This window comes from Oncorhynchus nerka, linkage group LG4 (assembly GCF_034236695.1).
Source record: "Oncorhynchus nerka isolate Pitt River linkage group LG4, Oner_Uvic_2.0, whole genome shotgun sequence".
In the NCBI taxonomy this organism is placed as follows: Eukaryota; Metazoa; Chordata; class Actinopteri; order Salmoniformes; family Salmonidae; genus Oncorhynchus; species Oncorhynchus nerka.
This window is the reverse complement of record NC_088399.1, coordinates 32057438-32118385: the sequence shown is the minus strand read 5'-3', so window position 1 is coordinate 32118385 and position 60948 is coordinate 32057438. Positions and strand designations below refer to the sequence as shown.

The window sequence follows — 60948 nt, the reverse complement described above, 5'->3', positions numbered from 1 at the left end:
GAGCCAATGGCGGAAGACTACAGACTACACCCCAGCCTGAACCAATCCAAAGATCCGATCTTCTAGAATCAACCTACTTTCTGTAAATTGTTAACGGTCTCTTTTCCTGCTGTTCTGTGCGAGCTAACGGAAGAGCCGTAATTACGCTGTACCAGATATCTTTACTCTGAATAAACTGTCGCTTGTCATACAATTTACCACTTTGTCTGAATCGATCCTTGACCGGCTCACCCTTCTACATATCTAATTACTAACAGAAGTCATTATTACTTTAAGTAAATGGCTTACCTTTAGAAGCTTTCAGCAGGTAAGCAAAGATGAGAGCCTGGTCAGCGAAAAGTAGCACGCGCTATGTTACTGTTTCCCGCGACTGGGACTGACAGGTGCACACAAGACAAACAGAAATTAAGCCGATGGTGGAATACAAAAACTTTATTGTTCTCTTAATGTGACAAATTGGATAATCAAAACTACATTGCAAATAGATTTATGCAATTGATTTCTTGGAAAGAAAATTGAAATGTAGGTGTTAAAGTCAAGCAATCTATCCATGTGGAAGTCCTTTCATGTCCATTCAGTTTGGCAATGCTAGTCAGTATATGACCACTGTGGCATAGTCATGGCCTTGTTCAAACTTGACTGAGTAGGATGGAGGAGCACCAGCATGGGACAAGGTGGCATAGCACAAATCATCTTCACCTTCCTGTTATTGTAACAAAGGGATGAGGACAAATGACTATTTGAAAGGAAACATCAAATCATCAAATCCTTTCAATAAACCACAATTCCAACTGTTACTCATTTATAACATGCTTATATGTTGTGTGCCAGCCCACTGTACTGTTTATGCACAGAAAACCAAAAAAGCACTATGGTGGCAAAGTGGAGGAAAAGTGTGAGGCAGCTACATAAAAACATAATTACGTCATGGTATTGCCTTTTCTTCTTCTCTTCTTCATAATGACACTGGACGGTGACTTTTGACCACAGCCCTCTGGGCTTCCACCCAGGCAGCTCTGACCCTTTTACTTGGAAGGAGCATTGGTTGTGGCTGGCATTTGATCGACCAAGCTCCTTGAGTTTAGAATCCACATAGAACAAACACTGCTGACCCTTTACAAGGGCAGAGGACTCATTGCTCAGCTCAACCACTTCAGTCAGGATCACAAACTTCAGGCTTACTGAGATCTGGTGCTTCTTCTGGGTAATCCAAGTGTTTGTCTGTTTCTCCTTGTCCCCTTGAAGGATGAGGAAAGAGAGAGGTAGTTGAGGAAAGAGAGAGGTAGTTGAGGAAAGAGAGAGGTAGTTGAGGAAAGAGAGAGGTAGTTGAGGAAAGAGAGAGGTAGTTGAGGAAAGAGAGAGGTAGATGAGGAAAGAGAGAGGTAGATGAGGAAAGAGAGAGGTAGTTGAGGAAAGAGAGAGGTAGTTGAGGAAAGAGAGAGGTAGATGAGGAAAGAGAGAGGTAGTTGAGGAAAGAGAGAGGTAGTTGAGGAAAGAGAGAGGTAGTTGAGGAAAGAGAGAGGTAGTTGAGGAAAGAGAGAGGTAGATGAGGAAAGAGAGAGGTAGTTGAGGAAAGAGAGAGGTAGATGAGGAAAGAGAGAGGTAGTTGAGGAAAGAGAGAGGTAGATGAGGAAAGAGAGAGGTAGTTGAGGAAAGAGGTTTGATAACATTGTAGTGAAAAAACAACGATTAGTATCCGTTCTAAAACAAATTCAACATGCAAGATTATTCCCTTCTTTACATTTATTTCCCAGCCTTTGATTACCATGCAAATCACACAAGTGCATCCCTAATGTTGAATGACAAAACAAGCAAGAGAAGGGGAGAAACGTACCTGCATCTGTTAACTGTAGGTCAAGAGAGACGACAAGAAATGTCGTTCATTGTCATTCCGACCAAAAGTACAACTAGGGATATTGTTATGGAAGTCAATTATTTAACATTTTATTATACAGTACAATAATGATATTATTAATAATACATAACTCACACATAAGGCACCAGCAGCACATTCATTGGATCACGGTTAAGAGTTCTTTAAACCTGCCACCTGTTATTATGTATAATGCAGAGAGAGAAGTGAAACAGGATATATGGAAATGAGAAATGCTTTCTGGGACGACTATCTTCACATGCTCTCGGAAATGTTTTTAGAAATATACACAGGAGCTGTTGGCTGTAGATAATGCCACAGTAGTGAGTGTGAGAGTGACACACTGTATTTTGTGTCTCCCCTCTCTCCTTTTATGGTGAAACAATAGCTTTCAGAAAGGAGTAGATATCTTTAGTCTTTGATGTTGTGGCAGGATTTGTTTTTGTACTATGAGTAAATTATGATCCAATATGAAAACAAAATATAGGATTGTAACTGTAAACTATGGCAAAACATGTTATCCAGTAAATGTTTCTTCTTCTATGATTCTGCTAAGAGGGCGTACTCTCCAGCTATTTCAAACTTGATCTTGGTGCGCCCAGGTTCAACTTGGTTACCGGTAGATGTCACTGTTGCATATTGACGACTAGCTCGGTCACCGGTATATGTCACTGTAGCGTATTGTAGACTAGTGTCCTCTTCCTGTAAGAGAGAGCTCAAGTCACTTTGAGCTGTGTGCACAGCAGGGTTGTCTTTGGTGCTATTTGCAATATTGCTTGATATTTTGGTAGTAAAGTGCATATTAGGCTACTTCACACTGCACTGGTTCAAACCAACTCACCTCATCCCTAGAAGGCTTTGTGATGACAGAATCTGTTTAATATGAGAGAATGAGGGAAAATAAAACACTGAACAAAAGGAGATAAAGGCAGTGGTGGTTTAGTTAACTCTCATACTCACAGACACATGGTGGGGTTTGGTCTTGCTGTTCAGGTGGGCTTCTGTCGAGACAATGCAGTACAGTCAGAAAGATATAGCCATGCATGAATAAAGAAAAAGAATGTAAATGTAAAATGAATACACCAGTCTTACCCAGTATTTACAGGCCTGCCTTGAACCCCTTCAAAAGATACATAGAGATCATTTAGCAATTTTGAACATGAACTCAAAGTAGCATTTGGAGCAAAATAAGAATGTGTTATGAGTAGACCTATCTGAAAGCACGCACCACACTTGCGTTGGAGAACACACAGCACACACCCAGCTAGCAGAACCAGGAAAAGGGAACAAGTACCCAGACTGATGACGACGTGGAACCTTGTACCTGAAGAAACGGTTAGTGAATGAGGCTCCTAATGAAACTGACAGTGAATCATCTGTACAGTATAACCTAACCTTACAATGACTAGTATGTTAGTGCAAATAAGCCTTACTAATAGTGACTATTGAGATACTTAACAGTTTAGAGATGTTAGAAACTTCAATAGCTGTACATTTAGAAGCAGAGTCATTCACTAAACTTGTATTTTGAAGTTATTTTGAAGTTCTTAGGACCACTATCAGCTAATTTAAAACCAAACCAATGTTACTCACCTTTTCCTTGGGCTGTGGTATTGTTGCTTGTCTTCTCCTGAACAGGTATGATTAAACTGAACGTTGATGGGGAACTAGTAGCTCCTGGAGGATGTATAACTGAATTAAATAAAACATTGATATGTGTACAATAATAATATATTAGTCTTGCAGTACAACAGTAGACGGACAGAATATTGACACATTTGAAATCACAGAAATTGATGGGCTCTAGTCTTCCTCACCATCTCTGGTGATACCGACGGGTTCACTATGCTGTGATGTCACAGTATCTTCACCCTCTACCACCAGCTCCACAGCACAGGTGATGAAGATCTCTCCAGCACTGCTCCTCTTCCTCTGCAGTTCCTCTTCTGCCACTCTCCCCAAACAGACATTGTCTTTGTAGGGTAGTTTTTTAAAGTGTGAGTCACCATTGTTCAGATAAAAGTAGCAAGAGGTGCCAGCCTTGGCCTTACATCGAAGATTGAGGTATTTCCCAATCTTCAACACATGAACACTGGGCTTTCCAATTGGATCTGTTTGTAAATTGTGAAAGTAATTTATGAAGTCAATTAACAAGTGGGATGTGTACTATGGTTAACATGTGCTTTGGAGTACTGTAAAACTGCCACTTACCACCCACATGAAGTCTTCGAGCATCACTATGTTTTGAGGTTTTGATCGTTTCACCTTCTCTGTTCTGTAGAATTACACAGCTGAGATCTACTTCAGTCTTGTTCCACCTTTTGAACTCATTCCAGAACAACTTGAACTGGCAAGCACCCTGCTTGTAATCCAGTTTCCTTATAGGGTTGGGGTCGTGATCTTTGTAGAATTTGCACTCTGTGCCTTTTGGTGACTCACAGCGTACTGTAACAGGTGTAGCTACATTGATGTACCCAGGGGACAATACAATAGTGGGAGTGGGAACCAAATCTGTTAAGAGAAATAGAGAGTATCTATGACATTATGAGTGATAAGAATCTTGATTCAGAATGTATTTGTATGTGGAGTATCACTTCCTTGTCTCTCTATTTGCAACTAAATATATTTCATAATAAAGATATGGCACTTTAAGCATTGTGCTACTCTACATTAGTTGTGAAAAGTCGTGTACAAATCTATCATCAAAAAAAGACTTTTATGCCTAAAATAAATAAATAGCTGTTGAGCTGGACAATTAATGAAGTGACATTTGTTAATATGTACCTGCACAACTTTCTTTAACCGCAACACCGGCAGCATCTACGAACAAGATAAAAACAACTTAGTGAGACATTTTACAAGCCTTACTATAAGGCATAATAAAGGCTCATACATACTTAGAAGAAGTTATAAAGCGTACATTCAGTAACATATTACCAAAACTTAAAATCCATATACAGAGATATTGATCCAAAGACCAAAATAATCGAATACTCACAAATGAGAAGAATAAAAGAAAAATACATATTTTCCACTTTCTTCCGTCAGTGAAGTGAACTCCACACATAGATTGTCATGTGAGAAAACTGATGTGTGTTTGGTAGGACACAGAAAAACCTACAGAGGAGGATATGGAGACTCACGAGTGATGTTGTGACAGATCACTAGTGACGCTGAAGAAAATGACCTTATTTTCATTGACCACTAAGGGGCTGTCCATGTGGTCCACCCTACATTAAACTTACTGAAAATATAGGTAACTACAGCACAGCTATTTCAAATATGAGAACTCTTGTGATTAATTGATCAAATAAACTTGTTTGTTGGTCACGTTATGTTGAGAGATCCACCGGAAATAGCGGTCACGACAACGGCGAAAAAAATTCCAAATTATATCCATAATATCGACAGAAACATGGCAAACGTTTTTTATAATCAATCCTCAAGGTGTTTTTCAAATATCTATTAGATAATATATCAACCGGGACAATTGGCTTTTCAGTAGGAGCGAGAGGACAAATGACTACCTCTGACTTTTACACAAGAATCACTCTGAGAGCCCTCAGCTGGCCACTTACGCAATGTAGTCGTTTATGCTCATTCTTCAACATAAAGGCGTGAAACTAAGTCAAAATGCTGTAGACACCTTAGGGAATACGTATTTAATGGCCAATGGGGGTGCATAGGAACACAACGGTTTCAAAATAAGAGGCACTTCCTGATTGGATTTTCCTCAGGGTTTCGCCTGAAATATCAGTTCTGTTATACTCACAGACAATACTTTTGACAGTTTTGGAAACTTTAGCGTGTTTTCTATCCTAAGCTGTAAATTATATGCATCTTCTAGCATCTGGTCCTGAGAAATAGGCGGTTTACTTTGGGAATGTTATTTTTCCAAAAATAAAAATAGTGCCCCCTAGTTTCAAGAGGTTAGGTGACCTGACTTGACCTCAACCCCCCTCCATCAGTTATCCACGGCTCTCTCCCTTCATCAATACCTGCCACATGTATTTCGCTTCCCTGCACTCAACACATTCCAAGCTTAATTGCACACGCTATATACCTTCCTCCTATAACCATTAACTTATGGTGTAGACCCTCTAAACCTCAGCACTCTATCAGTGACATGAATAAGTATATTTTCATATTCTCCGAATCCAACACAACACACTCGTTGACATGATCAAATGAGTTCAGTTAGTGATGTATTGTGTTTATTTGAATTTGGATAATTTTATGGATAGTTTCTTGTTTTAGATTAATTCACCCCACAACTTTTATAGCTTTGTAATGGAGGTGACTAATGCTTCTCCAAATGAGGAAATGGCAGATACCTTGATCCATGTCTGTTTAGTTAACATAATACATATTTCCAGTCAGAGTAACCAGTCTGTGCCAACTAAGTCATGGCTTGGATTGCATCCATAGATCACATTACTTTTATGGATTTTTGGCAAACTTTGTTTTTTAGATGCAAATCTAAGCATTGAAGAAATGCAAAACAGGAATCAAAATATATTTTAGTTGTTTTTTATTTCATCACCAATAAATTGTTTCATGTTTTTTGGTAAATCACAGGAGGAAAGGTAATGGATTGTTTCTCAAATAATTAAGATTTCTGTGATAGTACTGGATAACATTGACATCAACTCCTTGTAAGACGCACCAGTTTCTTTTAAAGGTTGGATTTTTTTTTACGTGAATCTGGCAATATATACAGAAATTATACAATTGACATGTTATTTATTTAAATTGTAGTATGATATATCTTGTTCTCATCCATCTGGGTTTGAGGGCTAGGGACAGAGTGTTAGAGGACCAGTTGCAGCACAATGGCTTATTGTAGCACATCTCAGCTTAGATCATGACCACAAATGCATTACTGTTTCTTTCCACACCTCTTCATGTTCTCTGACAAGTCATTTCTGTTGATGGATATAGACATGAGCTTCATACAGTATGAAGATGTGAATAGCAAGCCGTATGCTGGGTTGTTTGCAGGGGGGATGTTGGTGCTTCTCCTCATCTCTAGAAATAGAAGTGTACCTGTATGATCAGTAACCTCACTGTGGTCACATCTATGTGACAAACAGACTCGACACACTCTGCTAAATCTCAGGTACAACAGTGAACATCATGAGTCATCGGACCGTTGAAGAACGTTGAAGACCTTTGAAACTCAACTGCTGTGTAATCTGAACACAATGCTGTCTCCTCTCAGAGTGGCTCCTCAACTTCCAACGAAAATAAACATTTACAACAAGATTTACAATATACTGTACAATCTTTATTTCCACTGGATAACACAACATCCATGAGCAGAACAAAATGAAATGCTAATAAAATTTCTGTATTTTAGACATACAGTATAAACTCATTACACATGAAACACTTTGCATAATATAAAATACATTAACAAGCAGTTGGGAGTAAAGAGCATTGTTCTACACACACATATTGCAGCTTAGATGGGTTTTGGTCAAGACACGACAATTCACCAGTACATTCAAACAGATAATATAGAAACAGCTGTAGAACATTTTTAGGATCTGGGGACCCATGCCAAATATTTTCAGTCTCCCAAGGAGGAAAAAGCGATGTCATGCCCTCTTCACGACTGTCTAGTTGTGTTTGGACCATGAAAGTTTGTTGGTGATGTGGACACCAAGGAACTTGAAACTCTTGACCTGCTCCACTACAGCCCCTTTGATGTTAATGAGGGCCTGTTAAGCGGTCCTTTTTCTTTAGTCCACGATCAGCTCTTTTGTCTTGCTCACATTGAGGGAGAGGTTGTTGTCCTGGCACCACACTGACCTCCTCCCAATAGGCTGTCTCATTGTGGTCGGTGATCAGGCCTACCACCGTTGTGTCATCAGAAAACTTAATGATGGAGTCGTGCTTGGCCACGCAGTCGTGGATGAACAGGGAGTACAGGAGGGAACTAAGCATGCACCCCTGAGGGTCCCTGTGTTGAGGGTTAGTGTGGCGGATGTGTTATTGTCTATCCTCACCACCTGGGGTAGCCCGTCAGGAAGTCCAGGATCCAGTTGCAGATGGAGTTGTTTAGTCCCAGGGTCCTTAGCTTAGTGATGAGCTTTGTGGCCACTATGGTGTTGAATGCTGAGCTGTAGTCAATAAACAGCATTCTCACATAGGTGTTCCTTTTGTCCAGGTAGGAAAGAGCAGTGTGGCGTGCGATTGAGATTGTGTCATCTGTGGATCTGTTGGGACGGTATGCGAATTGGAGTGGGTCTAGCGTATCCTGGAGGATGCTGTTGATGTGAGCCATGTGAGCCTTTCAAAGCACTTCATGGCTACTGACGTGAGTGCTACAGGGCGGTAATCATTTAAGCAGGCTACCTTCGCTTCCTTGGGCACAGGGACTATGCTGCTTGAAACATGTAGGTATTACAGACTCGGTCAGGGGAAGGTTGAAAATGTCAGTGAAGACACTTGCCAGTTGTTCCGCACATGGTCTGAGTACACGTCCTGGTAATCTGTTAACAACACACATTGACATGATCAATTGAGTTCAGTTACTGATCTATTGGTTTTATTTGAAATTGGACAATTTGATGGATATTTTCTTGTTCAAGCTTTTTCACACCACGACTTTTATAGCTTTGGTGACTAATGCTTCTCCAAATGAGGAAATGGCAGATACCTTGATCCATGTCTGTTTAGTTTACACAATACATATTTCCAGTCAGAGACACCAGTCTGTGCTAACTAAGTTATGGCTTGGATTGCATCCACAGATCACATTACTTTTGTGGAGTTTTGGCAAACTTAGTTTTTTGGAAGCAAATCCAAGCATTGAAGAAATGGAAAACAGGAATCCAAATATATTTGAGTTTACCAACTGGGCCACATAACAGAGACATGATCAAAATGAGTTCAGTAACTGATTAATTGTGTTTTATTTGTAGTCGGACGTTTTAGATACTTTCTGTTTCAGCACCCAACTTCTCTCCAGTCATGTTACGCAGGTGACTGAAGTTTCTCCAAATGAGGAAATGACAGATACCTTGATCCCTATCTGCTTAGTTTATATAATATATATTTTCAGTCAGTGTAACCAGTTTGTGTCCGGTAATGGCTTGGATTGCATGCATTGAACACATTACTGTTGTGTATTTTTGGAAAACTTTGTTTTTTTGGAGTCAAATCCAAGTATTGCAGATTTGTAGACAAATGGAAAACAGGAATCAAAAAAGTTGTTTTTCATTTCATGACCACCAATGAATTGTTAAATAAAAAAACCCAGGTGGAAAGTTTAAAAGTTTTCTGTTCCCCAAATAACAGTTATGTATTGGTTAACAATGACAACAACTCCTTGCAGGTTGCACCAGCCTCATGTTAGTGTTTGGAAATGTTTGAATTTGGCAATATATACAGCACTTACCATTATATTATTGATGTTAAATGATGGTTTTGAGGGCTAGGGACAGAGTGTTAGGGGACCAGTTACAGCACAATGGCTTATTGTAGCACATCTCAGCTTAGATCATGACCACGATTCCACTACTGTGTCTTTCCACACCTCTACTGTGTCTTTCCACACCTATGCATGTTCTCTGACATTGTCATTGTATATTGATAGATATAGACATGAGCTTCATATGAATAGATGTATTGAGAGCCCTTCGTGATGTTGTTTTTTCAGGGGTGATGTTAGTGTAGATGTGGGTCCCCCATTTCTACTCTGCCATCTCCTCATCTAAAGAAATAGAGCTGTATCTGTATGAGTGTAATGAATACTCAGGGAGGAAAAAGGTGTAGATTAACGCGCAGAGCGCGGGAGATGTTTATGCAGAAGGCAGGAATCGTGGTCACAGGCAATGGTCAAACACAGGTAGGCAGTCAAAAACAAACAATACCTCACAACCATACAAACAGAAAGAACTGAACTAAATATGGAGCTGATGAGACCAGGTGAGAAACGAACACAGGTGAAATCAATGAAGAAAATGAAAGTCAGGGCTATGTTCCAGAACACAAAGGAACAGGGCTATGGTTCAAGAACACAAAGAAAAAGAACACAAGGTTGACTAAAAAAAGTAAAGCAGAACCTTACAATGAGCAGTACCCCCACTGTGGCCACTTCTACATGACACAAAACACCCAGCTAAAGCTCAGGTAGATCAATGACCATCATGAGACAGACCGTTGAAACACAACGGCTGTGTAATCTAAACAACACAATTTCTCTTCCAGAGAAAAGAAACAACATTTCCAACAATTATTTACAATATACTGTACAAGCTTTATTTCCACTGGAAAACACAACATACTAGAGCAGAAAAAATTACACATTAAACACTGTGCATAGTATAAAAATACATTACACATTAAACACTGTGCATAGTATAAAAATACATGACACATTAAACACTGTGCATAGTATAAAAATACATGACACATTAAACACTGTGCATAGTATAAAAATACATTCACAAGGTGCATGGAAATTGCAACTTGTTCAAATTGAATAACTTCTCCTCCTATTGACTTCGGGTTTATAAAAACATTGACACATCATACTCTCCAGCCATATCCAACTTGAACTCCCCAGCAAGGTCACATCCTTATAGCATAGTGCAGACTTGAGTTCTCTTCCTGTAAGAGAGCGAAAACATACCACAATGCACCATAAGCAGTGAACAGTTACACTATAACCATAGTGGATAGTAAAGAGTACAGTTATACTCTAACACACTGTTTGCAGCTCATTTGGGTTTTGCCAGTCAAGAGCAGTTTCCAGTACATCCAAACAGATGATATGAAAACGTTCAGTTAAATAAATAGATCACTCTCACCTCCTACTGTTATTTCCTCGTTCATCACCTTCAGAAACAAAAGTATAATGAGAGCGTAACTAACAGGCCCTGATTGTATAGCTGACAACAGCCTTTGGAACAACATACAAATTGGAGTATTTTTGAAGCAAAAGGCACTTGCCGTGTCTACAACGGAGAAAACACAGGAGAGATTCCACCAGAAGGATGAGAACATAGATACCGGCATGGAGACCGATGTAGAGGGGGATCATTGAGGAAGGGTCTGGAAGGGAAAAGGACATCATGTATCATATTCATTTCACATCAATGTTCATAATGTCCTGCAATTGTGAGCATCTATGTCTAAACCACCTAAATGTACATACCTTCTTCTTGGGTAGTTAGGCTGATGACTTCACTGACTGCCTTCTCCTCTCCAGGTGGGATGGAACTGAAGTCTGCTATGGAACCTGTGGCTCCTGTAGGATTTGCAGCTGAAAATATGATTTAAATAGGAACAATTATTCATTAGACATGCACTGCAGCTGCAGCAATACATAGATTTCACTGAAGTGGATGGGGTCCTCACCATCTACGGTGATACGGAGGGGTTCACTGTGCTGTGATGTCACCGAATTCCCCTTTATCACCATCTCCACAGCACATGTGATGAAAATCTCTTCAGGGCTGCTCTTCTTCCTCGGCGTCTGTAGCTCCGATTGGGCCACTCTCCCCACACAAACATTGTCTTTGTATGGTTGCTTTTTGAAGTGTACGTCACCAAGGTTCAGATAAAAGTAACATGAGGTGCCATGTTGAGCCTCACACCTGAGATTGAGGTAATTCCCTCTCTGTTCCACGTCAACACTGGGTTTCCCAATTGGATCTGTTTGAAATATGTAAGATAATAGATACAATATGAGTGAACCCAGTGTGTTCTGGGTAACAATAACTGAACATGTTCCCTAGGCCCTAATTTAGGCCCTAGGGTAAAATTGTCACTCACCACTCACATGAAGTCTTCGAGTGTCACTTCGTTCTGAAGATATCGTTTTCCCTTCTCTCTTCTGTAGAATAGCACAGCTGAGATCTACTTCACTCTTGTTCCAGGTTTTGAACTCATCCCAGAACAATGTGAATTGGCAAACACTGTTGTAGTCCACTTTTCTTATTGGGGTTGGATCCTGGTCTCTGTAAAAATAATACTCTGTACCTTCTGTTGATCCACAGCGTACTTTGACAGATCTAGCTGCATTAATGTACTCAGTGGATAATACAATGCTTGAAGTGGGGACAGAATCTGTTTGGATTTAAATATATAAATAGTGAGAATTCAAATTGTTCAAGCTGTCAATCGTAGACTGAAATCTATGTATGTTTCTGAAATTGTTGTGGCTAAATAATGTACATTTAGAGAACGAGTTGTAGAAACGGTATCACCAAACTGCTGTAGTGACAAATCGTATATGAAAGACAATAGCCTATCTCTAATATCATTCCACAACTAATGACATGATGTAATACATACGTGCATAACATTTTCTAACTGCAACACCGGCCACAACTTTAACAAGGATAACAGGAAGACATTTTAAACAAGGCATTTCAGTTAACATAAGATACACACTATACACTCTAAATATACATGGATTGAAATAAGGGACAATTGAATACTCACAAATCATTAGAAAATAAGATAGAGACATATTTTCCTCTTTCCGCAATCAACAAATAAGTTTCTGAGGTAAGAGTTGATCTGTGCTTACGACAAAGAACATCCCAAAAAGGATATGGAGACTCTGGGCAGGTCTGAAGTCACGTTGAATTAGGGCTGGGCGATATGGACAACAATCCTTATCAGCAGAAATGGACTGAATTATCACAATAATGGTCAATTGAACGATAAGTTTAGAACATAATGTGCACCACAGTCATTGTTTTATATTACCCTGAAAACGACTACAACTAACTGAATGTATTTCCTTTTAAACTTCAGATTTCTCTAGTAGGGCCCTATAGATTATTTATCGTAATGAACAATGTCAGCGAAATGTCCACGATAAGTGTCAGTTTGGTCGGAGTCGATCATTTTAGGTTTATCATCCCAGCTCCTCATTGAAATGTATTACTTTTTTCATTGTCCACTAAATTGCTGCCCATGTAATGAATCCTCAATACTGCTTACTGAAACTATAGATGATCAGTAAAGTGAAGAGTAAAGAATGCATTTTAACGAGTCAAAAGTTATTTATTGCATCCAAACTATTGTTTCGACACATTATTCAGATGGCTAATGCATCTCCAACAGAGAGAATTGAATAATCCAAGGTGGGGGACCAGGGATATCTCTACGACACCTTTACCATTGTGGATTCATTTCAATAGTTGAACAAATAATAAGTTAACAAGTCCAGATGTTCAAACTAACATACATGTTTCACATTTCAGGGACCCTGAACAGATTTCCAGTTTCAGAACAGAAATAATTAGAAGCAACTTTGAGTAGCCATTATTTGAAAATCAGTATCTCAAAATCATGACATGGACTCGTAGATTTTAAAATAACCCTTCTCATTGGACAAAATGATATATCAATAGCTAATAAAACATCTGGTGGGGGGGCAGACTTATTGGCTATGCAGTTTCTGGTTATCTGTAAAACTAAATGTAATTGAAAATGTTGGCTATTTTAAGAAGTGGGTATCTGGGTATGTGCTTTCCAGTGCCTTCAAAAAGTATCCATACCCCTAGACTTATTCCACATTTTGACAGAACTACATAGTTCCTTGGTTGAGATAGGAGAACCTGCCAGAAGGACATTCTCTACAGCACCAATCTGGCCTTTATGGGAGAGTGGCCAGACAGAAGCCACTCCTGAGAAAAAGGCACATGACCACATGCCTTTAGTTTGCCAAAAGACATGTGAAAGACTCCTAGATCATACCGCAAAGGATTATGTGGTCTAATGAGACCAAAAATGTACTCGTTGGCCTCCTTGGCAGCCCTTAGGCCGTTTTGGGCGCAGTCTAAACTGCCATCGCCATTTAAGAAAACGTTCTTGGGGTTCCCAACTCACGCCAGATTCCACCTTTGGGCCAGGGGTTGACAACATCATACAGCAGACAACAAAACTGCGCAAAGACAGAGAGATTTTTCAGGAGATCTTGGCAACTGTGCGTCCTAACGCCATCACTCAGAGGTATTTGATATTTGGTATTTAATAGGATCCTCATTAGCCACTGCAAAAGCAGCAGCTACTCTTCCTGAGGTCCACATGAAACATGACATAATACATAGTACAGAACTAAAAATAAAACACTTGAATAACTTATTTACATAAGTATTCAGACCCTATGCTATTAGTCCCGAAATCGAGCACAGGTGCATCATGTTTCCATTGATCATCTCTGAGATGTTTCTACAACTTAATTGGAGTCCACCTGTGGTAAATTCAATTGATTGGACATGATTTTGCAAGGCATATATAATGTCCCATAGTTTACAGTGCATGTCAGGTCAAAAACCAAGCCATGAGGTCGAAGGAATCTGACACAGGATTGTGTCGAGGCACATATCTGGAGAAGGGTACCAAAAAATGTCTGCAGCATTGAAGGTCCCCAAGAACACAGTGGCCTCAATCATTCTTAAATGAAAGAAGATTGGATGCACTAAGACTCTTCCTAAAGCTGACCGCCTGGCCAAACTGAGCAATCGTGAGAGAAGGGTGTTGGTCAGGGAGAAGACCAGGAACCCGATGGTCACTCTAACAGAGCTCCAAACTTCATCTGTGGAGATGGGAGTGCCTTCCAGAAGGACAACCCTGTCTGCAGAGCTCCACCAATCAGGCCCTTATGGTAGAGTGGCTAGACAGAAACCACCGCTTGGAGTTTGCCAAAAGGCACCTAAAGGACTCTCAGACCATGAGAAACAAAATGATCTGGTCTGATGAAATCAAGATTGAACTCTTTGGCCTGAATGCCAAGCGTCACGTCTGGAGGAATCCAAGCACCGCTCATCAGCTGGCCAATACCCTCCCTACAGTGTAGCATGGTGGTGGCAGCATCATGCTGTGGGTATGTTATTCAGCGGCAGGGACTGGGAGACTAATCAGGATCGAGGTAAAGATGAACGGAGCAAAGTACAGAGAGATCTTTGATGAACACCTGCTCCAGAGCGCTCAGGACCTCAGACTGGGGTGAAGGTTCCCCTTCCAACAGGACAACGACTCTAAGCACACAGCCAAGACAACTCAGGAGTGGCTTCGGGACAAGACTCTGAATGTGGTCCAGCCAGTGCCCACACTTGAACCCGATCGGATATCTCTGGAGAGACCTGAAAATAGCTGTGCAGCAACACTCCCCATCCAACCTGACAGCTGTGCAGAGAAGAATGGGAGAAACTCCCCAAATACGGGTGTACCAGGCTTGTAGCGTCATACACAAGAAGACTCCAGGCTGTAATCGCTGCCAAAGGTGCTTCAACAAAGTACTGAGTGAAGGGTCTGAATGCTTATGTAAATGTGATATTTATGTTTTTAATACATTTGCAAACATTTTTTAAAAATCTGTTTTTGCTTTGTCATTATGGGGTATTGTGTGTAGATTGATGAGGGAAAAAACAATTTAATTAATTTTAGAATAAGGCTTCAATGTAACAAAATGTTGAAAAAGTCAAGGGGTGTGAATACTTTCCGAATGCACTGTGAATCTAAGTGCGATACGTGTTTGTTCTGGACTTTGTTCTGGACCAACTGAAATTTACCTATGTCCCTCTTTGCCACACATGACCACACAGCTGGACAGTAGTCCAGCTGCAACAAAACTATAGCCTGTAGGACCTGTCTGGTTGACTGAGATGTCAAAAAGGCAGAGCAACGCCCTATAATGAACAGACCTCTTCCCATTTTAGCAACCATTGAGTCTATATATGTTTTGACCATGACAGCTTTCTATCTAGGTTTACATCCAGCAGTTTAGACTCCTCAACTTGCTCAATCACCAGATTATTCAATAATAGATCTAAATTAGGTTTAGCGATTTGTCCCAAAAATGATGCTTTTTGATTTTGAGATATTTAGCAGCAGCCTATTGCTAGTTACCCATTCTAAAACTGACTGGAGCTCCATGTTAAGGGTGTCAGTTATTTATTTTACTGTTGCAGCCAATGTGTACTGTGTACCGTTGAGTCGTCAGCATACACAGACACACTGGTTTTATTCAAGGTCAGTGGAAGGCCATTAGTAAAAATAGAAATCAATAATGGCGCTAGCCGGCTGCCCTGTGGTACACCACACTCAACTGAATTTGCATGATCGCTGGAAGACAGGGTCGAATGTCTCAAAAGCTCTCCAGCAATGTCTTGCCCCCTCCTCCTCCCCCACCGAAACAGCAGGGGAAGCGTTTTACACACCGACAGCGGGGACAGGTGCGTGACCAGCCTTACAGGCAGCAACACGCAGCTAAGAAGGTTGGGCCCCAGCAGTCCACCTGATGTGCTGGCGGTCGGCCTTGACGTTTCTCCCAGGCCCAAAGGGCAAACTGGCAGACGTGAGTGGAGTCCCCCTGGGTACTGTACACAGTCCTGGGGGGTACAAACTTCAGTTCTGAGGCAAACCGCCACCCTACAGAGGTATCTGGGTCACCTCGGTGACTGACGGGGTGAGAAAGGAGGCACTGTGGATGGAGATAGCCTCACTTCTGAAGAAGGACGCAATCAGAAAAGTAGAGCCACTAGAATGGCTAAGTGGGTTCTACTCCAAGGACAGTATTTCATTGTTACAAAAAAGTACGGCAGCTTCTTGCCGGTCCTGGACCTGCGCAGCCTCAACAAATATTTAACCTTTTTGGGCGCATGAACCGCTAGTGGGACACTTACGACAACATCCGGTGAAATTGCAAAGCGCAAAATACAAAAATCGTAATATTAAACATTTATGAATATACAAGTGTCTTATATCGGTTAAAAGCTTAAATTCTTGTTAATCTAACTGCATTGCCAGATTTCAAAAAGGCTTTACAGCGAAAGCATACAATGCGATTATCTGAGGACTGCGCCCCACACCAAAATACTTTTTCAACCAGCACAGTCGTCACAAAATCACAAATAGCGATTAAATAAATCACTTACCTTTGAAGATCTTCCTCTGTTTGCAATCCCATGGGTCCCAGCTACACAATGAATGGTCGTTTTGTTTGATAAAATCAATTTTTATAGCCTAACACGAAACATTTTGTAAACCGCTCGTGTCGTGAATTCCGTCTCATTCAACTTTCGACAAAACATTTGATGTAATCACACACACTACACGTACAATTATCCAGTCATGGTTGGTTTCATTGCAATCCTCTGGTTGTTAGTAACACAACTCTCCTTAGCCCCTCAATCCTTATCCCAGTCTGCTGTTCCCACATGCTTCAAGAGTGCCACCATTGTTCCTGTTCCCAAGAAAGCTAATGTAACTGAGCTAAACGACTATCGCCTCGTAGCACTCACTTCCGTCATCATGAAGTGCTTTGAGAGACTAGTCAAGGACCATATCACCTCCACCCTACCTGACACCCTAGACCCACTCCAATTTGCTTACTGCCCAATAGGTCCACAGACAACGCAATCGCAACCACACTGCACACTGCCCTAACCCATCTGGACAAGAAGAATACCTATGTGAGAATGCTGTTCATCAACTACAGCTCGGCATTTAACACCATAGTACCCTCCAAACTCGTCATCAAGAGACCCTGGGTCTCGACCCTGCCCTGTGCAACTGGGTACTGGACTTCCTGACGGGCCGCCCCCAGGTGGTAAGGGTAGGTAACAACATCTCCACCCCGCTGATCCTCAACCCTGGGGCTCCACAAGGGTGCGTTCTCAGCCCTCTCCTGTACTCCCTGTTCACCCACGACTGCGTGGCCATGCACGCCTCCAACTCAATCATCAAGTTTGCGGACGACACTACAGTGGTAGGCTTGATTACCAACAACGACGAGACGGCCTACAGGGAGGAGGTGAGGGCCCTCGGCGTGTGGTGTGAGGAAAATAATTTCACACTCAACGTCAACAAAACAAAGGAGATGATTGTGGACTTCAGGAAACAGCAGAGGGAGCACCCCTCTATCCACATCGACGGGACAGTAGTGGAGAGGGTAGTAAGTTTTAAGTTCCTCGGCGTACACATCACGGACAAACTGAATTGGTCCACCCACACAGACAGCGTTGTGAAGAAGGCGCAGCACCGCCTCTTCAACCTCAGGAGGCTGAAGAAATTTGGCTTGTCACCAAAAAGCACTCACAAACTTCTACAGATGCACAATCGAGAGCATCCTGTCGGGCTGTATCACCGCCTGGTACTGCAACTGCTCCGCCCACAACCATAAGGCTCTCCAGAGGGTAGTGAGGTCTGCACAACGCATCACCGGGGACAAACTACCTGCCCTCCAGGACACCTACACCACCCGATGTCACAGGATGGCCAAAAAGATAATCAAGGAAACCAACCACCCGAGCCACGGCCTGTTCACCCCGCTATCATCCAGAAGGCGAGGTCAGAACAGGTGCATCAAAGCTGGGACCGAGAGCCTTCAATCTCAAGGCCATCAGACTGTTAAATAGCCATCACTAATACCTTAGAGCCTGCTGCCCTATATACATAGACTTGAAATGACTGGCCACTTTAATAATTGGAACACTAGTTATTTTAATCATGTTTACATATTTTGCACCGGTCCAGCATTGCACTTTCAAATATTGATATATTCTTAACTCTATTCCTTTACTTTAAATTTGTGTGTATTGTTGTGAAATTGATAAATATTACTTGCAGATATTAATGCCCTGTTAGAGCAAGAAACACAAGCATTTCGCTACACCCGCAATATCATCTGCTACACATCTGTATGTGACCAATCAAATTTGATTTGATTAAGAGAGCACAGGTGGACCTGTTTGCATCTCAGAAGAACATTTGTTGCCCCAGCTGGTTCTCGGTGTCGGACCTTCCAGGCCCTCTGAGTCTGGATGCCCTCGCTCACGATTGGCCAGCTAACCATTTCCCCTGATCACATCTATGCTAGATAAGGTCAGCTTGATGGGCCACCTGCTGCTCCTCATAGCCCCAAACTGGCCGAGACGACCATGGTTCAGCCTCATGTTGTCCCTCCTGTCGGGGACCCCATGGCAGCTACCGCAGAGGCCCGACCTGCTCTCTCAGGCTCAGAGGACACTGTGGCATCCGGACCTGCACCCCCTCCAGCTTTGAGCTTGGCCTCTGAGAAGTGTAAATGGGCCAGTCTAGGCATTCAGGACAATGTGGTGAACATGCTGCTGAACATCAGGGCTTCCTCCACCAACGCGTCATATCAGATGCTGTGGGACATATTATGTACTTGGTTTGAGGGTCATAATGTTGCCACCTAGTCGTGTGATGGACAAACAGTTAAAACATGTTTTACAATCACTGCTTGATGCGGGCTGAGCGGATTCCACTTTGAGTGTATTTAGCCGCAATCTCTGCATGCCATGATGATGGCCTAGAGGGACCCATAGGTGGCCACCTATTGCTCTCCAAGTTAATGAAAGGAGTTCAACATCTGCGTCCAGCGAAGGCCCGTTCGGTGCTAAACTGGGACCTTGACATGGTGCTGTTAGCAGTTACTAAGCCACCCTTCGAGCCACTGGGGTTAATGTTTTTGAAGCACCTATCCATAAAGGTGGAATTCCTGTTGCCTATTACCTCCACTAAGAGGGTCAGTGAATGTCATGCTCTTTCGGTGAGTGTTATCCACTGGCCTAACCCCTCTTTCTTGCCGAAAGTCCTGTCTGACAGGCATGTGAACCGGCCCTTACATTTGTCCGCATACGCCCCTCCACGGCTGCAAGTGAGCTACAGTATGTGCTGTGCCCGGTGAGGGCATTGGACACTTGAGTTACACAGACAAAGACAATAAGAGAGTCTGATCAGCTGTGCATTTGCTATAGTCAGAGAGTTCTGGGGAAGAGCCTATCGAAACAGAGATTCTCAAATTGGATTGTGGACACTATACCTCAGCTGGCCGGGCGGGCTCTGCCATCTGCTGTAGTGGCGCATTCTACTAGAGGAGTAGCTACATCGTGGGCCTGGTCCAAGGAGTTCCCCTTGATGACATTTGTGCCTCGTCCAGATGGGCATCGTCTAGCACCTTTGCTAGGTACTATCGACTCAATATTACCGCCGCCAATGAGGCCGGGACGGCCATGTTGGGTGTTGTCTCCACTTCCCTGGATGGGGACGGAGGGAAACAGCATTCATGACTGCCCTGAGCTCAGTCCTATGGGACTTTGCTCTTTGCTTGGCCATGACTACTTCACCGATTAATCGGGAATTGTGAAACCATATTGGAGGGATCCAATATAATGCTACATAACGAAGTTTACGTATGTAACCACGGTTATGTGAGCTATTGGATCACTCCAATCCTTGTGCCTTGAAAAATACACGAGGTAGAAGTAGTGTGACAGCAGCTATTTAAGGGGGTCAGCCACAGCACTACCCGGTACACGGGACTAATCTGAAATCCTTACTCGGAATGTATCCTGCTGCACGGAAGGGTAAGATAGTGATACAGCCACTCACCATCTAAGTTAACAGTTTGACCAAATCTGCAAGGAATAATGGGAGAAAATCCCCAAATCCAGATGTACAAAGATGATACAGACATACCCAATATGACTAAAAGCTGCCAAAGGTGCTTCTACAAAGTATTGACAGGGTGGTGAATACTTATGTAAATTAGATATGTCTGTATTTCATTTTCAATCAATTTGCTAACATTTCTAAAAACATGTTTTCACTTCATCATTATGGGGTTTTGTGTGTAGATGGGTGAGGGAAATGTTATTAATCAATGTGGATTTCAGGCTGTAACACAACAAAATGTGGAATAAGTCAAAGGGTATGAATACTTTCTGAAGGCACTGTACACCTCTAAGAAATTATCATGCACACAATGTTTTCTGAGAAGTCGTTTCATATGAGATGTGTTGAAAGACTTTTGAGCTTAATTGTGGTTAAATCAAAAATAGTTTATACTGCTTTGTTTGCCTCTCGTCTCTGGAAATACACAAGTGAGAGTGAACGATCAGTACACCCCCCATGTGGTCACTTCTACTTGACAAACAGAAGCACAAACAATCAGGCATCAAGAGACATCAGCCAGTTTAGTTACTGTGTTTAACATCACACTGTGTCACCACAAACTAGTGGTCAGAGTTTACCCCCATCTCTACGATCCCCCTTCTCCATTCCGAACCTCTGTTGTTTCTATAACTCACACAATCTTTCAACCCCATCTACTGGGCAAAAATGGTACCAACCATCCAGGAAAACAGAACCACAAATAGCAGCATAAAATGGGAATGCTGTAATACAATTACATGTATTTAATTTATTCAAAACAGAGTTACATATTAAAAGCTGTACAGAATAGGAAAATTGTATGCCAGTATGTTAAAACTAATCTACACAATCTACACATTAAATCAATGTTTATTTCTCACATGCACAGAGTACAGAAATGCTTACTTTCAGCTCTTCCTCAAAAGTGCAGAATAAATGTAGAGTAGCAAAACTATCAATATACAAAGTTGATCAAAAAGAGTAATAAAATAACAAAAGCGTTAAAAATAAGACAAGGCAATAAAAGAACACAGGTATTTACACTTATATACAAACAATGTGAAACTTCAAATAGATCATGTCTTAAAACCTATGCACATCTATTTCTTGCCCAGTAAGATATTACACCATTCATCTGAGAGTAACAGAGGGTGTCAGACTACATGAAGAGCAGAGAGTGGCAGATATGTAAATCAGGAAGCAGAGAAAGGATGTGGAGGAAGTTCATCAACAGGTGAACTGTTACCACTTACACTTACACTTGAACTAGTACAACGCAGCATGGTCACATCCCCCACATTCAGACCGCCTTGTGGAAATAATTAAGCATTTGTATCTGTTTCAAATAAGAGAAAGGTGAAATGTAGAGCACTGAATATAACCACTTTTCTGAGAAATGAATATGTTGTAGTTGGTTTCCTTTCATACTTACAGATAACTTCTTTGTTCTGGTTCCATTGGGATGATCTGTTGAGACAATTTACCCAGTACATTTAGATATGACACTGTATAATGATGTGTATGAAGACAAATATAATGTAATTATAATACAAATAGATCACTCAATTACCTATTGGCAGACCAGTCTTGTTGATCACCTTCAGAAATAAATATTTCACATGTATAATACACAAATAACTCAAAATGGACATTGGAATAAATTAAGCCTTGAAGTATCAGTATTTGAATGCATGTACCTCGCTTGTACCGGAGAAAACACAGGACAGATACAACCAGCAGAATAAGGCTAAAGGCCCCAACACTCAGACTGGTGTAGAGAGGGAACTCCGAGGAGGACTCTAAAGGGGGAGATGACTTTCAGGTCAAGTTGAAATTGTTTGTTGAATTAGATTAAACAGTACAGATCATTAGCAACAGAATCAGTCAATGTTATCTTGAAATGCTCTTAGGTGGGTGGGTCTATCAACAGTAAGTTTAAAAACATTTTAAGGTTACTCACCTTCTCCATTAGTTACACTGGTTTTGTTGGTACTGAATGTTGATAAGGAAGTGGTGGGCCCAGGAGAGTCTACAATTGGAGGAAGAATATGACATATGCATCAGTATTGTAATACAGACATGATTGTCATGTTAGATTGTACAATAATTTAATTGATGGTCTCACCATCTATGGCAATCTTGAACGGTTCACTATGCTGTGATGTCACAGTATCTCCACCCTCTACCACCAGCTCCACAGCACAGGTGATGAAGATCTCTCCAGCACTGCTCCTCTTCCTCAGCAGATCCTTTTCCGATACTTTCCCAACACAGACGTTGTCTTTGTAGGGCTGACTTTTAAAGGGGGACTCGGTGTTGTTCAAGTAATAGTAGCATGAGGTACCAGCATGCTTGGCCTCACACCGAAGACTTAAGTGAGTTCCTGTATTTTCCACAAAAATCCTGGGTATTCCAATGGAATCTGAAAAAATGATGTCGTCAATCAAGCAAATGTGATACTGCCTGGTAATAAAATGGTCACTTACATGAAGTCTTCGAGCGTCATTAAATATTGGGATTATTTTAACAATAACTGAACATGTTCCCTAGGCCCTAATTTAGGCCCTAGGGTAAAATTGTCACTCACCACTCACATGAAGTCTTCGAGTGTCACTTCGTTCTGAAGATATCGTTTTCCCTTCTCTCTCCTGTAGAATAGCACAGCTGAGATCTACTTCAGTCTTGTTCCACTTTTTGAACTCATTCCAGAACAATATGAATTGGCAAACACCGGAATTCACTTCTCTTATTGGGTTGGGGTCGTGGTCTTTGTAGAAGTGGCACTTTGTGCCTCTTGTTGACTCACAGCGTACTACGACAGACATAGGTACATTGATGTACCCAGGGTCTAACACAATGGTGGGAGTAGGGACAGAATCTGTTTAGAGTTAAAGAGAGAAACTATGAGAAGACACATTTTAATTGTTAGAAACAGCATGATTCAGGAAATATTCTTATGTGGTAATGCATTCCATACCTGCACAACTTTCTTTAACTGCAACAGCAGCCATACCTTTAAACATGGCAAAACATTTTTTAAAGTATTTTATGTGAAGTCCTACATATTAAACCTACATCATCTAAATGAATTACTTTGTTACAATTAATTAATTGAATACTCACAAATGAAGATTAAATAAGATGGAGACATCCTTTCAACTTGTTCATGAAGGAGTGAACACACTTAGATAAAGAAGTGAAAAAAACTGACAGCCTATGTTTAGGAGGCAGAACAATCTAGAGGCGCCGATCATTTACAAACAGGGCTCCTGAGTGACGCAGCGGTCTAAGGCACTGCATGTCAGTGCAAGAGGCATCATTACAGTCCCTGGTTCAAATCCAGGCTGTGTCACATCTGGCCGTGATTGGGAGTCCAATAGGTACAATTGGCCCAGCGTTGCCTGGGTTTGGCCAGAGTAGGCCGTCATTGTAAATAACAATTTGTTCTTAACTGACTTGCCTAGTTATATAAAAGGTACATTTTTTTTAATTAAATATGGAAACTGGCAGCCTATGTTTAGGAGGCAGAACAACCTAGCGAGGCAGATATGGAAACTGGCCAAGTTACAAATTACGCTTTAGAAAATACGAATAGGCTACTGCACCCTTTCTGGAAATATAGCCAATTATGACAAACCAGAGAGCTGTTTACAGTTTCTGTGAAGATACAACAATTGTCATTGGCTAATATCCCTTTAACAATGTATTGCCTACTCATTGGACAGTTTAAAGACACACTCCAACTGTTCCCGTTGAAAAACAATAGAGGAGCAATAGAGGACAAAAGAGGAAAGGTCCACCCCCCACGTGTGCCATGTCATGTCATACCTGGACCACCTTTTGAGATGTGCTTTTTGTGAAGTAAATTAGGTGAAAATGAGACTGCGGTAGGTCTTTAAGGTATACATTGTTTGGCAAACATCTTAAACTACATGAAAACCTACTGTTCATGTAATCGGTCTGCTTTCAGTCTTACTTTCTTGAACAAAGGTAGTAGCACACTTCCATGACCAAAGAATTCACATGTACAGTGCCTTGCGAAAGTATTCACCCCCCTTGGCATTTTTCCTATTTTGTTGCCTTACAACCTGGAATTAAAATGGCTTTTGGGGGGGTTTATATCATTTGATTTACACAACATGCCTACAACTTCAAAGATGCAAAATATGTTTTATTGTGAAACAAACAAGAAATAAGAAAAGCAAATAGAAAACTTGAGCTTGCATAACTATTTACCCCCCCAAAGTCAATACTTTGTATTTGTATCTTTTGCAGCAACTACACCTACAAGTCACTTGGGATATGTCTCTATAAGCTTGAGGGGTTGTAGACTCCGTCTCATGCTACCACTAGAGTGAAAGCACCGCCAGCATTCAAAAGTGACCAAAACATCAGCCAGGAAACATAGGAATTGAGAAGTGGTCTGTTGTCCCCACCTGCAGAACCACTCCTTTAGTGGGGGTGTCTTGCTAAATGCCTATAATTTCCACCTGTTGTCTATTCCATTTGCACAACAGCATGTGAAATGTATTGTCAATCAGTGTTGCTTCCTGTGGACAGTTTGATTTCACAGAAGTGTGATTGACTTGGAGTTACATTGTGTTGTTTAAGTGTTCCCTTTATTTTTTTTGAGCAGTGTATATATTCAAAGCCCTTCGGTTGTAGTTGGTCTTGACTTGTGTTCTTGTCTCTGGAATTAGACATCTGTGCGAATGATCAGTAACCCTAGTGTGACCCCTTATGTGCTGACCTTTTTTTTTTTTTTAACCTTTATTTAACTAGGCAAGTCAGTTAAGAACAAATTCTTATTTACAATGACGGCCTAGGGAACAGTGGGTTAACTGCCTGTTCAGGGGCAGAACGACACCTTGTCAGCTCGGGGGTTTGAACTTGCAACCTTCCGGTTACTAGTCCAACGCTCTAACCACTAGGCTACCCTGCCGCCCTGAATAGCAACAGGAAATACAAGCTGGTTGATGCTCAGCTACAAGTGTCCTGTGTGGCTCAGTTGGTAAAGCATGGCGCTTGCAACACCAGGGGTGAAGATTTGAATTCCCACGGGGACCAGTATGGACAAAGAAAATATGAAAACGTATGCACTATAAGCTTGAGGGGTTCTATGCTCTATGCCACTCTGGATAAGTGTCTGCTAAATAATGTTAATGTATTGCAAACGCAGAAAGAAAAGTAATTGCCAACTAAATGGTTACAGAATATCTGATTTTACCATCCTCTTACTTGTTTGTCTCTCCAAACCATGTGTTTTGCCCCATCTAACAGGTCCACTGTTAGATTTTTCCCTTCCCCTGTTCCCTTGAATTTTTTCAGGCACTGAGCAAATGTTTGTTTTGTGAGCAGAAACTTGAACATAGTGAGAATTTTGTGCAACTTCCAGCACATTTACATTGAACACTGAGGCTGTACCCTTACAGTTTTAGACAGGAGCCAATAGGCTATTGTGGCTATTTGAGCATAATGTAGGCCTACCAACAAAACCAATGGAGCAAATCCCATAACATTTTCACATGGAAATAGCTTGTGATTTCTATGATATAGACTACAATAGCATATATGTGGTGTTTAATGCAGGCCTACATTGCAAACTAATGCGGCGAACTCAGTGAAGTTCAATCTCTTGCGTCTCTGCGCTGCATGGCATTTCTGGAGGAGGGGCGCAGTTTAGAGGAAACATTACTAGTACAGTAGGACTATCAATCACAGATTCATGAGATTTACTTTGTTACTCTGCAATACCATGAACCCATGTGTTGTCCCTATTTCTTCATTCATATCTCAATGTCCAGCCAAAGACTAGGGAGCAAAAAGTGCTTTTTGAACCAGGATATGTGACTGGTCATTGGAAAGCTGACCACAGAACAGAAAAACATGGGAGTGCTGGAGCAAATGTTATTTATTTTAAAAGTAAAAACAGAAAATACAAAATAAAAACATGATAAAGGTACAACATGACAATTGAAATTGATTGGTAAAACATGTGGCAAAAATTATCTATACACAGTCTTTACGCATTCAAGGCTTTTCTGAACCAAATATCCTCTCTTTCTTTCTTTCTCTGTTTCTGCTCTATGAAATGCCAGTTCTCTCTGTTAGGGAAGACAACTATTGCCACATTCAGCAGGACTCAGTGTTCCATGGACATGGTGCTGTTCTGAACGACCAGATGAAGAATGTTGTGATTATGGTGGCCCAGAGGGTGATTGTGTATGGTGTGCTGCACAAGTTGAGATTACAAATGGTCATAACCATATTAATCAGGCCACAACCCTCCCACCAAATGGTAGCAAACATACCACAAAGACCGTTGAAGCACTGTGCGCTCCGTTGTGGGTAAATGTGTCGTTCAGTACAAACCGCCACACAACGTAGCAAAACGTTTAATAAACTGAACACACTATGACTCTTCCTGACTGGTTGAAATGTCCATATTTGAAAGGGCTTCATCCAATGGAAGAGAGGGGGAGTCCTCTTTGGCCAATAGGTTGTTCTTGCGTAGTTGACAGGCCTGCTGGTAGGGTGGGCGAATGGGGGGCTGGGTGGGGGGCATGTACTTGTATTCCTTACTGGCATCCAACTACGAAGAAAAATAATATTAAGTTTAATGTGCACAGCACAAAAGTTTCATATGAAGTAAGTCTGTCTCTGACAAACACAAATGTTGGTTGACTGAAAGTCACCCGTTCTTTCGACCAATCGATCGCTAAACATTTTTAAACCTGTATTATTCCATATACACACACCCTATGTGTTGTAATACAATCAACTAGATACATTGAGCTTGTCTGATGCTTTAAGATTAGTTTGATGCCTCAAGAGGGCGCCAGACATCTAGATAACCAGAAGATAAAAACCTTAACCTGACCCATCTATTCTCCTCCCACTCCTGCTGGCTTTCGCAGATTCTGCCATTACTCTCCTGTTGCCGGTAATAGGCTACACGGGGAGTCTGCAACCTTTCTCATGTGGAATGGTAATTTATCTTACCATTTCTACCGATCTGCGCGTGCGTGTTATGGTTTTCATATGCACATTTTTGTGAAATACCCTATAAAATGTACTTAATTTGCAAACTTTCTAAAAATAGCCTACATAAAGCCAACAAATAAAAACATAGCAGCCTGTAGATAGAAAATATCCAGAAAAAAATAAATATCCTATAAATCACATTGGCTACACATGGCCTGTCTGCAACGAACTTGAAACATTGGTATCAACTATTAATTTGGGTCCGGCCCGAAAATATGGGCCCTCAGTTTCCCACGTCAGTGAGCTCTGGACAGAAACAGCTGTAGGCGATATGCACAAGGGATTAGAAGCAGTGCTTGACTTGGGCAGGAACTCACCAGAGCTGAGTACAGCACCTCAAATTGTATACTGCTTGAGCTCCCGTTCCTCTTAAAAGAATATTATCTCAAAAGTATTGTGGCGCTCTTGCACCTAAATATAAACTGTACCAGCACCCAAAATGAGTACCGGAACCTATTTCAGTTCAAGTCCAACAATGATAAGCCTATTTTATGACGTTTCCACTGGATCAGAGCATGACAATTTTCAATTCCACACCGAGTGGTTATCGAAAGGGAGAGAGCGAGAAAGATTTGTTCAAATACATCGAGGAATTATTGTAATTCTCAATGGATGTAAAAACAGAGTTTGTTTGCTTGCTGTTTGAGGTGAATAAAACATTACTTTGAGAAACTTCACAGGACATTAGGGGTGGTGCAATAAGCAGAAATACTATCCGATCACCAATTGGACACAGGTATGCTATAGGCCTACTTCTATGCGTGCTCGTCCATCATTAAAAGAAATGAACGTAAGCAAAGTAACAAACATTGTAGATTAGAAATTATAGGAATTAACAGAAAATGTACTTCTGGTGATACATGTAATGAGGAATTGATATACACTAACAATCAAATGCAAACAATTCACACAATGAAGTTATGAAACAATGAAGGTGCACAAATTGGCAGGAGAGAGCGCAGTCTAGAGAGAGAAGTGCATTGTGCATCTGGGCGCATGGTCAATCTGACGTCTGCATTGGCCATGAAGCATTTACGGTGATATGGCCTCAGCAGAAGCCAGGGGGTTCATACTGTTGGGTTCTAGCTTGAAATATACTTATTACTGCATTGGAGCAAGACAGACAAGCATTTTGCTACACCCGCAATAACATCTACTAAACACTTGTATGTGACCAATAAAATGTTATTTCAATGTTACCATACTAGAATTTCTTGATATGTATAATGAATGTATGTATATGTTGGGGTCAATGGAGGATGGATAAGAACTAGGTATATGGAAAGTTACTTAGTATGACAAGTGGGGAGGCAGGGAGTTTACATTCTGTCAAACATGTTACTGTTAAATCTCATGGGATCCTATAGAGGAAGGCAAAGGACAACAGTCTGGTTTCAGTCACTGATAAGGTAGGACAGCCATGGATTAGGGAGGAGTGAGGAATTCGGTCCGAGGTCAGATGAAGTGAGAAGGAAACGGAGGTTCTAGCAGGAGGTGGGGCCATGACTACACCAGTGAGAGCAACCAATTAAGTTCCTGACAAGCAACAGAGATGTATTGGCTTTCTAGGTGCGCAAGGTGTTGACTCCTCCTAGTAGGAGGGTATAAATATGCTCTGCTTTTTCAGAACCTAAGAATACTTATTGCACTTCACGGAGCAGTGCAGAGCTGTTGTCAAGGAAGTGAGTTTGCGCTTATACAGGATGTACCGCCCCCACCTACTGTCAACCATGTCAATGTGGACATGTTAAAACATTTGGGAGGCGTATGGCGATGCGGTACAGAGCTCGATTTGGCCTCTGTATACCTCCGCAATTGCATCACACCCTCCATATGGAGCCTGTGACCACATTTTCAAATCAAGCATAAATTGGCTTTTAGTTTGGGCCTCCGCAATTAATTCACTGAGATGGGTGCAAATACAGTGCCTTCGGAAAGTATTCAGACCCATTAACTTTTTCCACATACGGCCTTATTCTAAAATTGATTACATCGTTTTCCCCCTCAACCTACATGCAACACCCGATAATGACAAAGCAAAAAAAGTGTATTTTTAAAATATAAATTAGCAAAAAAAATTTACTTAAATATTACATGTACATAAGTATTCAGACCCTTTACTCAGTACTATGTTAAAGGACCTTTGGCAGTGATTACAGCCTTGAATCTTCTTTGGTATGACGCTACAAGCTTGGCACACCTCTATTTGGCAGGGATGAAAACTGGTGAGGGCCAAAAAAGGTGACACTTTTTTTTGTTGCACTGAAACTGAAAAAAATCCCTGCTAGGGGGAAATGCAGGTTTTAACTAATTAAAACAAAGAATATGATCTACATGATCAGTCTCTGTGTGTAAAATAAGTGGTTAATATGAACCAAACGCACAGCTAAAGAAATTGAAAAAAGCAATCCAATGTTATTTGTTGCCTAGACTTTACTGCAAATGACACTCAAGTCTTGAGAAAAAAACAAATAAACTTGACAGTAACATTAGTGTAACACAACAAAAACAATATATTTGGGCTACACAGCACATTATTACATTGTACACTTTCTGCCTGTGGACATCTGTTCTACAATGTGCCAGCAGAGCATGATACCCGTTGGCATAATGGATCTCTTTCAGGCAGAGAGTACACCTGGCATACCCCTTTTATCCACTGTGTTGAGAAAGAGGGAACGTGTGTGGTGTTCCTTTCACCTCTATAGTGGCATACAGCTTAAGCCAAGCCCAGCTACACTTGATCCCTGAATCTACTTGTTTAACAAGCAACTCCTCATTTTCACCTAATTCTCTCATTCTGAAAATGAACCACATACTGTAGAGGGGAAACGGTTAATAGATAGTGGATAGTTCGTTAGCAGGTTAACATTTCACACAGTTTGCCAGGGTCCAGTAAGCAACTAACGCATTATAAGTTGAGGCACGCAAGGAGTCGTATACCAGTAGCAACAAATCTAATCTTATTTGTCACATACACATGTTTAGCAGAAGTTATTGTGGGTGTAGTGAAATGCTACACCCACAATAACAGTGTAGTAATATCTAACAATACACACAATCTAAAGTAAAGAAATGGAATTGAAGAATATATACATCATTTGGACGAGCAATGTCAGAGTGGCATAGACTAATCAAATTGTAGAAACATCAAGGATGATCAATGGAAACAGGATGTACCTGATTTCAAGCAAAGGGTCTGAATACTTACGTAAATAAGGTATTTCTGTCATTTATTTTGAATACATTTGCAAACATTTCTAAAAACTTGTGTTTCGCTTGGTCATCATGGGGTATTGTGTGTAGATTGAAGAAGGAAAAATATGATTGAATACATTTTAGAATAAGGCTGTAACGTAACAAAATGTGTGAAAAGTAAAGGGGTCTGAATACTTTCTGAATGCACTTTATACACAAGAGTGTGCAAAGCTGTCAAGGCAAAGAGTGGCTACTTTGAAGAATCTCAAATATATTTGTATTTGTTTAACGCTTTTTTGGTTACTGCATGATGCAACGTGTTATTTCATAGTTTTGATGTCTTCACTATTATTCTACAATATAGAACATAGTACAAAAAAAATTTCACCTGGAATGAGTAGGTGTCCAAACTTTTGACTGGTACTTGTACATACACTACCGTTCAAAAGTTTGGGGTCACTTAGAAATGTCCTTGTTTTTGAAAGAAAAGCTCATTTTCTGTCCATTAAAATAACATCAAATTGATCAGAAATACAGTGTAGACATTGTTAAAGTTGTAAATGACTATTGTAGCTGGAAACTGATGATTTTTAATGCAATATCTACATAGGCGTACAGAGGCCCATTATCAGCATCCATCACTCCTGTGTTCCAATGGCACGTTGTGTTAGCTAATCCAAGTTTCTCATTTTAAAAGGCTAATTGACCAATAGAAAACCCTTGTGCAATTATGTTAGCACAGCTGAAAACTGTTATGATTAAAGAAGCAATAAAACTGGCCTTCTTTAGACTAGTTGAGTATCTGGAGCATCAGCATTTGTGGGTTCGATTACAGGCTCAAAATGGCCAGAAAAAAAATACTTTCTTCTGAAACTCGTCAGTCTATTCTTGTTCTGAGTAATGAAGGCTATTCCATGGGAGAAATTGCCAAGAACCTGAAGATCTCGTACAACGCTGTGTACTACTCCCTTCACAGAACAGAGCACACTGGCACTAACCAGAATAGAAAGAGGAGTGGGAGGCCCCGGTGCACAACTGAGCAAGAGGACAAGTACATTAGAGGGAACAGAGAAAAGGCGACTCCGGGATGCTGGCCTTCTAGGCAGAATTCCTCTGTCCAGTGTCTGTGTTCTTTTGCCCATCCTAATCTTTTCTTATTACTGGCCAGTCTGAGATATGGCTTTTTCTTTGCAACTCTGCCTAGAAGGCCAGCATCCCAGAGTTGCCTCTTCACTGTTGACGTTGAGACTGGTGTTTTGCGGGTTAAAATTAAAATAACATAAATGTGATGTTATTTTAAAGGACAAAACAAATAAAACAGAGACATGTATCTGAATATCAATACCTGGAGAGGGTATGTCCGGTCCGAGTCAAAGGCACTCAGGTCTCCACAGGCCAAGAAAGGAACTATGATTCTGTTTGGTCCCTCCAGCTGGTTAAAATCTACATCTGAAACAGACAGAAACCAACTTGAGTACCAGTGTATATGGAGTTGAAACATGAGGAACATGGGAAACATCACTGTGTTGTTACCATATGAGTGATCCAGTAGAGGATTGGACATGTTGGGCACATATCCTACTGGAGGAGAGTAATTCTGACACATCACAAATGCCTCTGTAGAAATGAGAGAATGTAACAAACAAATATTAGACTCAAGCAGCACATCGCCTACTTAATCCTTCAACCCTTCTGTCAAAACCAGGCATTTGAATGGAAACCATCTATGATCCGGCGTGTGACCAGTGTCAGCAGTGGTCTCCAGCTCACCTATGCTGGAGTTCCTGCTGCTCCGGGGCTTAGCACAGGTCACACTACTGAAGAATATCTTAAGCTGGGAGTACAGGAGGGTCACGTCCTTCCCCCGGAATATCTACACAGTAACCACAGCATAAGATAACTTCTACATGACATAGGCTTCTTAGCTCATTTCTCTACACAATTTTAAAAAAGAAACAAAGTGCAGAGCTTGTTACATCAACACACACATACATTGTAATAGTGTTGGTATTATTCATTTTGTATTGTAGATATGTAGTAGAGGTCGACCGATAATGATTTTTCAACGCCGATACTGATTATTGGAGGACCAAAAAAGCCGTTACCGATTAATCAACCGATTTTTATATATACAGTGGGGCAAAAAAGTATTTAGTCAGACACCAATTGTGCAAGTTCTCCCACTTAAAAAGATGAGGCCTGTAATTTTCATCATAGGTACACTTCAACTATGACAGACAAAATGAGAAAAAAAATCCAGAAAAATCACATTGTGAATCACATTTAATTTCTCATTTTGTCTGTCATAGTTGAAGTGTACCTATGATGAAAATTACAGGCCTCTCATCTTTTTAAGTGGGAGAACTTGCACAATTGGTGGCTGACTAAATACTTGTTTGCCCCACTGTATTAATATATATTTGTAATAATGACAATTGCAACAATACTGAATGAACAATGAACACTTATTTTAACTTAATATAAAACATAAAATATTTTGTATCAAATAAATAATGAAACATGCTCAATTTGGTTTAAATAATGCAAAAAGAGCTTTGGAGAAGAAAGTAAAAGTGCAATATGTTCCGTGTAAAAAAGCTAATGTTTAAGTTCCTTGCTCAGAACATATGAAAGCTGGTGGTTCAATATTCCCAGTTCTTCAATATTCCCAGTTAAGAAGTTTTAGGTTGTAGTTATTATAGGAATTATGACGTGTCGACTATTTCTCTCTATACCATTTGTATTTCATATACCTTTGACTATTGGATGTTCTAATAGGCACTTTAGAATTGCCAGCCTAATCTCAGGAGTTGATAGGCTTGAAGTCATAAACAGCGCTGTGATTCAAGCATTGTTAAGAGCTGCTGGCAAATGCAGTAAAGTTTGAATGAATGCTTACGAGCCTGCTGCTGCCTACCACCGCTCAGTCAGACTGCTCTATCAAATATCAAATCAGGGACTTAATTATAATATAACAAACACAGAAATACAGGCTTTTGGTCATTAATATGGTCAAATCAGAAACTATAATTTCGAAAACAAAACATTTATACTTTCAGTGAAATACAGAACCGTTACATATTTTATCTAACGGGTGGCAACCCCAAGTCTAAATATTGCTGTTACATTGCACAACCTTCAATGTCATAATTATGTACAATTCTGGCAAATTAGTTCGCAACGAGCCAGGCGGCCAAAACTGTTGCATATACCCTGACTCTGCGTGCAATGAATGCAAGAGAAGTGACACAATTTCCCTAGTAAATATTGCCTACTAACATTTTTTGTTAAACTAAATATGCAGGTTTAAAAATATATACTTCTGTGTATTGATTTTAAGAAAGGCATGGATGTTTATGGTTAGGTACATTCGTGCAACGATTGTGCTTTTTTCTCAACTGCGCTTTGTTAAATCATCACCCGTTTGGCGCAGTAGGCTGTGATTCGATGATAAATGAACAGGCACCGCATTGATTATATGCAACGCAGGACAAGCTAGTTAACCTAGTAATATCATCAACCATGTGTAGTTAACTAGTGATGTGAAGATTGATTGTTTTTTACAAGATAAGTTTAATGCTAGTTAGCAACTTACCTTGGCTCCTTGCTGCACTCGAGTAACAGGTGGTCAGCCTGCCACGCAGTCTCCTCGTGGAATGCAATGTAATTGGCATCCAAAAATGCCGATTACCGATTGTTATGAAAACTTGAAATCGGCCCTAATTAATCAACGATGACGATTAATCGGTCGACCTCTAATATGTAGTGGTGTAATAATGTTATATGATGTACTGTTTTATCTTTTGTTTTATGTCTGATGTAAGTGCCTGAATCTGTTTGGACCCCAGGAAGAGTAACTGCTGCCTTAGCAGCAGGGATCCCTAATAAATACAAATACAAACAAGTCCTCATCCAACATACAGCCTACCTTTGCAACAAACGTTCCTCCAGGTTTCAGGACGTGTGTTGTAATGTTTAGGGCCTGAGACGGGATATTTAGAAATTGATTATAAAGGATAAACAAAGATAACTGATCAGCCATTTGGAATTCAACTCAATATTACACAGTATTGCAGTGTGATACTCACAGCCAATAGGAGCTGAGCTTGGATGTACTCATCCACATCATGGAGTCCTGTCACTATGTAGACAAGCCAGAAAATGACCAATAAGGAAAAGCCATACGCATATAGTACAATGAAGAAAACACAACAAACCCCACAGTGGCAACTAAGAGAAGAGTATGCAACTAAATGCAAGAGGACACAAACCAAACTGAAACCAGAGGGAAGAAAACTCTCACACTCACCGTCTGGGGCTCCATCACACACTACCAGGTCTGCAGGCTGTCCTTCAAAATGCCTGATTATCTCCAGGGCAGTGGAGATCTAAAAGCAATAGATATATTTGACCCGCCAGCTTTGTTGAAATAGAGTTTGAGAATCTGATCCAAATCTGTTATACAATGTCTGCATTCCAAACCAAACATTTATTATCCCCTTTGCTCTGCCCTTGATGACATGTACTTCATTCTCTGAAAGGAATCAGGCCAATACTGCAACGAATTCAGTGTTCCAGAATAGTGTGTTGGTATTATAGTTTCTCTATAACTCCATACTACAGTTACCTTGGTGATGTCCCCCTGGATCTGTGTCACCCCAGGGAGAGGAGCCATGGCCTGTAGGTCCACCGCCACTATCTTTACCTCCTCACTCTTCTCCTCCTTTCCTCTGTCAAACCGTCAGATAAACGTACAATATTAGTGTTATGCACACTATTTCTTAACACCCCATACTAATAGACGCCAACTATGCTTCAAGTAGAATTTATTTAACCTTTAATTAACTAGGCAAGTCAGCTAAGAACAAATTCTTATTCACAATGAAGGCCTACCCGGGCCAAACCCAGACGATACTGGGCCAATTGTGCGCTGCCCTATGCGACTCCCAATCACGGACAAATGTGATACAGCCTGGATTAGACCACTGCGCCACTAGGGAGCCAAGGAAAGTAAAGAGATTGAAACCAACCTGAGTTTACGGCTCAGGACTTGGCTCCAGCTGCCTGGGGCAGCACAGAGGTCGACTGCCCTTTTTACACCTGGGGAGAGAGAAATGGATGTCAATGTCATATTCAAGTGACATCAGAAATGGATGATCAAATTCATCTCCCTTTTTCCTTTGGCATAATGTTATATTTTACAATGGCCATAGCCATTAACATAAGCCATTGATGTCTGATGTTGACCTAGGATAAAACAACCATGGCCAGAAATGTTAACCCAAGGGGCTTTCTTGCCTTTGAACAGGCCAAACTCCTCATCCAGTTGCAGTAGTTTGAAGGCGCTCCTGGCCCTCCAGCCCTCCTCCTTGGCAAGACGGTAGTAGATATCCCGTTTGTCTTTGGAGGAGCGGCCCATCTTCACCTGAACAACAAAACAGATTTCAGTCACATTAGGTTAGTTAGGCCAGAGCAGTTTAGATGTCAGTAACATAAGACTAGGCCAGAGCCCTTTATTGCAACATGATAAGTCCTATTCCTTTCAGGTGAAGTTGACTTAGCTAAATTAGCCGTTAGCTAAAAGTCTAGCAATCCCAAGCTAAGTCTATTTATGGAACCGTTTGCTTAGCTTCCTGACAAGCTAGCAAACTGAAAACGTGCTAAATGTGTTCGCATTCACTTTCAGACAAACAAATATAGAAATTCAGGACTAATGTGGAAGGGAAATAGGTTTATTGTGTGCATACTCACACTTTTACTTCCTCGCTGTGCTTTACTCACGTAAACGTTGACGTTGTGAGGACCCAACATAGTTGCCTCGTTAACGCCTGTACAAAATTCTAAGCGTTAATCTTCAATCGATGGTCAAATTAGCTACTTTTTTTCTAATTACTGTACACCGTCGAAGATTAAGCTATAGAATGATATTTCCCATGTATACTGTAACTTGCTATGTGTGCTAATTTACTGCCACCACGAGAAAATGTGAGCAAAATGTCTGCACAAAAAAAAGTTATTTAATCATTGGATACTGTTATGAGGAGTACTGGTCACATAGTCAGCTATGAGCAGTATGTCTGTTACATGTATTTGAAATAGGTATTTCAATTACTTCTGAGTAGTTTGTCATTTATATTACAATGGGCTGAACTCCAATGTATTTTGTAACAAGATACTTTCGAGAGCTGTCATTTGTATTTTTTTTTTAACATTTTCACCATTTTGTCACCCTGCATTGGTATCAGAAGTCTGATGGCACTATGGTGTGATAAGACTGTCTGCTAAATGAACGAAATATACATGTATATCAGAGGAGGCTGGTGGGGGAGCTATAGAAGGACGGGCTCATTGTAATGGCTGGAATTAAATACATTAAACGTATCAAACATATGGAAACCACATGTTTGACTCTATTCCATTTATTCCATTCCAGCCATTACAATGAGCATTACAATGTCTCCTATATCTCTTCCCAACAGCCTCCCTTGATCTATATGCAAAAATGAACAATTGCAATTGCAATCAGAGTATTATTCTAATGAGCTCTGCCCCGAAGCAAGGCCAATAATAATACCCAGTATGCTTTGCAGTTAATTTTGTTAATTTTCACATATACAGTAACATTTTGGTCATTTAGCAGACACTCTTACCCAGAGTGACTTACTTCAACTAAGGTAGATAAACAACATTATAAACTATGGATGCTGATTGGCTGACAGCTGTGGTATATCACACCGTATACCACAGGTATGACAAAACATTTATTTTTACTGCTCTAATTACATTGGTAACCAGTTTATAAAGCAATAAGGCTGAGAATGTTGTTGCTGTTCTGGCCAGATACTTGCAAATCTATTTCTGTATTTTTTGTTCTTTATTTTCATACATTGATCTTTATGGTATTTTGTAATTGTATTTTATGTTGTATTTTGTCAGTTTGCCCATCCCTGAATAGTCCAACATTAGTGTTTATTTTTCAGGTGATTCAACACTATAGCTCTAGGTGGCACTAAAATCATGAAGAGAAGGCTACAAACAGTCTCTCAGAGGTAGGACACATCACCTATTACAAAACAATTAAATAACATTTGCTGTAACAAATGCAGCCATATACAACATCCAACAAAACATACAAACATACAAATACAACATATAGGCCTACAAAATATTGCCAAATTTGAAAATGAATGTGCCAAGCGATGGGAGAATCCACCAGCATAGGAATGAACCTACACAAATATTTTGGCCATTAGTTCAGATCTATGGGTTCTTGGTGCCATTATCCATTGCTTTCCAACATATTGTTTTAGCTTGGTTCAGTTAATCTGCGTAATTGATGGAAATTCGTAAATTACTGAATATATGTTAGGTTAATTTGCATTGTCATCTGGGAAATTAGTGTTTTTACCGAGGCAGCAGAGCTTTGGGCCAGCAACCGTAAGGTCGCCGGTTCGAATCCCCGAAGCCGGCAAGGTGGAAAACTCTGCTGTTTTTTCCTTGAGCAAGGCGGTAAACCCCAAACAACAATTAGGTATCCCCTTTCCCCTTACTCAAAGAAATAATCTCAGTGTTCCTTTAACTCTGATGCTGCTCTTGACCACTTGTCCATTAGGAGCCATTAATCATTACAGTCTGGCCGTGGTGTAGCCACTCTGTGAGTGTGAAAGTGCTTGGGGGCAAAACGCCCTTGGCAGACGCTCAGAATTTATCTCAGAGTCACCCCTGTCGAAGCCAAGATCTCAATACTGCAGTGCTGCTTCCTGTCAAGGAGAAGAATAATGCAAGCTTTCTCTCTTTCTGTTTGAAATGCTGATGAGAGGACTATCGCCATGCGCTGGGATTCTGCATCACTTGTAATCCTGTTTCCTTTTTCATTGTAAAGCATTTTTAGTGAGGGTTGTTATACATATGTATGAGTCTGGTACCCCGTCATCACCCCCACAGTTTATGAGAAAACCATCCATCCAAGGTGTCAGGGGCTTGCAGGGTGAAGTAAGATTTTCTTGGACCCCGTATAGGCCCGCGTTGCAGAGTGGCAGTGGCTGTTATCGAGTGGCTTCTCCCTGGTCCTGCCAGGAAATGTGCTGACCTCTGAGGGTTAGATTACCCTGCCTCCCCAGAACAGCTCCAGAGCACTTGAGTACAAGGCCCACATCGTTGCCTGCAGATCAATACGCATCGAGTTGCCTTTTTACAAGAGGTACATTACCGTAAATGTGTTTGCTTTGCAGTGATTCTGCAACCGGGGACTACATTGTTCTATAGATTAAGCCGGAATGTATCTGAGGTACCTTTTATCAATTGGACCTGATCTCTTTTATCAATTGGACCTGATGGACACTTAAGGATATAACAAATAGAGCATGATGGGATATCAAACCTAACCCATTGCTGACTTCTCTGGTGCATATGTGCTCAAAAATATGATCTGTAATCCCAGATGAGTATGACATTAAATTCAAACGTAATGGTATACCTCTGTAAATCTCCTATTTCCCTTGTTCTGAAGAGGCTCTCCTGCTGCTCTCTGCCATTAGTTAGATGTGCAGACACACAGACGTGCATCCTGAGATAGATCTACTCTACAGAGCTCTCAGTCGCGGACCAAGGCCTCTGAAGTCTGCTGGCTTTGAAGGATTGAGTGGATACCTTTTTATCATTGCTCCTGTAATAACTCCAAATCTTTTCCTCCTCTCTTGATGGCTCTATCCTCCCCGCTGAGGCAATTTAAGCATGGCCTCTTCCCAGGCTTATTATTCTCCCCTTTCCAGACTAGTTTTATATTACATCACATTAAAGAGCTAAGAATGATGGCTGGCCACAGACATTGTGTGGGAGGGTTGGGGTTGTTAAGTCCATAGGTGAAAGAGTGGATTAGTGAGAGACCAAGTGGTTAGATCAGTTAGCGAATGTTCAGATGAGTGAGTGAGTTTGTGAGTTGTTAGTCTTTAGATAAGTAATTGTGAGTTACGGTATAGGCAAGTGACTAACAAAGGTTTTGAATAACCCAAAATCTGCAAGGTAGACTTACTATGTGTATTTTTTTGTATAACTTAAGTGCACTGCAGCATTGAGCTACTGAAGGACACAGTGAAACTCTTGTCTCCTCTCTTCCATCCTCCCCATCATTGCAGACAGACAGAGGGGAAAGGAGGGGTGTTAGAGAGTTTGGGAAAGGGAGGGGTGCAGAGAGTTTTTGGAAGGAGAGAGATTGCGCAGCACTGCAGAAACTGGGGCGTTGGCTGCACATTAGGAGCGATGAAAAATAGAAACGAGGTAGAGCGAAAGAAAGAAACAAGCGAGAGCTGCAGGAACATAATATACTGTATGTTATTTTGAGAAGGCTTAGAGGACGGGCAGAAGAGAGGGAGTGTCTGTCTGTCTGGTTGGAATTTAAATAATGGATAGAGGGGAAATGAAACTAAATAGGAGAGGATAGGGAGGTTTTACCAACAGGTTATTGCACGAATGTTTATTAAAAGTTAAAAACATTGCTAACAGGGAAAGAAAATCAAATGGTGCAAATGTGTCAACGTTTGTATGAATGAGTATTACGTTATTCCGTGTTGACTTTTTTGTTAGCAAAATATATTGCTGCTTTTCAACTCAAAGTAAATAATGACCATTTCATGAGTTGCGTTTTTGAAAATTAAAGTGCTTGTGAGTGTCAGGTTTGCGTGTGTGTGTCTCTCTCTGTGTGTATGTGTGTGTGTATGTATTTGCCACTAAGGGAGTTTGAGTTTTGCCCTTAGCCCAGCACAGGGAAGCAGCTGCTTCATTCCCTATCAGGGCCAAGGAAGAAGGCTAGAGCACCAGCTCTCCCCTCTCATTTCATATGAATCAAATAAAATACAATTTTATTAGCCACATGCGCAGAATACATCAGTGAAATGCTTACTTACGAGCCCCTAACCAACAATGCAGGGGGGGGGGGCAATGCAAATAGTCTGGGTAGCCATTTGATTAGATGTTCAGGAGTGTTATGGCTTGTGGGTAGAAGCTGTTTAGAAGCCTCTTGTACCTAGACTTAGCACTCCGGTACCACTTGCCGTGCGGTAGCAGAGAGAACAATATGATTAGGGTGGCTGGAGTCTTTGACAATTTTTAGGGCCTTCCTCTGACACCGCCTGGTGTAGAGGTCCTGGATGGCAGGAAGCTTGACCCTAGTGATGTACTGGGCCATACGCACTACCCTCTGTAGTGCCTTGTGGTCGGAGGCCGAGAAGTTGCCATACCAGGCAGTGCCCTTGATGGTGCAGCTGTAGAACCTTTTGAGGATCTGAGGACCCATTCCAAATCTTTTCACGACTGTCTTGGTGTGCTTGGACCATGTTAGTTTGTTGGTGATGTGTAGACCAAGGATCTTGACGCTCTCAACCTGCTCCATTACAGCCCCGTCAATGAGAATGGGGGGGTGCTCGGTCCTCTTTTTCCTGTAGTCTACAATCATCTCCTCTGTCTTGATCACGTTGAGGGAGAGGTTGTTGTCCTGGCACCACACGGCCAGGTCTCTGACCTTCTCCCTATAGGCTGTCTCATCGTTGTCGGTGATCAAGCCTACCACTGTTGTGTCATCGGCAAACTTAATGATGGTGTTGGAGTCGTGCTTGGCCGTGCAGTCATGAGTGAACAGGAGGGGACTGAACATGCATCCCTGAGGGGCCCCTGTGTTGAGGATCAGCGTGGTGGATGTGTTGTTACCTATCCTTACCACCTGGGCGCGGCCCATCAGGAGACAAGGGTCCTGTTGCAGAGGGAGGTGTTTAGTCCCAGGGTCCTGTTGGGTTCTGAGAATATGAAAATATACCTATTCTTGTCACTGATGGAGTGCTAAGGTTTAGAGGGTCTACACCAGAAGTTAAAGGTTCTAGGAGGAAGGTACAGTGCCTTGCGAAAGTATTCGGCCCCCTTGAACTTTGCGACCTTTTGCCACATTTCAGGCTTCAAACATAAAGATATAAAACTGTATTTTTTTGTGAAGAATCAACAACGAGTGGGACACAATCATGAAGTGGAACAACATTTATTGGATATTTCAAACTTTTTTAACAAATCAAAAACTGAAAAATTGGGCGTGCAAAATTATTCAGCCCCTTTACTTTCAGTGCAGCAAACTCTCTCCAGAAGTTCAGTGAGGATCTCTGAATGATCCAATGTTGACCTAAATGACTAATGATGATAAATACAATCCACCTGTGTGTAATCAAGTCTCCGTATAAATGCACCTGCACTGTGATAGTCTCAGAGGTCCGTTAAAAGCGCAGAGAGCATCATGAAGAACAAGGAACACACCAGGCAGGTCCGAGATACTGTTGTGAAGAAGTTTAAAGCCGGATTTGGATACAAAAAGATTTCCCAAGCTTTAAACATCCCAAGGAGCACTGTGCAAGCGATAATATTGAAATGGAAGGAGTATCAGACCACTGCAAATCTACCAAGACCTGGCCGTCCCTCTAAACTTTCAGCTCATACAAGGAGAAGACTGATCAGAGATGCAGCCAAGAGGCCCATGATCACTCTGGATGAACTGCAGAGATCTACAGCTGAGGTGGGACACTCTGTCCATAGGACAAAAATCAGTCGTATATTGCACAAATCTGGCCTTTATGGAAGAGTGGCAAGAAGAAAGCCATTTCTTAAAGATATCCATAAAAAGTGTCGTTTAAAGTTTGCCACAAGCCACCTGGGAGACACACCAAACATGTGGAAGAAGGTGCTCTGGTCAGATGAAACCAAAATGGAACTTTTTGGCAACAATGCAAAACATTATGTTTGGCCTAAAAGCAACACAGCTCATCACCCTGAACACACCATCCCCACTGTCAAACATGGTGGTGGCAGCATCATGGTTTGGGCCTGCTTTTCTTCAGCAGGGACAGGGAAGATGGTTAAAATTGATGGGAAGATGGATGGAGCCAAATACAGGACCATTCTGGAAGAAAACCTGATGGAGTCTGCAAAAGACCTGAGACTGGGACGGAGATTTGTCTTCCAACAAGAAAATGATCCAAAACATAAAGCAAAATCTACAATGGAATGGTTCAAAAATAAACATATCCAGGTGTTAGAATGGCCAAGTCAAAGTCCAGACCTGAATCCAATCGAGAATCTGTGGAAAGAACTGAAAACTGCTGTTCACAAATGCTCTCCATCCAACCTCACTGAGCTCGAGCTGTTTTGCAAGGAGGAATGGGAAGAAAATTCAGTCTCTCGATGTGCAAAACTGAGACATACCCCAAGCGACTTACAGGTGTAATCGCAGCAAAAGGTGGCGCTACAAAGTATTAACTTAAGGGGGCTGAATATTTTTAAATTTCCCAGTTTTTCAGTTTTTGATATGTTAAAAAAGTTTGAAATATCCAATAAATGTCGTTCCACTTCATGATTGTGTCCCACTTGTTGTTGATTCTTCACAAAAAAATACAGTTTTATATCTTTATGTTTGAATCCTGAAATGTGGCAAAAGGTCGCAAAGTTCAAGGGGGCCGAATACTTTCGCAAGGCACTGTATATAGACTGTGCAACTGTGCTTGGAATGTGTTGAGTGCAGGGAAGCGATTACATGTGGCAGGCATTAATACGGGGAGACTGGTGGAGATCTTAGACACTAACAATGTCGCTGAGGGAGAGAGGGTAATGTATAACATTTACATTATGTCAGGATATGTTATTGTTAGCCATCAGGGATCCTCTGTGAGGAGAAGAGAGTCTGATATCAATAACCATGACAGCCTTGAGTTAGGGAAGAGTGAGCACTTTGGGGTAGAGGTCAGGTTAGATGAAGTGAGGAAGAACAGATATCACTAAGGTTCTGTCTAGCAACAGAGATGCATTGGCTGTTCAGTTGTGGAGGAGGAGACTCAGCCTTGGAAAAAGGGTTAAATATCAGTACTTGGGTGAAATGTTTTTTTTTGTCTGAATTACAGCTGTATCGACCCTTTGAGGATAATTTAACTTGGTTAAGCTTCTCTAGTGTCGATGAGTTATTTACTCAAAATTAGAACCTAACAGTCCTTAGCTTATTGATGAGCTTTGAGGGCACTACGGTGTTGAACACTGAGCTGTAGTCAATGAATAGCATTCTCACATAGGTGTTCCTTTTGTCCAGAGGGGAAAGGGCAGTGTTGAGTGCAATAGAGATTGCATCATCAGTGGATCTGGGGCGGTATGCAAATTGGAGTAGGTCTTGTGTTTCTGGGATAATGGTGTTGATGTGAGCCATGACCAGCCTTTCAAAGCAATTCATGGCTACAGACGTGAGTGCTACGGGTCGGTAGTCATTTAAACAGGTTACCTTAGTGTTCTTGGGCACAGGCACTACTGTGGTCTGCTTAAAACATGTTGGTATTAGAGACTCGGACAGGGAGAGGTTGAAAATATCAGTGAAGGCACTTGTCAGTTGGTCAGCGCGTGCTCGCAGTACATGTCCTGGTAATCCGTCTGGCCTACATCAGCTGTCTTCCAGAACAGCTGGTGCGCTCATGCATGTTTCAGTGTTATTTGCCTTGAAGCGAGCATTGAAGTAGTTTAGCTCGTCTGGTAGGCATGTGTCACTGGGCAGCTCTTGGCTGTGCTTTGCTTTGCAGTCTGTAATGATTTTCCAGCCCTCCCACATCCGATGAGCGTCAGAGCCGGTGTAGTACAATTTGATCTTAGTCCAGTATTGGCGCTTTGCCTGTTTGATGATTCGTCGGAGGGCATAGCGGGATTTCTTATAAGCTTCTAGGTTAGAGTCCCACTCCTTGAAAGCGGATTCAAGTTTCCCTGCATTAAAGTCCCTGGCTACTAGGAGCGCCACCTCTGGGTGAGCGTTTGCTTTTAACGAAATACAGCTCATTCAGTGCAGTCTTAGTGCCAGCATCAGTCTGTGGTGGTATGTAGACAGCTATGAAAAATACCAATGAAAACTCTCTAGGTAGATAGTGTAGCCTACAGCTTATCATGAGATACTCTACCTCAGGCGGGCAAAACCTCGAGACATCCTTAGATATTGTGCACCAGCTATTATTTACAAAAATACATAGTCCGCTGCCTCTTGTCTTACCAGATGCTACTATTCTATCCTGCTAATACAGCGTATAACCAGCCAGCTGTATGTTGATAATGTCATCGTTCAGCCAAGACTCTGTGATGCATGAGATATTACGGTTTTGAATGTCCCATTGGTAGTTTAATCTTTTGCGTGGGTCATTGATTTTATTTTCCAAAGATTGTACGTTTGCTAGCAGAATGGAAGGAAGTGGGGGTTTATTCGATCGCCTACGAATTCTCAGATGGCAGCCCATCCTCTGGTCCCTTTTTCTCTGCCTTCTCTTCACACAAATGACGGGGATCTGGCCTGTTCCCGGGGAAGCAGTATGCCGTTAGCGTCGGGCTCGTCAGACTCGTTAAAGGAAAAAATGGATTCTGCCAGTCCCTGGTGAGTAATCGCAGTTCTGATACCCAGAAGTTATTTTCGGTCATAAGAGACGGTAGCAGCAACATTATGTACGAAATACTTAAAAAAATAAGTACAAATAACGCAAAGAAACAAACCAAAAAACACATTTGGTTAGGAATACGTAAAACGTCAGCATGTGCTCCGACGCCATCTCCAGCTTCCTTATGCAGCTGTAGCAGGATTGTGTCTCGGTACCACAGCACATTTTAAACCAGGGGTTATTAACTGAGCTATAGAGCATTTTCACATCATACATAAAAATGCCATTTTTACTTGGTTTGCTTGTTACTCACATGGATATGTATAGGAAATACACTTGTTTGGTTTTCAGGAAAACCCTGAATTAGCTACAGTGCAATAGGAAAGTGTTCAGACCCCTTGACTTTTTCCACATTTTGTTACGTTACATCCTTTTATAAAATTGATTAAATTAATGTTTTTCCTCATCAATCTACACAAAATACCTGAAAATGACAAAGTGAAAACAGGCTTTTGGAAATGTTTGCATAAGTATTAACCTTTGCTATGAGACTTGAAATTGAGCTCAGGTGCATCCTGCTTCCATTGATCATCTTTGAGATGTTTCTACAACTTGATTGGAGTCCACCTGTGGTAAATTAAATTGATTGGACATGATTTGGCAAGGCATATATGAGGTCCCACAGTTTACAGTGCATGTCAGGGCAAAAACCAAGCCACGATGTCGAAAGAATTGTCCGTAGAGCTCCGAGACAGGATTCTGTCAAGGCACAGATATGGGGAAGGGTACCAAAAACATTCTGCAGCATCGAAGGTCCCCAAGAACACAGTGGCCTCCATCATTCTTAAATAGAAGAAGTTTGAAACCACCAAGACTCTTCCTAGAGCTGGCCGCCTGGCCAAATTGAGCAAACGGGGGAGAAGGGCCTTGTTCAGGGAGGTGACCAAGAACCCAATGGTAGGCAAGTCAGTAGGCAAGTCAGTTAAGAACAAATTCTTATTTACAATGAGGGCCTACACTGGCCAAAACTGGGTGACTCTGGGCCAATTGTGCGCCGCCCTATGGGACTCCCAATCGCAACCGGTTGTGATACAGCCTGGATTCAAACCAGGGTGTCTCTAGCACTGAGATGCAGTCCCTTAGACAGCTGCGCCACTCGCCACTACTTACAGTACCAGTCAAAGGTTTGGACACACCTACTCATTCAAGGGTTTTTCTTTCTTTTTTATATTTTCAACTTTGTAGAATAATACTGAAGACATCAAAACTATGAAATAACACACATGGAGTCATGTAGTAACCAAAAAAGTGTCAAACAAATGTTATATTTGAGATTCTTCAAAGTAGCCACCCTTTGCCTGGATGACAGCTTTGCACACTTTTGGCATTCTCTCAACCAGCTTCATGAGGTAGTCACCTGGAATGCATTTCATTTAACACGTGTGCCTTGTTAAAAGTTAATTTGTGGAATTTCTTTCCTTCTTAATGCGTTTGAGCCAATCAGTTGTGTTGTGACAAGGTAGGGGTGGTATACAGACGATAGCCCTATTTGGTAAAATATGTGTTATTTCATAGTTTTGATGTCTTCACTATTATTCTACAATGTAGAAAATAGTAAAAACATAAAGAAAAAAACTTGATTGAGTAGGTGTCTCCAAACCTTTGTCTGGTACTGTATGTATATGTGGGGGCCCAAAAATATAAAAACCTGTTTTTGCTTTGTCACTATGGGCTATTGTGTATAAATTGATGAGGGGGGAAAAAAACAATTTAATACATTTTAGAATAATGCTGTAACATAACAAAATGTGGAAAAAGTCAAGGGGTCTGAATACCTTCCCGAATGCATTGTAGACAGAATGGGCATAGGAGCAGAGGGAGGGAAGGAAGGAGGGAGGGAGGCATTGTGCCCAGATAGAGATGACTCACCACAATTGGAGAGGTTCAGATGCAGCGCCCTGGCACCAGAGTCATACCTCCCACCCACACCCTAACCTGGTCTCCGCCCCATCTATACCTCCACCGTCGTCCCCACCCCCAGGTAAAAACATTTGATTTATTCATCCTGTAAAACCCATATGATGAAATAAGGACAAACTCATTACTTACGGATTCACATTTATTCAGATACACCATATACAGTAACATCAGCAGAATCTCATCAAACTTTTACATTGCCCCACTCTGAGAGAATGTCATACAATTCATAACAGGAGGGGGGACATTTATTCGTTCAGAAATACCATACAGTAAACCAACCATACTGTAGCTCTTGAAACATTCATAACAGGACAGAAGGGTCTTTCAAATGAGTTTACTGGCATGTCAGTAGAAAGGAACTCTACTATAGCTCAGTCAGTCAGTGGCCTGAATATCAGAGCGGCATCAGTGTTAGGGACAGGAAATCATGCAGATGTAAGTGACTGGTGACTTATCATCATACATATTTGATGAAATTAGACAGAAACTGCAGTGACTGGCTAAATGGCTGCTAGCGGTGGGTGTGAGGTCTTCAAATCTAAAGGAGTGCCAAGCTCATCAAAGCCAACTGGACCAGATACATCATCTTTAATATTACCATTGTGAAATGACTTGGGGATAGAGACACACAAACAGATTCTAGTAACCACAGCCCATTGTTTCTGGTAGTCTGTGAATAAAAGCAAGAAAGCTGTTTGGTAGCTACACCCCCTCGGTTGCCACATTTACTTTGATGCCCAAAACAGAACCGTGTTGTAATGCTTCGTCTCTGGATACCAGGGAATAGTCTAGGCCTTTTCAGCATATCTTAGTCCCTTTGTCAGAAGGGAGAGGGTGTGAATGTGCCAAACCTTCCGCTGAGAATAGAATGGAAAACTAGCCTTTTCTCCAAAGGATACGAAGGTAGAAATACCAAAATGTATGTTTTCTTTGTTACTAAAGGTTGGGCTTACGTTTGTTTCTGTCCCACCCACACAACCATATAATCAACATTTTTTTACTCTTTATTATTTATTCCACTTTTGTTTCATCATCACACATACAAGACCAGAATGTTGCTATGATGCCCCTGCTTCAAATACCATTAAACATGCAAACAGAAAATGCCACACAAACACACTACCGTGACGGTTGACTCTTTCCTTTCCCTGTGACTTCTTAGCTTGTAAATGTGCTCGTGCGCCTTTTGAGTTTGCATTTCATATTACATCATTTAAATAAGGGGCCACAGAAAGATATCATCAATATTTCCGTCACATAGTCAGTGGTGAATCAGTGTTGTTGCAGTCTGTCAGTGATGCTTCCCTTACAGGGAGGAAACAGCAGTATGCTGTCCACTGAGAGACAGTGTAGTACCCAGTTACATTCCTTTTTAGCTTTGTCACAAAGGATCCAACAGACAAGCAGATTTAAAACTGATTTTGCAATGCTGCGATAGCTATATGCAGGAAACGGACATCAACATTTTGAAATAATAACACTGTATACAGATATACGTTAAGGGTAATGCACAGGATTCAACCTTAATAAGTCTTTAAGAAATCATCTACCCATTGAGTTATACATTCAGCAAGATTTAACTCTGCATTTTCAGAAGTACTTTCTCTACTGCTGTGTATTATACACTGGAGTAGAGAATCCTGCACTGGGTGCGACCGATCCAGCAGCAGAGGGCAGTGTGGAAACACGCACCTTCTTAAAGCATAGATAGCTCTCCTGTGTAGAGGCTGCACCATAATCAATTACTCCCCGACTCCTGCACCAAACATCAGGCAACCTCCCTGCATACGCAGCACATTTCTCTGGAAGAGAGGGAGTAGCCAACACCAGAGTGCTTACAGTATTAAACAGCCTGTTTAATGTATCCACTGAGTCACAGGTGACACAGGTACACATTACACCAAAAACTTCGAAACAAAGCTTTACTGTCTCGTTTACACAGAGGCAGGTTAATTCAAATCCTCTCCCCACATGTGGGATGAGGGATTGTGTCTGGGACATTGCTACGGCAGGCGTGTCCCTGCTGTAAAAAAACAGCCTAGACCAGCATAGGCTGGTGACCAGCATTCATTGTATTTTCACTGATAACCAGCCTTCGTTGTGTTTTCACTAGTGACCAACCTTCATTGTGTTTTCGCTGGTGACCAGCTTTCACTGTGTTTTTGCTGGTGACCAGCCTTCGATGTGTTTTTGCTGGTGGCCAGCCTTCACTGTCTTTTGGACACACCTGCGTACCAGCATATGCTGGTCACCAGCAAAACCCGCATCAAGTCACATTATGCTGGATTGCAAAGTGATAAGTCTAATTCCTATAAGTGATGTTACGTTTGATACCAGAGCTCTGGGAAATGTGAGGAAATCGCAAATCGGTTTACTTAAAAGTAGTGGGTCGATGCCTGTATCACTTTATCAGATGCACGTCATTAAAGACATCCGAAACTTCGTTTGATCATTTGCTTTTTCTAACTGTGTGTTGCAAAATGCAATATCCCACTGATTTCGCCCAGTGACCAGTAGCTTAGCAGGTAGAGTAGGGAACATTGGAACAGTGAGGGTATGGGGTTGAATCCCGGTAAAGGCACACTATTTTGATTTTTTTTTATGAGAAACAACACATTATGCGCATTGATGTTCAAATAATGAATTGAATTTAGTATAGTATAAGTTTCTGTCTTAACCATCCTAAATGATGCCATAGAGTCACAGTTTTTGAAAAAGGGAAGCATTATGCAAACCTGTTATTCTAACTGATTCTAGGTTACTAGAGCCAACAAAATAGATGCTGTGCCATGGAGTTTTGAGGAAAACAGTGGAAAAAACATACAGTAACACCATCAAACGTTGATACTTATTGCTGACCGGCAGATGTCACTAATATACATTGTGAACCGATAATGAAGCTCAGAGTAATGAACCGTTTTCGTGCACAATTTGGTGAACCCTCCAATGCCTTCAGAAAGCCTCAGCTTCCTATCGGACTCCAGCCTGAGTGTATGAAATTCACACATAATCTGCATTCAGAATGACTGACAGGGTCAGAATGTTTTATGAATGAGACTACCTAAATTATTTCAACTGGAACAATCATTTCAGTCATGGGTGCAATAAGTTCAACTACCAGATTGGATTAGTTTAGAAAATGTTTGTTATTTATCTTTGTGTAGCTTAAGATAAATTCATTGATTAATTAATCATGCAAGAACATAGATATTGAAACAAACAGTTCTACAAATCTAACCGCAAAAGAGCATGCAAGAAAATATGATAATGACGGGTGTGGTTTTGCAGACTAGCCTGACCAGCTAGCTCAGGAGTAGGCCACTCGGATCACTTCATGTTCTTGATTTAACCCAGGTTGATTTAACCAACCTGGAAGCCCAGGTGTGTTGAATTTATGCAATTTACTGAACTGATCAATTAGCTCAGTTGGTCAGGTGGTGTACCTAGTTGGGGGAAAATAGCCACGGCTCGTCTACCCCTTAGCTAGACCATGCTGGACCAGCATACACTCTTATGGGTTCTTTACTGCTGTGATGGTTGTGAAGAACCATCCTGTTCTTTCCCTTTCCACCATGTTTTCCTTTTATGCCATGAAATGCTACTGTTAAAAAGTAACTTTTACGGTACACGACAGGCTACTGGTTGCAGTGAAAGTATGGTAAACAACAACCAGTTCATGTATTTTTACAGCTGAATTAAGGTGTTATTGCTGTAATGGAAAGTACTTGAGACTACACCTCAGTTGGGTTTTGAATTTACTGCTACTTTATTGGTTGCTAAAGACCTGAATTTCCTGTTACACCACCAGGTCCATGCGAATGACAGAGATTGGCTACAGATATAATGGAACGAATAGTATCAGTAGTTTGCTAAGTCAATAATAATTATTGCCAGAATATCTGACAATCTGACAACACCAACATAAATATAGTAGTGCTCAGGGACATTTGATGTAAAGTGTGCATAAATGCTTTGGTGATTTGAACTTGAACGTTTTTGGGTGGAAGTGCATTAATGTTTCAGGGGTGCCACTAGTTACATCTTTATTACCAAAAATATATATCCACACACTCTCAAAATTAGGGTACAGTTGGGGTACAAAAATGTCAAAGGTACACAAGGAACCTTCAGAGGTACAGAGGGATACTCAGATGACACTGGCCGGTTCCTTTTAGGATACCCAACAAACAGGCGTGATCATTCTACAGTGGTCCCTGCAGCGTACGCTCAAACCGGTGTGATTAGATCGCTTATTTAGTTTCGATTGATGCAACAGTCAGCATTTGAGCTAGCCACACTGTTTCTTTCACAGAAACATTTTGCACAAACACAGTCCTTACAAAGTTATGTCCTGAATGTGACGAGAAAATGTAGGCTACATTAGTCCTAGCGCTAACTGATAAAAGATTGACATAACATAAGTGAACCATTCCTTCACCTCATTATAACATCTTTGGTCTGACAGACCTTTACGTGACACCCAGAATGCATTGTATAATGTCAACAAACATGGCACCACACATAGCTGGCAAATAGCTTAGCATTAGCTCATTGTAATCAATTCAACAAAATACCCAAAAAGTATTTTACACACATCATAGGTGTCTATGCAATAATCTGAATGCATTATTTGTCATAAGTACTTGAAAACATGAATAAAACTGTAAATACTTTATGCTCCATACATACACTACCGTTCAAAAGTTTGGGGTCACATAGAAATGTTTTTTTGGTCATTAAAAAAACATCAAATTGATCAGAAATACAGTGTAGACATTCTTAATGTTGTAAATGACTATTGTAGCTGGGAAAGCTGATTTTTTTAATGGAATATCTACATAGGTGTACAGAGGCCCATTATCAGCAACCATCACTCCTGTGTTCCAATGGCGCGTTGTGTTAGCTAATCCAAGTTTCTAATTTCAAAAGGCTATTTGATCAATAGAAAACCCTTGTGCAATTATGTTAGCACAGCTGAAAACTGTTGTTATGATTATAGAAGCAGTAAAACTGTCCTTCTTTAGACTAGTTGTGTATCTGGAGCATCAGCATTTGTGGGTTCGATTACATGCTCAAAATGGCCAGAGACAAATAACTTTCTTCTGAAACTCGTCAATCTATTCTTGTTCTGAGAAATTAAGGCTATTCCATGCGAGAAATTGCCAAGAAACTGAATATCTCGTACAACGCTTTGTACTACTCCCTTCACAGAACAGCGCAAACTGTCTCTAAACAGAATAGAAAGAGGAGTGGGAGGCCCCGGTGCACAACGGAGCAAGAGGACAAGTACATTAGAGTGTTTGAGAAACAGAAGACTCACAAGTCCTCAACTGGCAGCTTCATTAAATAGTAGCTGCAAAACACCAGTCTCAACATCAACAGTGAAGTGGCGTCTCTGTGATGCTGGCCTTCTAGGCAAAGTTCATCTGTCCAGTGTCTGTTCTTTTGCCCATCTTAATCTTTCATTTTTATTGGCCAGTCTGAGATAGGGCTTTTTCTTTGCAACTCTGCAAAGTTGTATTGCTTCTATAATCAGAACAACAGTTTTCAGCTGTGCTAATATAATTGCGAAATGGTTTTCTAATGATCAATTAGACTTTTGAAATTATAAACTTGGGTTAGCTAACACAGCGTGCCATTGGAACACAAGAGTGATGGATGCTGATAATGGGCCTCTGTACGCCTTTAGATAATCCTCAAAAAAATCTGCCGTTTCCAGCTACCATAGTCATTTACAACATATATATATTGGGGCGGCAGGGTAGCCTAGTGGTTAGAGCGTTGGACTAGTGACCGGAAGGTTGCAAGTTCAAACCCCTGAGCTGACAAGGTACAAATCTGTTGTTCTGCCCCTGAACAGGCAGTTAACCCACTTTTCCTAGGCTGTCATTGAAAATAATAATTTGTTCTTAATTGACTTGCCCAGTTAAATAAAGGTTAAATAAAAAAATATATATATATTGATACAATAACCATCAAATTGAAGTAAACATGGAGTCAACTGATGACATTTTGTGTGACCCTATGACTCGTTGGGAAAGCATGCAGTTTATTAGGTTACAGATTAAATAAATTATGATGAATTTCACATGAAAGCCAGTCGCCAATTGAAGATTATACTTTTATATTCGTCACTACATCCATTGTAGTAAATTGAATATTGATGAGCAATTCCCCCTAACCACAACTTCTCACCTGAATACATTTTTTGAGAATTTGAAGGGGTTGGGCAAAGACTGAAATTGGGGTTGAGAGTTACGCTTTAAATCTCCTTCCCTCTCTTTCATCTCTTGTTAACGAGTCCCCTCCCTCCAGAGTTGAGCTTCATGGCTTGCGCGCACACCCACAAACACAAAAGACACTCACACACACAATAAGGGGAAAAACCACACCCTTAGCTACCCGCAGTCTTACAGTGTCCCAGGCTGGCTCACACACACACACACACATACACACACAGGGGCATGTTACATCTGGAAGAGATCATTACCCACCAAAATATACTCACACTGAGCAATGACAGCACACATCACACATGCTGACACAGACAGATGCATCCACAGTATAGTCACATACTGTAAATACAGAACGAGTGATACACATACAGACAGACTCAGATGTAATGAACTCCTAAAGAGCTGTATCTTTGTGTGCTACTATTGACTCATTCAGAGTCTGGTTTAGCAGAGTCAGCACAACTAGAGGCAAATTGGACAGATAGAGCATATGGGTTTGTCTCATGGTAGTATTGACCCAGAGTGTCTGACACTAGACTGTAAGGAGGTTATGACAAAGTCAAATCACTTTTGATAATTAATTGCTGGGCCTTATATTAAAGTTGTCTCTGTCCTGTAGATCTGGAATGTAGAGTACCGACTCAAACCTGTCAGGAGAGAGGGAGAGGAAAAGAGGTGCAGGGAAGGGGGGGGGGAATGCAGAGGAGAGTCGGGGGATGGGTGACTCTGCAGAAAAATCTGTGTGTCAGTTTACTGATCTCCAGCAAATTGCCAGAAATAACAGAGCAATATAGAAGTAGAGGGAAGAATGACATGAAGAGGAGGAGAATGGAGAGGCTGGAAGATGAGGAGTGGAAGATGGATATAGAGGGATGGAGGAGATACACCCACATAGAGTATGAGTGAGGGAGACAGAGGGTTAGATCAAATAGAAAAAATATGCAAGAGTTGGGGAGATGTAAATGATGATATGTTAATGCATTAGAGCCATATTCTATTCCAGTCACACACACTGTAGGGTTAATCTATTCACTCTGCTGGTGGTTGGGCAGCCATTCACATCCTCCCCTGATGAAAAATACAGCTGACATCAGCACACAATGCTTTTAGCCTCAGCATCAGGGCAAGACCTTGTCAGTTTGAAGGTGTGTGTGTGTGTGTGTGTTTGTGTGTGTGTGTGTGTGTGTGTGTGTGTTTGTGTGTGTGTGTGTGTGTGTGTGTGTGTGTGTGTGTGTGTGTGTGTGTGTGTGTGTGTGTGTGTGTGTGTGTGTGTGTGTGTGTGTGTGTGTGTGTGTGTGTGTGTGTGTGTGTGTTAGAGCACGTGCGTGCTTGTAGCTCAATATGTTTCTATGTTTCCTCAGTAACCATGACTTTCAGGTTGATACAGACTCCTTGCAGCATGGCCAGCTAAAAGGATAGCCCCATCAAAGACCCCATAAAACCCCTTTGGGCACTTCACATGGTGGGCTACGACTACAAACAAGGGGTCTCAACGCCAGGATTCCATAGATGAATGGGGCGTTACTGTAGTCCTGTACAGACACATACATCTAAGGCGAGTTGGATAAATAATCTGTAGAATGGCTGGGCATAATGACCTGGAGTGTCATTCCCATGTCCTTATGGGTGTTGGAGCCTTCCATGCCATCTCTGTTCCCAGGACAAAGAACCATACCACAGTTCCTTCAAAGGGGGTCAATGAGGCGGCTTCAATATGGCTTCCATGCTGAGTGTGTCATAAAGATATTATTTAGGGTCATAATAATCTCTGTGGACATGATATGGGTGGTTGGCTGACGGGCTCCATCTCTATCACATGCAGGGATAAAGATGTTATTGGGATGGAAACGTTCACAATGACACAAGGTTGTAGTCGCTGGATAGAGGTGCCTATAAGTGGTTATTGCAGTCTAAATACAACATACTATTTTACTCCTTGCTATGTTCAATTCTCGGGCCGACTCTTTTCTCTGTATATATCAATGATGTTGCTCTTGCTGCGGGCGATTCCCTGATCCACCTCTACGCAGACGACACCATTCTATATACTTTCGGCCCGTCATTGGACACTGTGCTATCTAACCTCCAAACGAGCTTCAATGCCATACAGCACTCCTTCAGTGGCCTCCAACTGCTCTTAAACGCGAGTAAAACCAAATGCATGCTTTTCAACCGATCGCTGCCTGCACCCGCATGCCCGACTAGCATCACCACCCTGGATGGTTCCGACCTTGAATATGTGGACATCTATAAGTACCTAGGTGTCTGGCTAGACTGCAAACTCTCCTTCCAGACTCACATCAAACATCTCCAATCGAAAATCAAATCAAGAGTCGGCTTTCTATTCTGCAACAAAGCCTCCTTCACTCACGCCGCCAAGCTTACCCTAGTAAAACTGACTATCCTACCGATCCTCGATTTCGGCGATGTCATCTACAAAATGGCTTCCAACACTCTACTCAGCAAACTGGATGCAGTCTATCATAGTGCCATCCGTTTTGTCACCAAAGCACCTTATACCACCCACCACTGCGACTTGTATGCTCTAGTCGGCTGGCCCTCGCTACATATTCGTCGCCAGACCCACTGGCTCCAGGTCATCTACAAGTCCATGCTAGGTAAAGCTCCGCCTTATCTCAGTTCACTGGTCACGATGGCAACACCCATCCGTAGCACACGCTCCAGCAGGTGTATCTCACTGATCATCCCTAAAGCCAACACCTCATTTGGCCGCCTTTCGTTCCAGTACTCTGCTGCCTGTGACTGGAACGAACTGCAAAAATCGCTGAAGTTGGAGACTTTTATCTCCCTCACCAACTTCAAACATCAGCTATCCGAGCAGCTAACCGATCGCTGCAGCTGTACATAGTCTATTGGTAAATAGCCCACCCATTTTCACCTACCTCATCCCCATACTGTTTTTATACTGTTTTTTTATATTTATTTATTTACTTTTCTGCTCTTTTGCACACCAATATCTCTACCTGTACATGACCATCTGATCATTTATCACCCCAGTGTTAATCTGCAAAATTGTATTATTCGCCTACCTCCTCATGCCTTTTGCACACATTGTATATAGACTGCCCATTTTTTTTTTCTACTGTGTTATTGACTTGTTAATTGCTTACTCCATGTGTAACTCTGTGTTGTCTGTTCACACTGCTATGCTTTATCTTGGCCAGGTCGCAGTTGCAAATGAGAACTTGTTCTCAACTAGCCTACCTGGTTAAATAAAGGTGAAATAAAATAAATAAATAAATAAAATATGTGAAGCAACACTTCAGGAGTTCCTCCGTTTTGAAATGTCCACCCCTGGGATGGGAACAAGGCAACGGTTTCATTTGTGTGGTTAAGTCCTTAGAGTAGAACGTCAACGTGCTGCATCGGCCTTATGCTACTCACACATACAGAGAGGGGAGAGAGAGAGCTGCTGATGCATTGCAGATAAACTGCAGATCCTGGATAACCCCTCCCCTCTCATTTTCCATGGACCCTTCCGCCCAAATGCTCGATATGACATCATCACTGCCTCCCAACCCTCACCCTGCGTACAGCTCAGCTCCCCAGAGCTTCTGACTCTCCAACCCCCCCCCCCCCCCCTCCCCTCCCCAACACACACACCCCATTCCAGTACAGTACGGTGCTGCCTCACGCCTTATCCCAGGTTACGTCCCTCTCTCCCCATACTAGTAAGCACTAACCAGCCACGCCTATCTATGATATTCACTATGACATTCAGCTCACAGCTCTGCTCAGAGATTTGCTCACAAGTCACATCAATTATTTAAGTTGGATATGTTCCTCAGAGATGTACTACATATTTATGTTGATTTACCAGGTAGTTATCTCACTGATTTATAAAACTAGGACATTTACCTTTACAATGATGCCAATACCTGCATCACACAACTGGGTGGTTGTGATATTGGGATGACATTTGAGGTTTATTTCAGAACATGACCATCCAGTCCTGAAGTGCAACAGGACATACCAACCAACCTGGGGTAATATTGATGGAGTTTATATACCAAATCCAATGGCAACAAAGCTGCTCATTAAGGGTAAGTATGCCCAGGCAAACAGATGGATACACGTCTGAGTTGATAGACAAGCAACTATGTTATCATTGTGAACAAGATAGCTGGTAAGCGTGACAGGGATAGTGTGAGATAAAGGTGGGGTTTGGTGGAGAAGGAGAAAGGGATATAAATTAGAGAGAGAGATGTGGAGATGGAGACAGAGACAGACCGAGAAAGAGACACAGACAGACCGAGAAAGAGACACAGACAGAGCGAGAGAGAGAGAGAGAGAGAGAGAGAGAGAGACAACAAAGGGGGCGGTGCTCCAGCTGATATTTTTGAACAACCTGTATGGCTGGCTGTGGCTGTGATGGTCTGTCCACCTATCAGAATGTGTCTGTCCTCTAACTCAGTCCACCCCTGCAGTGCACGTACACATACATATAACACACACACCCTCAATATAATTTCCAATTACACGTAGTCTCACTTCCCTATTCACCTATGAACATTCCTTACACCGTGCCAACACACAAACAATGATTGATTGATCGCTAACTCCCTATTCATAAAACATCTGTCTCTATATGGGAGCACTGACAAAGGAAGTCATTTTTCTCTTTATGCTAATACAGTACCTTTTTTAATTTTTCAAATTGATAGGCTCTTTAAAGAAAAAGTCTGAAATGGATACTCGTAAAAAAAATAGGTTAATTAAAGATATAGACAGCTACATGTACATTAGAAGCCAAGGCAAAATAAACTGCCCTTTTCCACTTTTAAACACATCAATTGTGTGTACATTCCATGCGGGACCAGAGATGGGTGTGATTAGAACTTGGACCTGCTCCATCACATGGATCATTCATTCTCTGTTCTCATATCGGTACCCTGTTGGTATGTTGCTGACTTCATACACACACACAGTCTACTGGGCTTTGGAGAGGTATAGGCTACGCATCACTGCTGTACATCTCTATAAGTATCTCTCTCTCTCCCTCCTCTCTCTCTCTCTTCCTCCTCTCTCTCTCCCTCCCTCCCTTCCCCTTCGCTCTCTCCCTCCCTTCCACTCTGTCTCTCATAGGCTACGTTTACACGGGTATCCCAATTTGGATCTCTATCAACTTGTTGGTCTTTTAACAATAATTGGGCTGGCTGTGGAAATGCAGCCTATCTTTCCCTCACCTCTCTGCATGTGCCATAGTCTCTCTGTGTACATGAATAAAACATTAAGTGTAGAGTAACTCCCATCCTGGGAGTTCTGTAGATCTCTGTCCCTCTGCCACACCCTATTAGCTCTTCAGGGGTTTCTACGTTTTGAAACGCAGATCAATCACCTCAATACTTCTATTGATTACCTAAATATCCAATGCCCTCTCTTCTGCCTACCTTTCCCCTCCTAACCAGAGGGATTCAGATACTCTCATAGTGCTTTTCCTGTGCTATATTTGAATGAATGTAGTCACTCATGCATCAAATATGATAAAGGACTGTGCAGAGACATGCATAATGGAATATGAGGGTGCACTGAGTTTGTGAGATCTTGTTCGGCTACAAGATGCTTCGTAACATACCTTTATTGATAGGAACAGATTAATTCGTACAATAAGTGATGATAGCAGATAAGACTTGAATCTAAGTGGATCTATATCAGGTCTCCTCCCTGTCTGAAGCTGAGTCTGCAGGGATGGTGGCCAGCGGAAAGTAGGGGGATGCGAAGAGTAGAGGAGAGCTCTGCAGGCTGGGCTGGGGAGCTTGCACTCTGTTCACAGCCTGCTCCTGCTGCAGTGCCACTTAAAAGTGCTCCAAGCCTTCTGCAGTGCGTGTGAGCCCCAGACTGAATTTAAACAACAACCCTTTCTCTAGCCCCTCCATGCATCAAATCACACCACCTCTAGCTGTGCCAGACAAAAGCACCTTGAAGGCTGAGTGGCTGGCCAATTGTACCTGTGTGGTGATCAGTAGCAACCCATCATTCAGAGCAGATGGGGCAGAGCCAAACCTGTTTTGAGCCCTACATTTTTAGCTAATTGCTTGCCTGTTTTGCATATTGTTTTGGCATTAATACATCAAATCAAATCAAATCAAATGAAAGTTTATTTGTCACGTGCGCCGAATACAACAGGTGTAGAACTTACAGTGAAATGCTTACTTACAGGCTCTAACCAATAGTGCAAAAAAGGTATTAGGTGAACAATAGGTAATTTAATAAATAAAACAATAGTAAAAAGACAGGCTATATACAGTAGCGAGGCTATAAAAGTAGCGAGGCTACATACAGACACCGGTTAGTCAGGCTGATTGAGGTAGTATGTACATGTAAATATGATTAAAGTGACTAAGCATATATGATGAACAGAGAGTAGCAGTAGCGTAAATGAGGGGTTGGCGGGGGGGCACACAATGCAAATAGTCCGGGTAGCCACTTGATTACCTGTTCAGGAGTCTTATGGCTTGGGGGTAAAAACTGTTGAGAAGCCATTTTGTCCTAGACTTGGTACCGCTTTCCATGCAGTAGTAGAGAGAACAGTCTATGACTGGGGTGGCTGGGGTCTTTGACAATTATTTTGGCCTTCCTCTGACACCGCCTGGTGTAGAGGTCCTGGATGGCAGGAAGCTTGGCCCCAGTGATGTACTGGGCCGTACGCATTACCCAGAGGCCGAGCAATTGCCCTACCAGACAGTGATGCAACCACTGTCTGGTAGGACATCATGCTCTTGATGTTGCAGCTGTAGAACCTTTTGAGGATCTCAGGACCCATGCCAAATCATTTTAGTTTCCTGAGGGGGAATAGGCTTTGTCATGCCCTCTTCACGACTAATACGTGTCACATATCAGTTTGCAAACAATGTAAAAAATATATACAGTATACTGTATATTTGAGTTAATAAAGCTGCATACAAACATGGTCTCTTTATTGCTTTCTTGAGGAAGGCAGCTCCAAAATGCAGGTATTCACAGTGCTTTCTGTGGTGGTGAGGCAGCCAGAGGAAATTACGGGGCGTACTGTAGATGTTGGTAATATTCTCTAGTTGCGCTGTGATTGGCTCAGTGTTCTGTCACTCATGAGGACCCTATGTCACTGCTGAGTCTAAGGGTAAAACTCGAAAATTCAAGCCCCTTGGTTGCCATAGAGTTACATTAGTGTCCATCCAAGAAGGCTCAAGGTCATTGGCCACAGATAAAATTATGCCATATGACGTTATAGCTACAGTAGCTTTGATTGGACTGATCATACTTTCAAAATATTAGCTAGCAGTCATGAATCAAGTCGTCAATCTACTGGCAAATCCTTTTTAATCCTTGTCATATGAAGATAAATAATGAATAGATGTACCTCACAGGCTTGAGGAGGGACACATGGAAGGATGAGGAGATCCAGTAATGGCGGGGCAACTGGAGACGGTAGGTGACAGGATTGATGCGGTGTGACCAATGAACTAGGGACTAAACTTTTTGCAGGGGTCACGAAGCCGGATGTCCTGGGTAGAGAACCATAGACGTTTCCCAGGGTGGAAGTGTGGAGTAGGTCGGTGACACCGGTCAGCGAACCGTTTCAGAGGAATGCTTGATGGAGGTGTCGATGTGCGGTCTCCCAAACCTGCTCGCTCCGTCGAAACCACTCATCGACGGCAGGCACAGTTCGGCTCGGTCTCCCATGGGAACACGGGGGGTTGGAATCCGAGACAACACCGAAAAGGAGTAAGATGGAGTGAGGAATGCACCAGGGAGTTCTTTGTGTATT

The 60948-nt window shown here is 41.6% G+C and overlaps 3 protein-coding genes and 2 long non-coding RNA genes across 9 annotated transcripts; all 5 read right to left on the bottom strand.

Moving 5' to 3' along the window:
- Positions 1 to 417: 417 nt before the first annotated feature.
- LOC115128888 (uncharacterized) lies at positions 418 to 5455 on the bottom strand. 5 transcript variants are annotated; one of them, XR_010463764.1, is made up of 13 exons: positions 4872 to 5455; positions 4658 to 4693; positions 4085 to 4384; positions 3691 to 3984; positions 3467 to 3550; positions 3102 to 3197; positions 2966 to 2993; positions 2834 to 2874; positions 2715 to 2746; positions 1991 to 2575; positions 1835 to 1907; positions 925 to 1238; positions 418 to 703 (listed from the first exon to the last, which is right to left on the bottom strand). XR_010463764.1 is itself a non-coding variant. In XM_065017459.1 (10 exons), exons 1-10 carry the CDS (start codon positions 4897 to 4899, stop codon positions 2414 to 2416), a joined length of 1101 nt encoding a protein of 366 aa, XP_064873531.1. In that variant the 5' UTR covers positions 4900 to 5455; the 3' UTR covers positions 418 to 2413. The 5 variants fall into 5 exon arrangements, 1 of the variants encoding a protein (XP_064873531.1); XR_010463763.1 differs by having other exon boundaries at positions 1835 to 2575; XR_010463765.1 differs by having other exon boundaries at positions 925 to 1230; positions 1835 to 2575.
- Positions 5456 to 9650: 4195 nt separating this feature from the next.
- On the bottom strand, positions 9651 to 10742 carry LOC135571088 (uncharacterized). Its single transcript, XR_010463638.1, has 2 exons — positions 10693 to 10742; positions 9651 to 10492 (listed from the first exon to the last, which is right to left on the bottom strand). It is a non-coding gene; the product is annotated as an uncharacterized LOC135571088 (long non-coding RNA).
- On the bottom strand, positions 10743 to 11517 carry LOC135571082 (uncharacterized). Its single transcript, XR_010463635.1, has 3 exons — positions 11243 to 11517; positions 11040 to 11147; positions 10743 to 10936 (listed from the first exon to the last, which is right to left on the bottom strand). It is a non-coding gene; the product is annotated as an uncharacterized LOC135571082 (long non-coding RNA).
- Positions 11518 to 21043: 9526 nt separating this feature from the next.
- On the bottom strand, positions 21044 to 23485 carry LOC115128887 (uncharacterized). Its single transcript, XM_029659020.2, has 9 exons — positions 23426 to 23485; positions 23280 to 23315; positions 22890 to 23180; positions 22428 to 22724; positions 22263 to 22331; positions 22000 to 22101; positions 21873 to 21900; positions 21735 to 21769; positions 21044 to 21638 (listed from the first exon to the last, which is right to left on the bottom strand). The coding sequence occupies exons 1-9, from the start codon at positions 23451 to 23453 to the stop codon at positions 21625 to 21627; spliced, it is 900 nt and encodes a 299-aa protein (XP_029514880.1). The 5' UTR covers positions 23454 to 23485; the 3' UTR covers positions 21044 to 21624.
- Positions 23486 to 26195: 2710 nt separating this feature from the next.
- Positions 26196 to 36393, bottom strand: ftsj1 (FtsJ RNA 2'-O-methyltransferase 1). Its single transcript, XM_029651361.2, has 11 exons — positions 36296 to 36393; positions 35843 to 35969; positions 35575 to 35644; positions 35172 to 35274; positions 34854 to 34932; positions 34633 to 34685; positions 34473 to 34526; positions 32315 to 32417; positions 32078 to 32161; positions 31890 to 31993; positions 26196 to 26894 (listed from the first exon to the last, which is right to left on the bottom strand). The coding sequence occupies exons 1-11, from the start codon at positions 36353 to 36355 to the stop codon at positions 26715 to 26717; spliced, it is 1017 nt and encodes a 338-aa protein (XP_029507221.1). The 5' UTR covers positions 36356 to 36393; the 3' UTR covers positions 26196 to 26714.
- Positions 36394 to 60948: the final 24555 nt, after the last annotated feature.

Coding starts and splice junctions, on each gene's coding strand:
- LOC115128888 (XM_065017459.1), bottom strand. CDS start 4,899: ATGTATTTTTCTTTTATTCTTCTCATTT. Junction 4,694..4,871: donor TTCTTTTATTCTTCTCATTT/GTGAGTATTCGA, acceptor TCTTGTTCGTAG/ATGCTGCCGGTGTTGCGGTT. Junction 2,994..3,101: donor TGTTCTCCAACGCAAGTGTG/GTGCGTGCTTTC, acceptor TATCTTTTGAAG/GGGTTCAAGGCAGGCCTGTA.
- LOC115128887 (XM_029659020.2), bottom strand. CDS start 23,453: ATGTCTCCATCTTATTTAATCTTCATTT. Junction 21,901..21,999: donor TTTTCTCCGGTACAAGCGAG/GTACATGCATTC, acceptor TTATTTCTGAAG/GTGATCAACAAGACTGGTCT. Junction 21,770..21,872: donor CAAGACTGGTCTGCCAATAG/GTAATTGAGTGA, acceptor TTGTCTCAACAG/ATCATCCCAATGGAACCAGA.
- ftsj1 (XM_029651361.2), bottom strand. CDS start 36,355: ATGTTGGGTCCTCACAACGTCAACGTTTACGTGAGTAAAGCACAGCGA. Junction 35,275..35,574: donor GTCCTGAGCCGTAAACTCAG/GTTGGTTTCAAT, acceptor ACGGTTTGACAG/AGGAAAGGAGGAGAAGAGTG. Junction 32,162..32,314: donor CAGCAGGAACTCCAGCATAG/GTGAGCTGGAGA, acceptor TCATTTCTACAG/AGGCATTTGTGATGTGTCAG.